The 72,089-nt window shown below is 41.7% G+C and overlaps 2 protein-coding genes and 1 long non-coding RNA gene across 7 annotated transcripts in view; all 3 read left to right on the forward strand.

The window, feature by feature from the left end:
* The window catches only part of ndrg3b (ndrg family member 3b), a 106,971-nt gene extending 81,057 nt beyond the window's left edge, over positions 1 to 25,914 (forward strand). For 3 of the 4 annotated variants that reach the window (XM_037541326.1, XM_037541327.1, XM_017700963.2), the window contains 12 exons: positions 863 to 925; positions 1,989 to 2,049; positions 7,013 to 7,099; positions 7,314 to 7,370; positions 8,043 to 8,146; positions 8,233 to 8,298; positions 11,416 to 11,467; positions 12,969 to 13,016; positions 13,113 to 13,148; positions 15,149 to 15,200; positions 20,501 to 20,539; positions 25,330 to 25,914. In XM_037541326.1, the coding sequence (XP_037397223.1) occupies positions 863 to 925; positions 1,989 to 2,049; positions 7,013 to 7,099; positions 7,314 to 7,370; positions 8,043 to 8,146; positions 8,233 to 8,298; positions 11,416 to 11,467; positions 12,969 to 13,016; positions 13,113 to 13,148; positions 15,149 to 15,200; positions 20,501 to 20,539; positions 25,330 to 25,505 (841 nt within the window). In that variant the 3' untranslated portion in view covers positions 25,506 to 25,914. The remainder of the gene's footprint in view (positions 1 to 862; positions 926 to 1,988; positions 2,050 to 7,012; positions 7,100 to 7,313; positions 7,371 to 8,042; positions 8,147 to 8,232; positions 8,299 to 11,415; positions 11,468 to 12,968; positions 13,017 to 13,112; positions 13,149 to 15,148; positions 15,201 to 20,500; positions 20,540 to 25,329) is intronic. The other variant, XM_037541328.1, reaches the window with a different exon arrangement.
* Positions 25,915 to 33,328: 7,414 nt separating this feature from the next.
* Positions 33,329 to 50,984, forward strand: sla2 (Src-like-adaptor 2). 2 transcript variants are annotated; one of them, XM_017700961.2, is made up of 8 exons: positions 33,329 to 33,666; positions 39,711 to 39,845; positions 41,402 to 41,501; positions 42,397 to 42,483; positions 46,266 to 46,369; positions 47,293 to 47,442; positions 47,931 to 48,063; positions 50,007 to 50,984. In XM_017700961.2, the coding sequence occupies exons 2-8, from the start codon at positions 39,755 to 39,757 to the stop codon at positions 50,137 to 50,139; spliced, it is 798 nt and encodes a 265-aa protein (XP_017556450.1). In that variant the 5' UTR covers positions 33,329 to 33,666; positions 39,711 to 39,754; the 3' UTR covers positions 50,140 to 50,984. The 2 variants fall into 2 exon arrangements, with proteins under 2 accessions (XP_017556450.1, XP_017556451.1); XM_017700962.2 differs by having other exon boundaries at positions 47,934 to 48,063.
* An 11,170-nt stretch (positions 50,985 to 62,154) lies between these two features.
* LOC108429298 overlaps positions 62,155 to 72,089 on the forward strand; it is an 86,717-nt gene continuing 76,782 nt past the window's right edge. The window contains exon 1 of the long non-coding RNA XR_001857995.1: positions 62,155 to 62,263. This is a non-coding gene — a long non-coding RNA (uncharacterized LOC108429298). The remainder of the gene's footprint in view (positions 62,264 to 72,089) is intronic.

The raw sequence follows: 72,089 nt of genomic DNA on the forward strand, positions 1-72,089 counted from the left end.
CCAGTAGGAGGTTAGGGAACTGGCCCTGTGACCGGAAGGTTGCCGGTTCGATCCCCAGGGCCGACAGTCTATGACTGAGGTGTCCTTGAGCAAGACACCTAACCCCCAACTGCTCCCCGAGTGCCGTGGATAGGGCTGCCCACCGCTCCGGGCAAGTGTGCTCACTGCCCCCTCGTGTGTGTGTATTCACTAGTGTGTATGTGGTGTTTCACTTCACTGATGGGTTAAATGCGGAGGTGGAATTTCCCCGTTTGTGGGATTAAAAATATCACTCACTCACTTAGACGAGATGAAATAAAAGCATGTAACTTGGCCTAAGACTCTCTGCTGCTGAAGGTCATATGTTTACGTTCTGCAGTCTCGTCCGGTCTTTCGGTGTTTAGAATTCTTTTGTTGAAGATGTTCGTAGTTTGCGTTCTGGAGGTTGGCAGTGATTTTTATATAAGCCTTAATTCAGTGCTAAGGCTCAGTTATGAGGTGTTTGCTTGTAGCAGCAAGCATTTACACAGTTTACCACTTCCTCCATGGTAGCCGAGAGGCCGAGATATATTAGATATATTTGCGTCCTTCTTCAGTTTTGGAGCTACAAGGCAAATGTGGCTATTAATTAGTAGAAGCTTATATCCATACGTGGTGCTATCTGCATGCCTAAATAATCACCTGTGTCAAACCACATCAGGTTGTTGAGTATCGCAAGATAAAATGTGTTTTCGACTAAGTATGGCAGTCTTATCTGTGGGAATCTAAATTTCGTTTGTAATTTTGTCACATGGACCAAGAGCCTGTATAGTGAGAGAGAGCTGTAGATGTTTTTCCCAACAGATTCAAGCCCGTGTTGTCTCTTTCTCACTCTCTCTCTCAGGTATCAGTACCCTACGATGGATGAGCTGGCTGAGATGCTGCCATCGGTCATCACCCAGCTAAAGTGAGCCTTCCTGCCTCTGAATGATTCAGTGTTGTTGGCAGTGTTTCATGTTAAGTGGAAACATGGCTTACATATACTGCAAAAATGATATCCTAGCCAGTGAAATCATCTTAAATATGTTAGATTTCTCATTTTTAGGTTATTATACAGAATATTATAATGTGTGAATTTGGTTTTTTGTTAAGAATTTTATCTTGAAACAAGCAAAATCATCATAAAGGCCCAGTCCGGTTTCTTATTCTTACGCCTACCCCTTGATTTCGAGTGTCTCCTTGCTCCTTAGAGCGGAGTTATAAGGGCTAGGGGTTAAAATCTTCCTTATGAAATGGGACCCTCAAATAAAAATTAACGCTGAAGACGATCCGGCCCGTCTGCAGGGACAGCAGAGGAGGGGAAAGTTCAGCTCCTCACTGCTGGGCTGTAGTTACATTTAGGGATCATACGCCTTCAAAGAGGGGGGCAGTTATTTATTACCACCCCCCCCCCCCCCCCCCCTAATTCTTCAGTGATATAAAGCTGAAGTCAGATATTCTCCAGCTGCTTGTTGAAATTTTCCCATTTCACCTGAAACTTAAGGTGGAGTGGGAAGTTTAGCTAGCTACCTGCTGAGCCGTCAGCATATTAATAATAATTTTTTTAGTGATTGTTATGAATAAAAGGGCCATAATACATTGAAATGACATTAAAACATTGGTCATTACAATATTTAACATTATCCCTCTTTTTCATAACTCTGTTTGGAGAGTTGCCTCTGAATAACCTCTGTTTGGGGGGCCATGCAGCCCTAATACTTTGCCCGACCCCTCTATCTCAACCAAAACCGCGACACCCTACTCCTAGACGTGAACACGCAAAACAGAGGGGCTTCAACGCATCTTCTGTGCTCCAACGCACCAAACAAGCAGTTCATTCAGTGAAATCAGTTGTTTGACAAGGACAATGGACTTTTTGCTGGACATCAGCCATCTAGGACTGAAGCTCCAGAACTGAATGTCCCTGGTGTAGAAGAATGGGGATGACGGCTAGCTTGTGTAATTGATTGTGTCTGTTGCACTTTCCATAGGATCAACAGTGTGATTGGCATCGGTGTTGGCGCAGGAGCCTACATCCTCTCCAGACTGGCAGTAAGTGAACTCTAAAAACTATGATTTATTATCATTTCAACCTCAGATTCTTTTTTCTTTGCTCATTTTCTGTCAAGAACATATAAAATAACCCGTTTTCAGGGTCTTCACTCTGTTCACCCCCCCCACACATTTATATTACACATGTGGTGCTGGGCTGAACCCCCGGGAGTAAAAGTGTGGAGGTGCTGTGTCCTTCACTCTGTTCTCCTCCTACATGGCCTGCTGTTAGTGTGTGGGAGGGTGGACAACATGGACAGACTGCTGACTGGCTACAGCTGCTAAAGGAGAACCCTACACTGGACACTTGTGATATTTTAAACATCTGGCATTTGTAACGTAAATTGTTTGGGCTGTATGCGGTGGATCCATCAGACCACTGAGTAACAAACCCATCAGCACCACACAAGAAGTTAGGAGCGGCGCATACGGAGGTCATTCGAGGTTACGGGGTCGGTTGGCGATTATTGGAATCCTTCTGCAGCTGTGCAGGCTGTCCACAGTCTGCAGTAAGGGCTAAATCCCCAAACCCATTCTGCTCCAGCTGTTTGGGTTAATCTCAGTTTGGGCACACTTGCCTGTACACATACATAACAGGGTTACATTCACACTTTTCTTAGACGGCACAGGTTTATTAAATACTTCAGCCTTTATCACTTTTCCTCTCGTGTTTCCAGCTGAAGATCATTAGTCTGTATGGAGACAAAGAGGATTTGCTCAGATTAGCTGAAGAATGCCGGCTGCCGGCTCTGCATTGCACTCAGTAAGCTTTCTTTAACCGGTATTTTAACCCTTTCATGTCCTCACTAAGTAAAAGCAGTGAGTAAATTTTTTTTATTTGTTTGGGGCAATAATGAAAACTTTTTTTTTTGACCCCACAATTTTTAAAATTGGAATTATTCATGTCTACCAAACATTTGAGAATGGTTGAGCACATTTAAAGGGTTAATACTGGCTCCAGACCAAAGACTTGGCTTTGCACTCTTTGTACTGATATATAGGCACTTGTATTTTCTCCTTTTGTAAAACAGGAACATCTGATAGCGCCAGGGTGTTATATGAGCTTGTATCAGGGGGATGGAATTATGCAAAGATGTGTTAATTATAGTGCTGCATATTCGCACGCTGTGGAGGTGTTAAATACAGTTCAGTGAAGTACACATGTTGTTGATTATGCTTGCTCTGTCTCTTGTTTTCCATCTCGGTGTCTCTTTCCATACATATACACCAATCAGGCAAAGCGTTGTGGCCTCCTCCCTGTTTCTACGCTCTCTGTCCATCTTATCAGCTCCACTTACTGTATAGCTGCACTCTGTAGTTCTACAGTTACAGACTGTAGTCCATCTGTTTCTCTGATACTCTGTTACCCTGTTCTTCAGTGGTCAGGACCCCCATGGACCCTCACAGAGCAGGTAGTGTTTGGGTGGTGGGTCATTCTCAGGTGTCGTCTCTGACTTTACATCTACAAGGTGGACCGACAAGGAGTGTCTAAGAGAGTGGACAGTGTTTAAAAACTCCAGCAGCACTGCTGTCTGATCCACTCGTACCAGCACAACACACACCAACACACCACCACCACATCAGTGTTACTGCAGTGTTGAGAATGACCCACCACCCAAACAGTACCTGCTCTGTGAGGGTCCATGGGGGTCCTGACCACTGAAGAACAGGGTAACAGAGTATCAGAGAAACAGATGGACTACAGTCTGTAACTGTAGAACTACAAAGTGCAGCTATACAGTAAGTGGAGCTGATAAGATGGACAATGAGCGTAGAAACGAGGAGGAGGTCATAAGGTTATGCCTGACCGGTGTGTGTGTTTTCAGCTTTTACTTGCTGCGATTCTGAGCAGGTGATTTTCTTTTTTAGAGGTAGGTCATGTGTGTGCTGGTCACACGGCTCAAATTCATGTTAAAAACCAAACCTGTGAAGTGCTCTGTGAAAGCGGGGCTACTGCAGCGTCAGTGGCGTGAATTAGGTGAAGGTGTTAAGACTTGCAGTGCATGCTAAAGGCTTTTGAGTGGGTTGGTAAGGTTAACCTGCATTAACGGGAACTTCAGACCATCTCACACAAGATGAGCACCTCACTACTACATACGCTGAGTATACGGTTGAAAACACTGTAAATGTGAACGATTAGGTTTAAACACTATCCTGTAACATTGAAACACGTCACAGTGTATAGTGTAGAAAGCCTGACGGTCTTAAAGGGAAATTCCTCAAACTTTTCTTCATTTCTGCATAATTGGGATGTAAAGTCATTCCGATTGTTTTGATGCGAAACGGTTTATTGTAGAGGATCTTACCAAGTCTTGATTTCGTTATGGTGGTGCTGATAGGAACTAGTGGTCACTATTTCTGAAGTGTAAATATATCCGTTTTATCTAGTATCAAAAGCAGTTGATCTTACTTGTCTTCTGAGTTTCTATATGTAATATGGATCATGGGAAAATAGTGCTAAATCTGAAAAAGATGTATTTGGGTGCTGTTTACAGTATATACCTCTCCTACATGAATGTCAAACACATTTTAGCTCAAAAGCTTATGTCAAAACTGTGGTAAAACCGTACATTTCCATTCCTAGACACCGTGCTGTCTGTTGTTCTCTGTCTGAGGCGATACGTCTGCTCGTCCGCCATATTGGAGAGGTCGAGATCCGCTTGTGAACAAATTCGCTTGTATTGAGAGACGAAGAGTCTCAGGATTAAATCAGCCACAGCTTCCTTACTACTCCACCCATTTACACCACATCTGTTTAGTTCTAATCCTCAGACTCAGATTAATCTGGGCTGCACGGACGGCTCTCGGCAGCTTTTACTACTTTAATAACTGATCGTGATCATTAGAAAGTATTCAGTCTGCACCTGATGGTAAAAACCGAGTTTAGCGCGAGAAACACAAACACACACATCAGCAAATCCATCAGTGTGTGAATCACTTCTAATATTAATACACATAGAAATAAAATAAACCCCCCAAACACAGAAAGAAGGACGGAGTTGAATTCGGCCTCCTATTCTCCAGCTTCTGGTTCCAGTTTTCCCTTTCTGGAGCCTGAAGCTGCTCCATTTAAGGTGGAACGGGAAAACTCAAACGAGAAGCTGGTAAATAAGACTCTGACTTCAGCTTCGTGTCAGAAGGTGCTGACGTTAATCTATTATGAACATCTACACGGATTAAGGAACGCTGGAACTTACCGAGCTGCACAGCTTTAACCATCACTGTAAATAAATAACTACTACATAAAGTTAAGACCCCCTGAATAGACTATTAAATAAAATAACCTGAATATAAAACCAGACGAGGAACAATCACAGCAACAGGTTCTCTGTTCATCACCAACCACACGACTACATCTACACACACACCACACAGACAACACGCCTCACACTGACATGAGCGTGGATCACTGCGTTCCCTCCGTTATAGAATCCTATCCCACTTTCTGAGAGCAGTATTCCTGAAATAGTGGAATTTTGGACAGTGTGTTTCTCAAACTGCCGCTCTGTGATGGTACTGAATGCAGTCCAGCTGCGATGTTGACCTCCCAAAGTGGCAGCGCCACTGACGTGCCTGGCTGCATCTAGGTATGTCTATGGGTAAAACGGTGTCTTGGGCATCAGGCAACATATTTGTAACCATTTTGTATAATACACTTTGTGAGGGAGCTTTTAAGAGGCCTTAGACCTCAGACATCTGGCTCCTATCACCGCCACTGTGGACAGTTCTCAAAGTTTTTCTAGAACTGGAGCTTTTCACATCAAACCACTTCTTAACTATTTCATTATACAGATTTTATTTATTTATTTTTTTAGTGGGATTTCCTTTTACCAGCCACTGAGACCCAGAGATCGAGAGATCCGTCCCAGACCCTGAGATTAATGGTATTGACTAACGTTAATGTAAGAAGGTTTCAGAAATAATTGTCTGGGGTTTTAGGTCTGGTGTTTAAACCTGACCCAGAACATGAGGAGCTTGTTAATGAGATACTTTGTTGAATCAGTTGTGCAACAGTCGTGCTTAGCATGGGGTCCCCATGACTGGAATTTTAAACACTGGCAGTCATTCACAGTAACAGGCTTTTCTCAGCTTCTCCTCGAGCGCAAGAACGGCTCAGCTGCACATTGTGACGTTAAAAACATTCAGATTCACGGTGCATTCACTGAGGAGGAGGGCGTGGACGCTGTTTTATGTTGGTGTCATCAGTGTCCATTTTGCTTCGTGGTGCAGACGTATTGTGTGCATTCCAGAGCCTAGGACTGTCCTATGAAGAGTCCCACTGATCACACTAATGGATCAGGCCTAACGAGGCTGCACGAGACTCGTGAGGGAACTGGTGAGAGAAAAAGGAGCCGCTGCATTGAGTTTGTTGCTTTTTCATTTCTTCACAGAAGTGGAGGAGATGCTCTTATGCAGTACGATAAACTACATGCATACATTTACATTGATGGCATTTGGCTGACGCTCTTATCCAGAGCGACTTAGACTTTGAGCATTTTACACAGGTAGGCAATAGTAGTGTTAGGAGTCTTGCCCAAGGACTCTTATTGGTATAGTAGTTACCCCAGTGGGGGATTGAACCCCAGTCTGCAGCCCAGAAGGCAGAGGTGTTATCCACTACACTAGACCAAACACAAATACTTCTAAATAAAATACGATATACGTATGTCGTTCGTACCCAGAGACTAACCGAAGTCCTGGAAGGATACATCTGATGCATCTTTGAAATCACTCTGAACATAGGCTGCATTTCTAGGCTGCAGATGCTTCCAGGAAGGATCCTTCACTTTGGAACAGCCTGCTATGACTGAGAAATGCAGCCCAGACTTTGGAACGCAGCTGTTGTTCCTTAAGAGTCTTGTAATGTCCTTCACGCCCATTTGTGCACCCTCAACTTAAGACTGCAATGTATTGTCATGACAGACGGTAGACTGCAATAGGATTCTTTGTTGCTCTCTTCCAGCTGAATCAACCTGACCTGGTGGAAGGACTGGTACTCATCAATGTGGACCCCTGTGCGAAAGGCTGGATGGACTGGGCTGCCTCAAAGGTAAAGTGCATCTTATGGCTGGCATGAGTTGCTTTCAGAAATTCAGTTTTTATTGAGTTTTACAAATTATTACAATTATGGCCAGTAAACACTGAATAGCAAACAAGAATTAAGCAAACGCACATAAAACAAATAAAATAAGTAATTACGTAGGTAAAATAGTACATGAATTAATTGAACACAAATGTCTGTGTGTGTCTGTTGTATGTTTTAGTTATCTGGATGGACCAGCAACCTGGTGGACATTGTGATGGGGCATCATTTCAGCACAGTAAGTCTTACTACACTCTGCAGCCTTTAACAGCCCTCTATTGTGAAAGACCCACCCAAGGTACTGTTGCACTCGGTACAAGTTAAGTGAGTGTTTTTGTGTTTTTGGGTTTTTGGGTGGGTGGGTGGGTGGGTGGGTACATATATACTCACTTCTCTTTCAAATTTTCCGGATCCACCTTAAATGCATTTACATGCTGCATTTACATTCAGGCAGAATTTAAGATGAAATGGGAAAATTCAAGCAAGAAGCTGGAATAAGAAGCGACTTCAGCCTCGTAAAACAGCCGAACGGGGAGACATTTTACAATAAGCTGCTCTACTTCAGAGGAAAAGTGTCCTGGCGGAGACGGGAGGAAAACTGAGCTACAGCTTAAAGCAGAGCGAAGTAACGTTAAATCCGCGCTCTCGTTTATATTTCTACTCTGTACTAGCACTTCAGCACACACTGAGACATACTGGACATTAAATGTCGTGGCTCCCAAGGTGGTTTGATTTTTGTTGAAAGGACAAAACGGCTTTTCTTAACATTTGGGTTGTGGCTCCTGATCTAACCCGGCTTTTAATGCAGAGCTGGTTGGATTTCCCACTCATGCAGTTGTGTTGTTATGCGCCGCCGCAGGCTGTCCGGGCACTACGGTATCAAAGTCAAGTTACGATTGTTTTGTCCTAGGATGAACTTGGGGAGAACCAGGAGATCATTCAGACGTACCGTCTACACATCGCTCAGGACATCAATCAGGACAACCTGGCGCTCTTCTGGAACTCTTACAACAGGTATGCCATAAGGTCTGCCTCCTACATTGACTATGGAGACAGTAAGGTAGATGAGTAGATTCTCAGGCCTTTTTCTCTCTTAACAGCCGCCAAGACCTGGAGATCGAGAGACCCATTCCAGGGATTAATGAGGACACAGTCAACACCCTGAAGTATGTGTATCGCAATACAGTTTAGCAGAAAGCCATGGAGCGCAAACGAGCACTCAGCAAATGACTGTATTACAAACCCAATTTCAAAAATGTTGGGACAGTATGTGAAAAGCCAATAAAAACAGAAAGCAGTGATTAGTAAGTTCTGTTTGACCTGTATTGAATTGAAAATGTTACAAAACCACAATATTTACCTTTTAAACTTCACTGTTTTTTGTAAATATGCACGTATTATATATTATATTATATACACTTATTCCAAATTTGATGCCTACGACACTTTGTGCAAAAGTTGGGACAGGAGCATGTTCACTTAGCAGTTGTCACAAAGCAGCTTTACAGAACAATCAGTATTACTGAAAGAAAAAGAAAAGAAAATCCGGGTCCGAGCCCCCATGAGCACCGCCAGTGGCAAGGAAAAACTCCCTAAGACCAGGAGGAAGAAACCTTGAGAGGAACCAAGACTCAAAAAGGGGAACCCGTCCTCTTCTAGTCCACACCGGACAGCAAACAGTGTTAGTATAAAGTATTACAGAACAAAGTAGGAAAAACAGGTGGGCACTGGTTAATTTGATTAGTTTATGATCAGCAGTGGCAGCAGCGGCATCTGAGGGTGAGGGTTGCACAGCGTTGTACTGCAAGAAGCTCAGTGGTGATCCAGAAGGCTGGTGAGCAGTGGGCTCCCTATCAAGGCAGAGAACGTTGCTTGATGTCATGTTGAAATAAGCATGGGATCCTGAAAAAGACGATGTTCAGAAGGCAGCATATGGTGCTCCGAAACAATGTCAGTGTTGCTTTAACCAAATAGGCAAGTTGCCCCTCATACCGTAATAAACCCTGGCTTCAGAACTTTATGACTAGTAACAATGTGGTTGATTCTTTTTCTTCTTTGGCGCAGAGAACATGACATCTGTTAGTCCCATACAGTCTGAAAAGTTGACTCATCAGACCACAAAGCACGTTCCCACTGGGCATCAGTCCATTTCAGATGAGCTTGAGCCCAGAGAAGTTGGCAGCTTTTGTGGACACTGTTGACACATGCCTGGTGTTGTGCATATTACAGTCTTAACTTGCGTTTGTGGACTCGGAGATAACCCATGTTTATTTACAATGGTTTCTCAAAGCATTCCTAAGCCCATGTGGTGATGTCCACACTGAAATAAAGATATGGACCTGTCATTGGGACAGTACTCCTCTTTTCACTGCGGTGGAACCCTCAAGGCTCCATCTCATTGCCTTTAGTCAGGGATCATAACTGAACCATAATCCACTGAAATGATCTGTTCTAAGCTGGACTGACTCCACACACATGTGGAGTGTGGACTCCACACACATCGCCTCGCCTCCAGGCTTTTACTCTACTGCTCTGTTTTAAAACATTCGGTTATGAAAAGGTACAAATACCAACTTTTCACCTGGAGGAACTGATTTAAGCTCCACAATCAGACCTTAGACCCACTGTAGAACCTTTGAGGGAACATTTACACTGTTTGTACCTTGATGATCAAAAATTGTTCCTACACAGAACCTTCATTTCTATCAGTGCAACACAGAAACCTGCCAGTTTTTAATGCAGTGCTGCTTGAGGGAGCAAAAGTGACAGGCATTTGTTGTATTCAGTGTAAATGGGTTTTGGCCTTTGTGCATAGAAATTTATGGTATTTGGCTGACGCTCTTATCCAGAGCGACTTACAGCTTGATCATTTTACACAGGGGGGGCCAGGGTGGTGTTAGGAGTCTTGCCCAAGGACCCTTATTGGTATAGTGTAGGGTGTTTACCCAGGTGGGGATTGAACCCCAGTCTACAGTGTAGAAGGCAAAGGTGTTAACCACTACACTAACCAACCACATCTTAAGAAGAAACCTCTCAAAACACACTTATGTAGTTTTCACAATGACTGTGAAGGTCCCCAGTGTTTTCTTATTTAGGATTTGTTCTCGTTTAAGAGCAGAATCTATTCACACTGAGAACACGTCATGAATCTGACGTAGATTTTTTCTTAGAACCTTTCTCAAGAACACATTTCAGGGAAAAACGTACAAAGATATTGACAGATGAGACTTCTTAAACAATTGGTGCGTTTTTGTCAAAGTGGCGAGCATCGATTGATCGTAAAGGACCTCGCCTTCCCTGAATGTAGGTAGTTTGACCAGAGGAGGATGGGTCCCCCCTGGTGAGCCTGGTTCCTCCCAAGGTTTCTTCCTCAGTTCTGAGGGAGTTTTTCCTTGCCACTGTTGCCCCTGGCTTGCCCACCAGGGGGTTTCTGTACATTCTTACAGTCCTGTTGAAACTTTGTCTTTTCTGAAATCCTGTAAAGCTGCTTTGTGACAACATCCGTTGTAAAAAGCGCTATACAAATAAATTTGATTTGATTTGATTTGAATGCACCTTTAATACCCAAGCATGATTGTATCACCTGTTTGAGACCTTTTTTATTTATATATATATTTTTTAGAACATTTCTGTGATTTTTCTAGTCTTTATTTTCAAATTTCACGTTTCAGTTGTGTTGCAGGCATCAGCTTCTGGAAAGAACATATATTTACCAAAAACAACGAAGGTAGTAAGGTTAAATAAGTAGCTCAGACTTTTTAAAAATACCTTTTTTGTTCGTTTTTTGTTCAGTTCTACTGCTTTCATTCAAATGCACATCAAAGTCGATTTATAAATCACTTTTATTTCTGTTTTATTTACTTTTTTTCCTGCGGTCTTAGTTCTTTTGGAACTGAGTTTATATTTTGCGATGCAAGTTTCCTGTGCAAACTAATTTTTATAAGCATTTTGGTTCATCAAGTCTTGTGTGCAACAAATAATATTAATTTTAGTCCAGGTAATGCAAACTAGATCTTTTTAACTTTACCTTTTTTAAACTTTTAATCTTTAGGTTTAACCCCTTAAGTCTCATAACTTCACAACCTGCATATTAGATTCATAGTAGTTATCAAGTAATTCATTCTTGCCTGATAATAAGTCTTGAGACGTTTAAGGGGTATAAATATTTGGCAAAGCATATTTTAATCACAGTATTTAACTTATTGAAATATGATAGTTTGTCATTGACCCATGTGTGGACGTTCTTATCATTTGGCTCTGTTTCTTGCTTTTTGTCTGTTTAGGTGTCCCGTGCTGCTCATAGTAGGTGACACTTCCCCAGCTGTGGAAGCAGTGGTGAGTGATGATGCTGAAACTAGGGATGCACCAACAAGGGAATTCTGAGCTGACGGCAGTTTCTGATATATTTCATATACAGATATGTTGATGCTGATACCGGTGCTAGTTTGTTTTTCCAGGACTGGACAAGTCATAGAAAACAATAATTACTGGAAAGGTTATGGAATTTCCTGGACTTTCCCCCTGTGCAGTTCTAACCACAGTTTACATGAATCTCAGTTAGCTAAGGGGTAGCATTTAGGATGTTCACGGTGCAAACTGTATCGAAGATGTTTTGACATTCCAACACTGGAAAAGTGAAGGGGCAGTCGTGGGCTGGAGGTTAGGGATCTGGACCTGTGACCGGAAGGTTGCCGGTTCAATCCCCAGGGCTGACAGTCCATGACTGAGTGTGGCTGTCTTACATGTTTTAATGAGACACTTAACCACTCTGAGTTTGGAGTGTTTGGTCAGGACTTGGAGCGATCCAGTCTCCGCCCCAAGTCTGGACCCATGTTACATTACAACTAATTAATTTTAAGTTAAGTTTTAGTTCTAAATTTATTCTGCTCTCTTATGCAGAAAAGGGTCAGGTGGCAAGTTGGTTCCCCGGTCAACCAAATGCAAAGATCATCACAAAACAGCCTTTATGTCCTACTTCGGGACTAGTGCTTCACCCCTCCCTTTGTTATATGTCCCTGAATCACCTTTTGGTTCCCATTACGACTTGGTTTACCAAGAGAACCCTTATTTCCCACCAATCTTAAGATTTTATTTATATATATATATATATATATATATATATATATATATATATATATATAATTTCTCATCCCTTCCATATCAAGTCACTCTGACCTCTTCAAGGCCTTTCGTTGGGCACTTTCCTCATTAATTTGACTTATGGGCTAGTTTTTTGCCAATTCTTCTTTTCTCCAGGTGCCTTATCAAAAACCCTTTTATGTGATGCACTGCCCATGCCTGGGTCAGAGGTTCACGCTGTCCCATGCATGCAAACGTTAGGCCTGTTAGGCCTCAGCTATATGACCATAACTTTATTTCAGTAATTTCTAAGTGGATGATTGTTACAAAACTTTTATTAATTGTATTATTGTATTATTATTGTATTTATTATTGTATCAGCATTTCTGACCGTTTATAGGAATCATTTTGAGGAAAATCAGGCGACTGCATTGGGTAAATCGTGTTCATTAGTTTTTTCACCAAACTATTCCTTTAACCTGGTGCATTAAATGTTTACAATATCAATCAGATCTTCTCTTTTGTCTGATGCCAGTAATAATTGTTTGTATGAGCTTGTGTTTTTTGTGGCTCACCTACAGAAAACATTTCGTTCCAAGTTGTTCTGTTTATCTCAAGTAGCTAAAATGTATAAGGTTGCTTTCTAGGCGAGAACAGCTTGTGCTTTGAAGGTCTTCAGTTGAAACTGTGCCTTGTATGTCTGTGTTGTCGCTCTCTGAACTGACTAAATGGAACCTGATCTTGTCTCTTCTCTCAGGTTGAGTGCAACTCGAGGCTTAACCCCACAAAGACTACCCTGCTCAAGGCAAGAGAACATACTCTGCCTTCCAAATGCTTTCTAGTAGTCCTCGTTTTGTAAGACATGGATGGTTTTACATTTTGATTTTGATTATTCTTTCAGATGGCAGATTGTGGAGGTCTACCTCAAGTTGTTCAAGTAAGCTACAATGAAAAACTGATATTTGAGTAGAGTTTTGGGAGAGTATGACGTCCTGTAGATGAGTGAATTATAGCTGCTGTAGTTTCTGAACTCCATTAAATTCATTTATTTACAACCCCATTTCCAAACAAAGTTGGGATGCTATGCAGATTGAAAATAAAGATGGAATGCAATGATATGCAAATCATGTAAACCATGTTTTTAAAGGAAAATAGTATAAAGACAACATATTAAATGTTGAAAGTGAGAAATGTTACTGTTTTTTGAAAAATATATGCCATGAACGTGTAGATTTTGTTCAGAATCAGTGGTGCCTTCTAAGATGTGCGGATCACCCATGCCATGTGTGCTAATGCCCCCCTATACCATCATGAATACTGGCTTTTGAACTGTGCACTGATAACATGCTGAGTGGTCTTCAGCCCGGAGGACAAAGTGTCCATGATTTCCAAAAAAAAATTCAAATGTTGATTTGACCACTTCACCCCAGTTCATTTTAAATAAGCTCAGGCCCAGAGAAGGTGGCAGCGTTTCTGGATCCTGTTTATATTTGGGTTCTTCTTTGTGTTTTAGAGTTTAACAGCGTTTGTGGATGCAGTGATGAACTGTGTTCACAGTCAGTGGTTTTCAGAAGTGTTTCTGAGCCCATGCAGTGATTTCCACTACAGAATCATGTCTGTTTTTAATGCAGCGCTGCCTGAGGGCCCAAAGATCACGGCCAGCAGATCCTGGTTTTCAGCCTCGTCCCTCACAGACAGAGACTTCTCCAGATTCTCTGAGCCTTTAATGATATTATCTACCATCAATGATGAAAAGCAAAGGTTCTTTGCTGTTTTATGTCGAGAAACTTTCTTCTTGAATTGTTGCTCTATTTGATGGTGCAGTCTTTCTCAGAGTGGTGACCCCCCCCCCTTTCTTCTGAAAGACTCCGCCTCTCTGAGATGCCCCTTTATACCCAGTCATGCTACTGACCTGCTGCCAATCAACCACCAGGTGTTTTTTTTTTTAACATTGCACAACTTCACCAGCCTGTTGTTGCGCCGTCTCAACTTTTTTGGAACATGTTGTTGGCATCAAATTCAAAATGGACATACATTTAAAAAAAATAAATAAATAAATAATAAATTCTCAGTTTCAACATTTGATCTTGTCTTCGTCGTATTTTTATTTTCCTTTTAAAAATATGATTTACGTGATTTGCACATCATTGCGTTCTGTTTTAATTACCATTTAGCACAGCGTCCCAACTGGAAATGGGGTTGTATTTGTTTATTTAAAGCCCTGGGGAACCGACATGTTTCTGTTTTGTAGGTCGATCTTGCTCTTGTGAGGACACGGTATTCATGTACGAAGTATAGCCTATGAATGGCGTTCCACTGACCGAGAAACAGCTGATAAATGCTGCCAAAATTCCCGTTTTGACGTAAATCGGGCACTCCTCATAGTTTCTTCACCATTTACAAGTGGGTTGTCCCACCCACGTAGTTGTATTTTAAGCTACTTTTATCTTTTATTCACTGTTATTTTAAATTTTCTTTTAATTTAAAATGATTAAATGTAGTTATTATTTTCTTTGTCATGTCAATCCCTGTTTTTGTAAACGCTCGGCTACACTGAAAATGAGGGTTGCCCTCAATGTACTTCCGAGTCAAAATAAAGGTTGATTGATTGATTGATTGATTGATTGATTGATTGATTGATTAAGCTATGTTAACCCAACAGTCTCCTTCTCTGTTCAAATCAGAGAAACTGCCAGTGAGGAAGCTAACATGGCAAACATAACGGAGTTATTTGGCTGGGGGATGTACCCCCAGCAGTAAACTGAATAAGAACCTTACCTTCTTGTTATGTTGCCATATAAACACTAGTAGTGGCGGTGGCTGCGACCTTTTAACCTTGCTGGATGTTTAACATAACACTCAATTTGAGCTTCATACAATGAACTTGAACAATGTACGGCATAATTATATTCCATAATTGCCAACTTCTCTTTTCAGCCTGGTAAACTTGCTGAGGCCTTCAAGTACTTTGTCCAGGGAATGGGCTACAGTGAGTATCTGTCTCACTTTAACTCTCTCTCTCTCTCTCTCTCTCTCTCTCTCTCTCTCTCTCTCTCTCTCTCTCTCTCTCACACACTTCGTCTCTCTCGTCAGCCAGTTCCTTCCGTAGAAATCCCTTCTTCAGTGTCAGTCACATGATTGTGTTATTTTCCTCATGTTTTAGTCTGACCTAGGCTGTAGCGGTGTGTCTGAAATGTATGTGATGTGCCTTTTGTGTCTTTAAACATCTTGTCTTTTAAAAAAAATCTCACTGTCAGAAAGTTTTATGTGGAAAATTTCACCTCAGCCACCCTTTTCCACCCACGCAGATGTCTTTTAACACATGCTCTCAGACACGCGCACGCAGTCACACTTTGACCAGTTCAGATGCTGAATTATCTCACTGTAGCTCTGTTCTGTCAGGCTCCGCAGTAAAGCAGCCGACCTTGTCACACAGCTACACTGTGTTATGAAATATTGTTCGTTTTTCAAGTTCGAGATAATAAGCATGATTACTCATAGAGCCCCAGGGGAACTTGCTGTCACATGCTGACATGGAACCAGGCTGAAGTTCCCTTGTGTTATAAATCGCAGCGTGGGTTTGTGACGCTTAACTAACATACGAATTTGTCTCCTGTGTGGCTGTGCAGTGATGCAAAGTCGAGGGAGTAAGTACAGGAGCTCTACGCTGTGAGAATGCCGTGTTGCATGGCCTGCATCCAGCCCTGTGTGGAAGACAACTCTCTCTCTCTCTCTCTCTCTCTCTCTCTCTCTCTCTCTCTCTCTCTGAGCTTTACTACTACTTTTTCTACTAAATACAGTGCTTTTAAGTATTGAGTTAGCTTCTCAGACATCTGGGTGAAACATTTAAATGAATGATTATTTTAATTAAAATATACACCAGGCATAACATCATGACCCCCTCCCTGTTTCTACGCTCACTGTCCACTTACTGTATAGCTGCACTCTGTAGTTCTACAGTTACAGACTGTAGTCCATCTGTTTCTCTGATACTCTGTTACCCTGTTCTTCAGTGGTCAGGACCCCCATGGACCCTCACAGAGCAGGTACTATTTGGGTGGTGGGTCATTCTCAGCATTGCAGTAACACTGACGTGGTGGTGGTGTGTTAGTGTGTGTTGTGCAGGTCAGAGTGGATCAGACACAGCAGTGCTGCTGGAGTTTTTAAACACTGTGTCCACTCACTGTCCACTCTATTAGACACTCCTACCTCGACAGTCCACCTTGTAGATGTAACGTCAGAGATGACCGCTCATCTGCTGCTGTATAGTATGAGTCCTATGGACTGTACTATTCTCAGTCCAGCAGCGACACTGAGGTGTTTAAAAACTCCAGCAGCACTGCTGTGTCTGATCCACTCAGACCAGCACAACACACCACCACCACGTCAGTGTTACTGCAGTGCTGAGAATGACCCACCACCCAAACAGTACCTGCTCTGTGAGGGTCCATGGGGGTCCTGACCACTGAAGAACAGGGTAACAGAGTATCAGAGAAACAGATGGACTACAGTCTGTAACTGTAGAACTATAGAGTGCAGCTATACAGTAAGTGGAGCTGATAAAAAGGAGGTGGTCATAATGTTACGCCTGATTGGTGTGTATATGAAAATTGTGGGTCGTCGCTTATACGTTTTTATGTACATATCTGTTGATGCCGATACATAAAATTCTCTTGTGCTGCTGCTCTACAACCGACTTCAACTATTAGTGAACTGATAATTAACTGATAAACAGAGCTGAAGATGTTTCCATGCTGACTAAGAAAGATGTGCATCACTGAGAAAGAAGTTATGATAAAGTTAAAATTAAAAATACCTTGTATTTGAAAATTTAAGCAGATAACTTATCAAGGAACTACTACAAATAAATAGTGTATTATTTATTATTTAATAGCCTTTTGTTGTTCAGAAACCTGGACTATTGGATAAAGCGTCATGTGTAGCTTATATTATTTCAGCTGTAAGATATTATTTAATTAAAAAAAAAGGCAGGTTGTTGAGATGACTCTGAAAATGTTAGGTACACTACTGCCACAGACACGAGGAACCTGAATGGTTCTAGACATTGGGTAGCTAGCTTGAGTCACCCTTTCAGTATTTTCAGTCTGATCAGCACTGAGCTGTGAGTGTGAGAAAGAATGAGCAAGAAAGCTGCAACCCAGTAAGTCAGAAACTGTTGTTTTGTTAAGAACCTGGTGTGATTAGTCACATTCCTTCTTTATAAGTCACTTGGTATTTTGACCTGTAGTCCAGGCTCTTGACTCTTCTTTACAGCAGAAAAGCTCCATCATTACACACAACTAAGCCAAAAATACGGTAAATCCTTCCCTCAAAGCTGCTGCTAAAGATTCTGCTCCTTACCTACTTTAACTAGTGTGGTCGTCTCAGTACCTTCTTAGAATTTGTCCCTTGTTAAAAGGGTTTTTGGTGGCTTTTTGTTTGTTACTAAGGTTTGTGTGGTTCTTCATGTAGGTTAGATTAGATTAAGCAACCCTCATTAGTCCCACAACGGGGAAATTCCACCTCTACATTGTTTTCCATGAAAACTTCAATGTAGGGTGGGCAGCTAGTCCAAGGCAAGTGGCGGTAGCTGATGCGTGGGCAGCTGGTCTGAAGCGGGTAGCAGTGGATGAGCAGCGTGAAGCTCATGCGGGTCCGTTTAGGAGCTGGTCCGTTCAGACTGATGTTGCATGCAGATCACATTTGAAAGATAATGTGAACAAAGAAAATCAGATCTGGGCCACTTTTACCTGCTGTGTGAACGTAGCCGCGGATGAATCACCTCTTTGGCCCCTCCCGTTCATGCTGAAGTCATTTGGAGTGTTTCAGACTGGGTTGCTTTTTAAGTGAGGTACAATACAGGACCAATCAAAATAGCTGATTTGCATACGTCGGCCTTAAAGACACAGCAAACAGCCTAAGGCATATAAAGAGGTTGAACGAATTATCCCATTTTTTTGGTACGTAAAAACCCACACAAATGTCAAAAGTGAGCCTTAGAGATAAAAATAGAGTATAAGAAGTATATAAATGTGTAGGATATGGGACCTTTAAATCTGATCTAAACATTTTTGGCGACTTTTCTGTGTTTGGAAAAGTCCCTGACAGGTTAATTGTGAGTTCAGGCCTTTGTGGTGGGGTGTCTGGTGGGGTCTCTGGTGATTTCCAGCATGTAGAAAGATGAGCATTAGTCATTTTCCTTCTGTTTAGACTGTATAATGTGGGACCGCCTAAAGCAACCGAGTACAGCTTAACCACAACTGAACTTGCCAACCATATTAGAGGCACAAGTCACAGAGAGGCTGATATACATCAGTAACTGTACTTTCTGCAGGGGAGTATTTGCTTTGTTGGTTATCTGTTGATTGATGCCCTTTAATAAACCCTTGTGGAACAGGGCAGGTTATGGAATAATTATGTAATGGATTGTTGATAAATACCATCCGCATTAATACAACCCCAATTCCAGTGAAGTTGGGACGTTGTGTAAAACAAATAAAAACAGAATACGATGACATGCAAATCCTTTTCAATCAATATTCAGTTGAATACACTACAAAGACAAGATATTTAATGTTCAAACGGATAAACTTTATAGTCCATCCATCCATTTTCTAAGCCGCTTCTCCGTCAGGGTCGCGGGGGGTGCTGGAGCCTATCCCAGCAGTCTTCGGGCGGTAGGCAGGATACACCCTGGACAGGTCGCCAGTCCATCGCAGGGCAGACAGACAGACAGACAAACACAGACAGACACAGACACATAATATGAATAAACGTTGAACATATTTACAGCACTAAACATATTTAAACCCTATACATAATTGCATCAATCATCTTATCTATGCCCTGGAGGGAAGAGGGGGTGGTTTCCAGGCATATTTCACCTGATATCAGTACAATGTCGTCTTAAGAATGCTGACATAAATAGTTATGTATAGTGTTTTAAATGTTTAGTGCTGTAAATATGTTCAACGTTTATTCTTATTATGTCACTACAATGTCATTTATTTCATAAAACATCTTATGTCAGGTTGCGAGAACCGACATAAGCGCTTAATAAATGTTCATGTAGTGCTTCATAAACACATTATTCAGCGCTTATGAATGCGTCATGAAGCCCTTATGTAGGTAGCCTTCAAATAAAGCGTTACCGAAAGATTTAAGACTAACATCAATAATTTGGAGGCGATTGGTCTTATTTGCGCTTAGCTGGTTTCCTGATAACTTTCCATTTGCAATGAGAAACCGAAAAAGTCACAAAGCTGAAGCTGAGAACTCGGCCAAGTTCTCCAGGCAACATTTAAAGTGGAAAATTCAAACAAGGAGCTGGCGAACGAGAAGCGACTTCAGCCTCGTAAAAAGTTGAACATTTGAGAGACGTTTTACATGAAACTGATCTACTTATGAAAAAGTTTCCTGCTGGAGATGTGAGAAAAGCGGCTGTAGCTGAGCCGAAGATTAAAGTAGAGCGAAGTCTGAGTTTCGTTTGTTATATTTCTTAGTCTGTACTAGTACATCAGCACGTACTGAGACATGCAACCAAACGGTAAATGGGACATTAAATGTTGTGGCTCCCAAGGTGGTTTGATTTTTGTTGAAAGGACCCAGTGGCGACCTCTAGCCGACCCCTTCCCTAAGGGACCCTTACATGGTACTATAAGCATTAACCTGACAGCAGTTGGATTGCTAGAAAGGAAAATGACGATTTATTATTTATTTATTTATTTTATTTTATTTTTATGTGTTTTTTAATCGCCCAATAAATGCATTGCGGTTTTGAAGATTTAGATTTTTGTCTGTACTGCTAAACCAAAAACAGTATTATTTATTGACACTCATACCGCTGCATACAGTATATCGCCCAGCGCGACCAAAGAAAAAGCGTTAAATACTTTGATGTATAGTTGTGCAAGCTGTTGGGGAAGACTTGGGGAAAGTCGTAGGTCTGAGTGATTGATTAAGACTAGTATGGCTTTTAGTATCGTGTGGTTAGGGTTATGGTAAAGTCAGAATTACGCTTCGTGCTAAAACAGGTTATGGTTAACGCCGGGGTTTTTGGTTTGCAAAAAAAATATGCAAATGTAGCTTTTGTTGACTGAGCCGGTTCCCTTTTTAGACCGAGAACTCCACCCCGACATCCCCACACTTTCCCCTTGACCCCCCGGCTAATCTGTCTTGTGTTTCTTCTCTATATGACTTCAGTCTTTTAGAAAGTCTTACTGGTAATCTCTCCATTTCCCTCATCTCTCTCTCCTCTTCCTCTTTGACCCCTCCGTCAAATGTGAACAGTCCCCCATGTGCTCCTCAGCCACCTGAACAGCGACTCAGGTACCAGGAGTTCAGACAGCACTTTAGACTTCCAACCCGCCATCTCCACTGTTTCGTCCACTTAGTGTCTGTCCATTCAGTCTCTCTCTCTCTCTCTCTCTCTCTCTCTCTCTCTCTCTCTCTCTCTCTCTCTCTCTCAGCCCTGTCTCCTCACATCCATTCCTCTGTTTCTCCCTGTCTCTGCATCATGGTGTTAAAAGCATGATTGTGTGGTCAGTCATAACCTCAATATGCTGTATGTTTAATGTTGAGAGGGTGCGAATTCAAGCACACTGGTAAGGTTGTCACAGGTATTACTTATTTTGCTCTCTCTCTCTCTCTCTCTCTCTCTCTCTCTCTCTCTCTCTCTCTCTGTCTTTCTTTCTGATGCATTATTTGGCATTAATGCATGCTGCATTTCTACATGGGTTGCGATTCCTGAACATTCATTTTTTCAGCTGCAGTAAAAATGAATTGAAACTTGATCCTGATCTGGGGATTTTTTTTTTCTTTTTGGGAGAATAATGACTAGATAGTGGCAGCACTGTTTAAAACATGGTTTATCACTGTAGTGATTGTATCAGGTATGAAAATAACACCAGTTGTGTCAGATTGCAGTTAGGGCTGCAGCAGTGACCACAAGAATGACAATAGGTAGTGTCCTGACTGTGGTGGCTGACACTTCAAACTTTGACACACACACACACACACACACACATATATATATATATATATATATATATATAGATATATATATATATAGATATATATATAGAGATATATATATAGAGATATAGATAATGTGTGTGTGTGTGTGTGTGTGTTGTTGTTGCTGTCGGAAGAAAACCTTGTATCTCCAAAATGGCAACTTTTCAGGAGAAGGATAAAACCTACTTTACTTTTAATGTAAGTCAATGGAACCAGACGTCTTTCCAGGTCATTTTAGGCCGTTTCTTTTAGTCCATTCGTCATGAAATTTACACACAATGTAAAGACCACCGGGCATTTTCAAATTATGTCAAAAACTGAAAAACATCAAAAATCGAGATACAAGGTTTTCTTCCGACAACAGGGATATATATGTATATACACTCACCAAGCACTTTATTAGGAACACTATACTATCATTAGGTAATGATTAGGTAACGAAGAGCCGCAGGTCTTTCTGGCCCGTGTTGGCATGAATGCATCGTTTTTCAGGGGCACCGTCAAGACCTCAGCATACTTTTTGCTAAAGAAATTCTCGAGGGTGACTGGAAGCCGAAATCGCCTTTGCAAGCTGACAAGCTCCACTAATGTTCACACATTACACACATTACACACGTGGCACACCTCTTTTGTACCGACCAATCAGAGGCTTTTTCGCATATTGAGTTCGCCCAGCTGCCATATGCGCAACGTCTGCGGTTGTGTTTCTCTGCAGTTATGTCATATGGTTTGCTGAAGCCAGGCGAAATATGCTGAGGCCTTCGTTTGGGTTTAGATCTGGTCACTGGTAAGGCCACTGAAAAATTAGGTCATTGTCAGGTTCATGGAACCAGTTTCAGATGATTTCAGCTTTGTGACCGCATTATTATGCTGAAAGCAGCCATTAGAAGACAGTAAGTTATGGCCATGAAGCACATGGTCAGCAACAGTACTCAAATAGGCTGTGACATTCACGCAATAATTGATTGATATTAATGGACCCAAAGTGTGTCTAGAAGACCTTCTCCACTGCATTACACCACCTCCACCTGCCGGGACTGTGCACAGTGCAGGGTGGGTCCCTGGATTCATGCTGTTGACGCCAAATTCTGACCCTACTTCTGTATTTCTCAGCGGAAATCTGCATAGAGATGCTTTTCTGTGGTTCTCTCAGTGACTCTAGCCTTTCTGTCAGTTCGAACCAGTCCGGCCATTCTCAGTCGACCTCCCTCACCAACAAGCAGCTTCTGTGTGTAGAACTTTTGGGTGACGATGTTTTTTTTTCTTTTTACATTCAGAGGAAACTTTACAGACTGTAAATCCCAGAAGATCAGCAGTTACAGAGATACTTGAACCAGCCCGTCTGGCACCAGCAATCAAAATCACTGAGATCGTAATTTTTCCCCATTCTGATGATTGATGTGAACGTTAGCTGAAGCCGCTGGCCCATATGTGCATGGTCTCATGCGCTGCGCTGCGGCAGCGCGATTGTCTGATTATATAAGTGCATGAATGAGTAGGCGTACAGATGTTCCTAATAAAGTGCTTGGTGATTGTACGGTGCTGTGAAAAAGTATTCACACCCCTTGAATTTTTCCACGTTTTTTTCACGTTACACCCACAACCTTAAATGAATTTTATGAGGATTTTTTGTGGTAGTCCAACACAAAGTAGCACGTAATTGTGAAGTGGAAAGGAAATTGAACATCCGTCCATTTTCTAAGCCGCTTCTCCCTCAGGGTCGCGGGGGTTTGCTGGAGCCTGTCCCAGCGGTCCTCGGGCGGAAGGCAGGAAATAGTACACGGTTTTCAAAATTTTAAATAAATAAAAATCTGAAAAGTGTGGGGTGCATTTGTATTCAGCCCCCTGTACTCTGACACCCCTAAATAAAATCCAGTGTGACCAATCGCCTTCAGAAGCCACCTAATTAGTAAACAGAGTCCACCTGTGTGTCATTTATTCTCGGTGTAACTAGAGCTGTTCTGTGAAGGCCTCAGAGGTTTGTTAGAGAACATTAGTGATCAAACAGCATCATGCAAACCGAGGAACACACCAGACTTTTGGGGATAAAGTTGTGGAGAAGTGTAAAGCAAGGTTAGATTAAAAAAAAAAATCCCAAGCTGTGAACATCTCACACAGCACTGTTCAGTCCATCATCTGAAAATTGAAGGAGTATGGCACAACTGCAAACCTACCAAGACATGGCCATCCACCTAAACTGACAGTCCAGGCAAGGAGAGCACTAATTTGAGAAGCAGCCAAGAAGCCCATGGTCACTCTGGAGGAGCTGCAGAGATCCACAGCTCAGGTGGGAGAATCTGTCCACAGGACAACTATTAGTCTTGTACTCCACAAATCTGGCCTTTATGGAAGAGTGTCCAGAAGAAAGCCATTTCTGAAAGCAAGCCATAAGAAGTCCTGTTTGCAGTTTGCCTCAAGCCATGTAGGGGACACATGTGGAAGAAGGTGCCCTGGTCAGATGAGACCAGAGTTGAACATTTTGGCAAAACGCTATGTGTGGTGGAAAACTAACACCGCACATCAACCTGAACACACCAACCCCACCGTGAAACATGGTGGTGGCAGCATCATGTTGTGGGGATGCTTCTCCTCAGCAGTGACAAGGAAGCTGGTCAGAGTTGATGGGAAGATGGATGGAGCTAAATACAGGGCAATCCTGGAGGAAAACCTGCAAAAGACTTGAGACTGGGACGGAGGTTCACCTTCCAGCAGGACAACGACCCTAAACATACAGCCAGAGCTACATTGGAATGGCTTAGATCAAAGCATGTTCATGTGTTAGAATGGCCCAGTTGAAGTCCAGACCTCAGTCCTATTGAGAATCTGTGGCAAGACTTTGCCACACTGTCCATCCAATCTGACTGAACTTGAGCTATTTTACAAAGAGGAATGGGCAAAAACTTCAGCCTCTAGATGTGCAACGCTGGTAGAGACTTGCAGCTGTAATTACAGCGAAAGGTGGTCCTACAAAGTATTTATTTGGGGGGCTGAATACAAATGCATGCCACACTTTCCAGATTTTTATTTGTAAAAAAATGTGGATGTATAAAATATATAATTTCCTCTTCACTTCACAATTACTTGCTGCTTGGTATCGGACTGTCTCATAAAATCCCAATGAAATACGTTTAGGTTTGAGGGTGTAGCGTGGAAAAATGTGGAAAAGTTCAAGGGATAAAATTACTTTTTCAAGACACCGTATATGTGGGTGTATATCGCTAATGTCGGAAGAAAACCTCGTATCTCCAAAACCTTAACTTTACAGGAGAAGGATAAAACCTACTTTACTTTTCATGGAAGTCAATGGAACCAGACGTCTTTCCAAGCCACTTTGGTCCATTCATCATGAAATTTACACACAGTGTAGGTGTTTTTACATCAAAAACTGAAAAACGACAAAAAAGGAAGATGCAAGGTTTTCATCCCACAGCAGCGATATATTTAATTGTGATAACCGTTAATTGGTGAGAGAGCCTGTGTTTGGCTAATTTGTGCTGTTTTTAAATGTTATATCCAGTCATATACAGTGTTCAGCAGCCTAACCAGCATTTATCCAATAATCTCATTGAAAGACGTAGACCTGTTCCTTTTTTAATATCGAGGTACTAAACATCAGTTAAGGGATACATGTATGTCGCAGACCTCCACATCACCCCCACCCTGTTTCTTGCAGGTGGTGATTGCATCATGTGGTTCATTGCATCATTAAAGAAGAAATGTTTGAAGGAAGAAGGCAGCAGCTAAAGGAGAGCAGCCAAACAAGCATAATAGCTAGAATTCATTAAACTATAATCAGCAGGTTCATCAGGTATCAAAATAATCCTAAGCTGCCACCTTCAGTGCTGCCAAACTGGTATCTACATCTTTTTGTGAAGAAAGCTCATTATTCTCCCTGCTGCTTAGAGCACCATGTATCAGGAATGGAATGGCACAAACTCAGTACCAAATGTTTGTGGCACCCTTTCCCACACGACTGTATTCCCCCGCTCTTCAGATCCACCTCCAACCCCATACAGTAGTTCAGTTCTGAATGCTATGCTTTATATTCTCAAGGACATCGACTCACGCTTCCATCTCCCCGCCCTCTTCTCTGTTCCATGCAGTGCCCACTGCCAGTATGACCCGTTTGGCACGCTCTCGTACCCACTCGGCGTCCAGCATAAGCTCGGTGGACGGCGTCCGTAGCCGCACTCACACCAGCTCCCAGCCGGAGGGCGCGACTGCCGGCCCAGGACACGACAACCAGGCCAGACCACAAACCATGGAGGTGTCCTGCTAAACCGTCTCTCTTGCACTCTTTCTCTCTCTGTCTGTCTCGTTCTCCCTCTATTAAAAGGGTGTTACACTGATTTATTTTTTTTCTTGCACCCCAAAATATCAATTGAATTCACTTCCTCAGATGTAAACGAAGTCACAGACAATGTTTGAAAAGAAAAAAAACGAGTGAAAAATACTCGCATTACGTTCCAGTGGTGGTGATGGGAACCATGGCTCGCAGTACGTAGTGCAGATTGTCTTCATTAATACCACAAATCATTAACGCTACAAGTGTCTTGAAGCAGGAATGGGAAAAATAGCACCCAAAGAAAGTTTTTACACTGCGTTCAAGTAATTTACCACCGCAAACTTAAGCTCCCCCAGCTTTGCAGATTGTTAAAACGGCGTTTTAGGGCCACTGTTAGTAAAAATAGAAATAGAAGGCTTTGAGGAAAAATATCGTACTTTTCGAGAAGTTGTAATATTTCACAAAAAAGTCATGATATTTTGGGAATAAAGTAATATTTCAAGAAAAAAGTTGTAATATTTTGGAAAGAGTCACAATATTTGGAGGATAAAGTGGGCTAACTGTAGGGGGACTAACTGTAGGAGGACTAACTGTAGGAGGACTAACTGTAGGAGGACTAACTGTAGGAGGGTCTAACTGTAGGGAGGACTAACTGTAGGGAGGACTAACTGTAGGGAGGACTAACTGTAGGGGGACTAACTGTAGGGGGACTAACTGTAGGGGGACTAACTGTAGGGGGTCTCGGTTGCTGTCCTGGCGCCGGAGCTCCACTCACTCCCGTCTCTCTGTGGATCATTTTGATCTTCATCCTCACTGTCTGTGGAACTTCATGCCCTCTTTGAATGGGGAGATGAAGCCCCCGATAGCCATGTAGACCACCCTACTTTATTCTTTAATTCTGCTATTTTTAATTTTATTAACAGTGGCCCTAAAACGCAGTCGTAGATTACAGATATGAAAAAAAATTTTTTTTGGTTGTTGAATTTCTACATTTTTCTGCAAAACAATCTGAATAACTTTATTTACTGTTCAACACGCAAATTATGCTTATTTTTATTATTTTCATTATTATTTTATTTTTAAGTGGAATTCCCCTTTAATTCTGAAACCAGAGCGTTCTGGTGTTACGAAGGGATGCAAAGTATGACTGTTTGTACTCAAGATGTGTTCAAACTATTGCAATGCAGTCATATTCTACCTTATATTCAGACCTTTCTCTTCTCTTTCTTCACTCCTTTCTTTCAGTTTTACTGTTTTTCGTCCAGGTACTGTTTGTCCTTTCCGTCTCCGTCTCCTCTCGCTGTGTACATATTTAGATGAAGGCTGATGTCCTGAGTAGAAATGTTGATATTCAGAAGGCACTTGTTGGTGAGAGAGGTCCGATTTGTCCCTCTCGAAGGTCTTCCTCTCGCTCGCCCACTACAGAGGACTCGCTCGCTTGTCCCCCTCCTCCTGCTGTTCATTCTGTCTTCAGTGCAGTTCTGTTACTCCTTTTTTGTGTCCGGGAAGGTTCTGTTCTTATTTTTATGACTCCTGTTAATATGTTGTGCTTTGTGTTGATATTTTTCTTTTGGTTCTATTAATTGCAGAGTAGTTGTCAACAGCCTTGTTTGACTGTACCTTATTACCCGCTACTGAGAAGCATGTCCCTCTTTTCAGTGTAATATATTGGGAGTGTATTTGCTTTAGTTTCGGTGTTTCCGCAGGTACTGTACACCTCCTGTTCTTCCCCTATTCGCTCTCTCATGACTCTGCGTGACCCACTAAGCTTGACATGCAGCGACTGAGCAGTTGACCCGTCCGTGCTCCACCCTCAGCTGCACTGTTTCGTAGCAGCTGTTTGACCAGCTTTACAGAACCTTGACAAAAAATCTGTGAGAAATAGTTTTTCTGGTTTTAAATGCTAAAACAACTGAGCTCTAATATGTTGGTGTAGCTCAATGAAACTAGACATGTTGGAAAAGATGATGCTGAGTTTGTGACCTTGTTTACGTTAAGCTGAAACAAACAGAAGAAGAACCCTGTTTACTGACTGGGAGCTGGAAGAAAACCTCATATGTCCATTTTTTGCTGTTTTTCAGTTTTCGGCATAACTTGGAAGTACCTGTTACCCTTTACATTATTTGTAAATTTCATGACGAATGGACCACAAGAAATGACCCAAAATGACTTCTTTCCACGTCTGGTTCCATTGACTTGCATTAAAAGTGAAGTAGGTTTTTTCCTTCTCCTGTAAAGTTCCCGTTTTGGAGATCCGAGGTTTTCTTCCAACAGCAGCGATATACAAAAACATGACATGGGCGCTACAATATCTCAAGAGAGTGAAAAGGGTTTTTGTCAGCTTTTCCAACCTAGCTGATATGAAAACACTGTATTTATGGGCGGAGCATGAATGGATATTACATTGTGACACACAGACCAGGCGCGAAACTTTTAAATAAGAGAGATTCTGTTTTCTGATTAAAACACTTATATGAGCTGGCGGGAAAAAACCTGGCCAGAATTAACCAGACTGTAGATGATGATCTTTATTTGTCTCCAGTTATGTCTAGAAAGCGGAGGCACTGTCTATCACTGGAGTTGTTTTAATATTTAAAACTTTGGAGCCCACCCCTTTTACGTAAATGTACACCTCACACATTCACACAAAGATAAGTTGAAGAAGGGGTTTGGTTCTGACTCACTCCATCCCTCCTGTACAGTGGGAAGCTATTCCAGTATACTCAAACTGTATTATTTCCTCTATTAGATTTTGTAGCTTTATGAATTCTATTATTATTATTATTATTATTATTAAGATGAATATTATCGTTGTTTTCCTGGGTGGGTGTTCACTGTTGATCTATGATTGTGCTGCTGCCTTGATGCTTGTGGTGATGATGCATAATGCTTTGTCCTCCAAGCATATAGAGGGCACTGTACTACTGCTGTCTGCTCAGTATATCAATTTGTACTAATAACTAAATAAAGTTAGAGGTTGTACATAAACCTGGTGTCATTGTGGTGTTTCATGTGGGGGGGGGGGGGGGGGGGGTGGTGGTGCCAAACCCAGCAGTCATCGGGCGGAAGGCAGGGACACCCTGGACAGGTGGGTGGCCAATATGATTTGCTATTATTGTGATAATTATGTGACGATATGCTGTTCAGAGTGTATCGTGGGTATCATCAGTATCTCAGGAACACTGAACAACTGCATGTGTTGAATACAGTAAAAAATAAATAAATAAAAGACAAGATTTTAGGGAATTTCCAAAAAGTCTGTAAAAGAAAATCTGAATTAATATAAGAAGTTTCCAGTGTAGCAGCTGTAGCCAGTCAGCAGTCTGTCCATGGTGTACGTACACACACACACACACACACACACACACACACACACACACACACACTTTCACTCACTAACACTCACTCACTCACTCACGGCACCTCCACACTTTTACTCCCCGTGGGTTCCGTGGGTAATATAAATGTGTGTGAGGGGGGTGAACAGAGTGAAGTCACTGAAAACGGGTTATTTTATATGTTCTTCACTGAAAATGAGCGAAGACCAAGAATCTGAGGCTGAAATAATAAGAAATCATCAATTTTGAAAACGGGTCCCACAGACCTGAACACCACACAAGGATTAATGAGGGCCCCCTTGCAGTTGATGGAGGGACAAAATATCTACTAATATAATAAATTATTATTTAATAAAATATTAAATCTACTAGAGCTGATGGAGATTTTAATCACGGCATTAAAGTTTTTCACACCGTCTTCAAGTATTTGCGCTGTCCGTCTTCATTGCCACCCACCAAAACCCTGCGAACATTACCACGGCAAGCGGTTCTGTGAGGACGTAGTGCCAAGCATGCAACTTTCATGCCTGACTAAACTTACTGAGGGTCCCACCCCAGTGACAGGAGGGGCACTGACCCAGCGACAGTTTAATACTTTAATTTCTGAGAGTGTAGAAACAAGTAGGTGGTTGGTTTCAGTCAAATTAAGTCATTCCACTGCTGTTTTACAGATAAACTAAATACTCCTGGTGTTAAATGAGGGGTGGTAAGTTGGTGGAGCTGCACTTTCACATCGATTCCCCTGTAAAGAAACACTCAGCCTCCCCGTCTCTCCTGGTATCAGTGTAAGAAACGGCCGAGCAGGAAACTGTTTATCTAGAATAAAAAGCCGGACGGACTCGGAGGAAACCGCCTGTCTGTGCTGTTGAAGGAGAATCACAGGGGGCTTCATCTCCCCCCATTCAAAGAGGGCATGAAGTTTCACAGACCGTGAGGATGAAGATCAAAATGATCCACAGAGAAACGGGAGTGAGTGGAGCTCCGGCGCATTATGGCAGCCCCCCAATAGTTAGCCCACTTTATCTTCCAAATATGATGACTTTTCTCTCAATTTTACCACTTTTCTCTCAAAGTATTACCACTTTTCTCTCAAAATATTACCACTTTTCTCTCAAAATATTACCCATTTTCTCTCAAAATATTACCACTTTTCTCTCAAAATTTTACCACTTTTCTCTCAAAATATTACCACTTTTTTTCTCAAAATATTACCCATTTTTTTCTCAAAATATTACCCATTTTTTCTCAGAATATTACCACTTTTCTCTCAAAATATGACCGATTTTTTCTCAAAATATTACCACTTTTCTCTCAAAATATTACCCATTTTTTTCTCAGAATATTACCACTTTTCTCTCAAAATATGACCCATTTTTTCTCAAAATATTACCACTTTTCTCTCAAAATATTACCCATTTTTTTCTCAGAATATTACCACTTTTCTCTCAAAATATTACCCATTTTTTCTCAAAATATTACCAATTTTCTCTCAAAATATTACCACTTTTCTCTCAAAATATTACCACTTTTCTCTCAAAATATTACCCATTGTTTCTCAAAATATTACCACTTTTCTCTCAAAATATTACCCATTGTTTCTCAAAATATTACCACTTTTCTCTCAAAATATTACCACTTTTCTCTCAAAATATTACCACTTTTCTCTCAAAATATTGCCCATTGTTTCTCAAAATATTACCACTTTTCTCTCAAAATATTACCACTTTTCTCTCAAAATATTACCACTTTTCTCTCAAAATATTACAAATTTTCTCTCAAAATATTACCACTTTTCTCTCAAAATATTACCAATTTTCTCTCAAAATATTACCACTTTTCTCTCAAAATATTACCTATTTTTTCTCAAAATATTACCCATTTTTTTCTCAGAATTTTACCACTTTTCTCTCAAAATTGTCTGCAAGTATTGTAATGTTGTGTTTTTGCCATGCAGTATCGACACTTATTTGTACACAACATTCATTGCAGTTTGGAACAGACGGCTCAGATGCTTCCACAGCCTGTTCACACCGAATGAAAAGAATGAACTTATAAAGGACTGAGAGTCGCGGGGATTCACCTGCAGTCAAAGTGTTCGTGTTCAGCATGAATGGTGTTGGCTTGACTGCTGCTGGTGTTGCCCTTTGCATGGTTTCTCTTCTTTGTACTTGTGCAGGAAAACAAACCTTCAAAGACCTAAACCCCACACATGCACTGCTGTCTTTACAGCCTATTCTCTCTTTGTCTGGCTGGGCTCCGATTACAATCACCATTAAGCAGTTTCAAGCCAATTGGGTTCAGATCTGGGATTCGTATTTTGATCTGCAGAGACTTCCGCAGCTTCTCGGTTGAAATTTTCCGACCAAACTCGATTTTCCGACCGCAATCGACCAGCTTCGGCTTGTTGCTCTTCTCTTTGTACATCTGGCCACAGGTGACACACTTGAGACGGTGCTATTTATAGAATCGCTAACGTAAGTTCTAGAACTACTCAGCACACACAAATACCCAGAGTGCTGAAAGAGAATCAGTGATAAGAGCTGCTAGAACGCTGAGTCCATTTTCCGTCGAGTACAGGACGCGAAACGAGGCAGTCATCGGTTGTTTGTGTCTATCTTGCTTCATCTTTCCACCTGATGAGGTTTTCTGACTTGGTAATACAGCATAAACTCAGCCCTCGCTTGTGACCCAGAAGCAAAGTTCACCACCCTGAGTAGCTCTGTTCGTTATGAAGGCCTGTATTTGAAGGCAAGTCATGTTACTGGCATCGATGATGAGCTGTTATGATTAGTGATGATTAGTGTTAATGGTCGGTTCCACTCACTTCATCATGCATTACAGACCTGATTCTGCAGAAATGCCTCCCACCAAATTCACATCTTCTGCTCTCAAGCCATTAAAATTTTTATTGTAGTTTATTTTTATTTCTTTAATTAAGTTTTAACTTTGGGTCCATTCCTTATCCATCTATTATCTGCCTGTTAATATGCAGATCAGTTCTTTTTTCCACTAAAACAGTGTGAATATGTTATTATTATGGTTATAATTTGCATCGTGCTATTTGGGAATTCAGTTTGTTTCAAAGAAATTGACCCATCAAGGCATTTCTGCGCATGCTGACCGGTATTTCCCCCAAGGTGGGGAGACCCAGGTCGAAGGGTGACTGTGATGAAGCTCCCCAGTGAAGACTGACCATCTCGGTGAATCAGTAGTGGAGGCAGTGTTTGTTATTTTTGGACTTCTAGTAAGATTTTAAACAACTCCTTCGTCCCTCATGCATGTTTAATCCTTTAATCTGCAGCCTTATTGTTCAGTTATGAATATTACAGATTGACATTATGACTACTCATTATTGTTTTCTCAAATTTCTCAGTGAGTCAACTCAGTGATTCATTTGCGTGATTACAATGCATGTGTTAAATTGCTGATGGTCTCTTACAGGCCCGTTTATGTGGTCATGATTTACAGCCCCAATTCCAAAAAAGTTGGGACGCTGCGTAAAATGTAAATAAATGTAAATATAAAAAGAATGCAATGATTTTCAAATCTCATAAACCCATATTTTATTCACCATAGAACATAGAACACATATCAGATGCTGAAAGTGAGACATTTTACCATTTCATGAAAAAGTCTTTGAAAGAGAAGTTCAAAGTTTTTCTCTGGTTGCTGAACTTCAGCCCATCTTATCTTCTGAGAGACTCCGCCTCTCTAAAATGCTCTTTTTATACTCGGTCATGTGAGTGAGTTGCAAACTGCTCCTCCAGCTGTTTTTTATTAGCACCACTTACCAGCCTTTTGTTGCCCCTGTCCCAACTTTTTTGAGATGCGTTGCTGCCATCAAGCTCTAAACGAGTTGATGTTTTTCATGAAATGGTAAAATGTCTCACTTGTGACCACTGATGAAGGACTAGAGGATGACCAACGCAAACGGTGCAGCAGCAGATGAGCGGTCGTCTCTGACTTTACATCTGCGATAACGTAGGAGTGTCTAATAGAGTGGACAGTGAGTGGACACAGTGTTTGCAAATGACTGGCACCAACCACCAACTCACTCCAGCGCTCCTGCCGTCTTCCAGCATTGGTGTTATTGAGCTGCACGGCGCTGTGATTATACTCTATAGCTTCAAAACATCGTGAGAATACCGAATCCTGACCCCTGTCAGCCCCAGGGTGGATTACCCCCGATTACCTATATAATCAACAGTGACGGCCACAATTCATTAATAAATAATTATAAATAATTCAGTGATTGCTGTGAATCTGCTTCATAATTTATGCAGGTGTGAGAAATTGATGCGAGGGCCAATAAACATAAACACATTCCTCTCTTCTGCAATTTCAGACTCATCTGTGCGTCAATGTCTGGGTGTCAATCAGACCTGTTCGTCACAGGAAGCTGCTGCTGGTGCATGGTGTGTGTTTGTGTGTGTGTGTGTGTGTGTGTATGTGTGTGTGTGTGCGCTACATAAAACACTCTGCCTGTCTCAGTGTGTATCAGATGTTTGAGCCCCAACCGCAGCAGGATCTTCTCACAGCACCTATAGATCTAGGCAGGAAGCTTCATCACACAGCACTTTCATTCAGGCCTGAACTTCTAGCTCACTTGAGGAGAAACATCACCTCTCACTGGAGATAAGCTTCAAAAGGCGACTCCGCGAGGAGCATCTGGACCGGGTTGTTTTTTGAAGGCCTTTTGTTAGATACCCACCACACAGAGGGGCTTCAGACCCAGCCGTACTGCACAGCACATACCGGGTGGTCTTCAGCGTTGAAGGACGGCAGACTGGTATCAAAGCCTGGTAAAGGAACATGAGGTGAGTATAACCTGAAACCAGTTCTCCTCTCGCTCGTTTGTTTTGCTTGATGTGCGGCTGAAATACGAAAAAGGCTTTTGTGGAGAAGAACTGAGAATACAGAATGTATTGGTAGTGATTCTTATCTTCAGTCAAGCAAAGCTCTTACTTGTTTGTTCTGTTTCATGCATGAACTTAAAGAGAAAGATCCACTTCTCAAGCCCGTCACGTGTTAAACGCTCTGTTTGAGGAAAGGCCTCGAAAGCTGCTTCAGAATCGCCGCAGCTGATTTGATCTCGGCGACATCGGTTTCTTTCAACGACAATCTAAAAACAAAAAAAAGTCCAAACTCCCAAACTGAGCCAGAATGGTTCTTTGGAGCGATGCTGTGCAAGAAAATGCAGTTTTGGTTCCATAAAGAACCTTTTGTGTGAGTTGCACTGTTATAAACGAGTGTAAAGCAAGGCGGGTTTATTTATATGGCACCTTTCAGACACCGCTGTCATTCAAAGTGCCAGAAAATAAAGAACCGGATTAAAGTTTGAAGAACCTCCATGTAATGTAAAGGTTCTGGTTTCCCTATAAAACTGTTCAGCTAGGCCGAGAACCAGATAGGTAAAATTAGTTTTTAAGAGTGAGGCAAAAAATATTGTACCAAATGGGATGTGACCACAGCAGAACCCTTTGGAAAAGTTCTTTAAAGAACCATATACAGCGGTTTCTACATAATTGAGGCCTTAATTCATGCACATAACCAAATTGCAGTATTCATATGGTTCTTCATGATAACACAGAAGAACCATTATTCCAGTGGATGGTTTTAAGAGAACCATTTTTGCAAAGACGTGTGAAGAACCTTTTTGAAGTGCATTGAACCTCTGCATGACAAAGTGTCTAGGAAGAACATATAAGAAGAAAAAGTTCTTTAAGCCTTTAAATAAGAGTGTTTAACTATTGAGCATGGAACCCTTTTGAAAGGCTCTTTAAAGAACCATATACAGCAGTTTCTACATATTTGAGACTGTGTTCCAGGCACATAACCAAATTACAGTATTCATATGGTTCTTTGAGTTGTACTTTGCACGATAACACAGAAGAACCACCTCTGGGTCCCTAAAGAACCTTTTAAGGCATTTAGACTTTTATAAATGAGATGTGCAAGTGTAAAGAACCTGTTGAAAGTTTGAAGAACCTCCATGTAATATGAACGTTCTACACCAACCAAAGGTTTTTCCTATAAAACTGAACAGCTAAGGCAGAACCTTTTAGGAAAATGTATATATTTTTATTTTTAAGAGTGAAGATGCTGTTGGCTACATTTTTAGCAAAAAAAAAGGTTCTGTGTTGTACCAAAATGGGTTCTGACTACAGTGGAACTCCATTGAAAGGTTCTTTAAAGGACCATATACAGCAGTTCCTACATAATTGAGACCTTACTTCGTACACATAACCAAATAATAGTATTTATATGGTTCTTTGAGTTGTCTAAGTTCTATGTACATCCCGGGTACTTGTGCATGATAACACAGAAGAACCACTATTGGTTCCCTAAAGAACCTTTCGAGAGGTTTACCCTTTTATAAATGAGATGTGCAAGTGTAAAGAACCTGTGGAAATTTTGAAGAACCTCCCTGTAATGTAAACGCTCGACACCAATCAAAGGTTTTTCCTATAAAACCAAAAAAAGTTCTGGCTACCGTGGAACCCCTTTGAGAGGTTCTTTAAAGAACCCTATGGAGCAGATTTACATAATCGAAACCTTAGTCCATGCACATAGCCGAATTACAGTATTCATGTGGTTCTTTGAGTTGTCTAAGTTCTACGTACATCTTTGGTACGATGCGCAACACCATAGAGGAACCAGTATTGGTTCCCTAAAGAACCTTTCAACGGATGGTTTTTAAGAGAGCCGTTTTTGAGAAAGGAGAACCTGTGAAGAACCTGTTTAACGTTCACTGAACCTCTACATAGCAAAGTTTCTAGGAAGAAAAATTGGTGAACCTTAATGTTCTCCGAAGGTTCTTTACGCCTTTAAGTGAGTGTGGAGCTACTGAGCACGTATACCTGTTGTCTTTACTGAAGAACCTTTGAACAGTGTTTTTTGTTGAGTGGCTTCAGTGCGGTTCCCTTTGATGTTTGTGAAACAATGTGCGCGTGATGCCTCGTGTCTGCTGTTCAGTAGTGAATGTGGTGAAATGTTCTGATCACGATATTTATCCACGTGGTTCCGGATATTATTTAATAATTAAAATAAAATCTAAACTGTAAACTACATTAATATCAAAGAAACAGACTGTGCATAGGTCGGAAAGTGTCCTTGTATAGGAATACGCTCAGTTTGTTAGCTAGAGTCCTTCATTGGCCGGCCAGCATGTGTTTGCATGTAGGGTAATGTAGTGGTCAGTGGGGCGTGGGTTATTTCAGTCTCTCTGCTGTGAGGCCAGTGTTTTTGGACCTGGAGAACCTGATGGCTCAGTGAGACCCATCTGTCATACCAGGTGACCATAAGCTCATCTGCTCTGCATTGGGTCAGCCTCAATGCATTAGAGCAGGAGTGTCAAACTCACCACTAAAAGGGTCATATTGAAAAATCTCATCAAATCTGTGGGCCAGAAAAAAACGTTTTTATTTGAGTTATTGTTGCGCTGGAACTCGAACTGGTCATTGTTTATTCAAAATAAGCAGTAAAGTACAGTCACTCGTAGTGGACCTTGAAATATTACATGGACACCTGAAATACTCAACATTTAAAAGACCCCAGGACCTCAGTCTTTTAAAACTACCTATTGTCTTGAACTGGACACCTGGGATCCTTCCTTTGCCACACGTTTATTAAGACCTGGACTCGATTTCTGAGCTGCTGAGCTGACCCTGGGTGTTTATGTTGGTTGACCTGCAGCTGAAATGCATTTTGGTGATATAACTGGTGTGGAACTGTGTAGAATTGTGTAGAGCTGAGGTGTAACCGCCGTCCCATAGACTGTTTTGGAGTAATAGGGTCAGAGCACATTACAGTTACAGTGCATTCTGGGGACTGTAGTGCAGCACATTGTGAAACAGGCAAAAAAATAAATAAATAATAAATAAAATATGTAAAAAGTAAAAGTAGTTAGTATAACCAGCGGTGGACGAACTACACAAACCAGGTACTTGAGTTAAAGTAGATACCCAAGGTAAAATATTCCTCCAGTAAAAGTAGAAGTTCCTCCCTTTAGACCTCCACTTGAATAAAAGTACTAAAGTATTTCCCTTCAAATGTACTTAAGTATAAAGTAAAAGTACTAAAAGAGTAATTCTGGCTCTGATGTCCTGTTATCATTTTTATAACCAGACTGGCTTCATGAAATGTAGTGGAGTGAAAGGAAAAAGTCCCCAGAACGGAGAAACTTCAGTACAGATACACCAAAAAATACTAAAGTACAGAAACTCAGTTACTCAGTTACTCAGTTACTGTCCACCACTGCTCTTTCTTAGTAAGGTGGCAGTGTTTAGCCCTTTAAAATCCCAGACTGATTACATACTAAGGTTAATTTTTCAGTAACTACAGGGACTTCAATGCAAACTGACTGTGTGGAGTAAAGCTTTAGGCCTGCCGGTGGGTCTTGGGCTTTTAAGGGCATAAAAATAATTTTAAAACAAATAGAAAATCAACAGAAATTGTAAATAAACTGTCAAAATTGGTCTAATCTGTTATTAGGTGTGTTACTCTGAAAACTGAGCACCGACTGCTGCAGTAGAACTATTTTTATCAAGCGCTCTCGCAGTCCCCGAAAAAAAAACCTCTCAAATTACTCCAATTCGTTTCTTCAGACTCTTGATGATCACAACAGTTACAGGAAACATCTCGGCAGCAGCCGCTTCAGCGTTCGCCTGCGGCTTTACTCGTCTGTACTCCTCTCTGGCTGCTATGTGGGTCAGAAGCATGAAAACCAGACAGTTTATTGCTAATGAAGCAGCGAAAGGGTTACTGCCGTTGACGCAGGTAACAAGGTAATGAAAACTGACTGTTACTGCAGTTTGGCTGCATAGGTGTTTTTGCTCACAGTGGTCGGGTGTCAGCATTGCTCTCTCTATTTTTAGCTCGGCCTCTTTCTCCTCCTAAGAGTGATCTGTTTGTGATATTGAAACTGTGGTTGGAAAGTGTTGGTCCAAGTGAAGAAGCGGTTTTTCAACATCCTTCCTCCTATTGTTCAAAAAAACCAGAGACGAAAAGATCATCGTTAATATTTTCGTGATTAACGGATGGAACGAAGCCATTTGAACCCGTTTGAAGTCGTTTTGAAAAGGAAATGTAGTTTAGATTCGGCTTTGCGGCTTTGAGCCTTCGTGCGAGGGGACCGCAGGGTCGTGAAAGGCTTTTACTCGTTTCATTTAGTTTGTTTCTTTATTTCTTTTCCATTTTCCACATTTTTGAATGACATCCGACGTGTGTAATGCTGCATGTAATGTATCGCTGTCGTCTGAAGGAAACCTCATCTCCAAAACCTCAACTTTACAGGAGAAGGAAAAAACATGCTCAACTTATAATGGAAGTCAATGGAACCAGGCGTTTTTGCAGGTCATATTGGGTCGCTTCTTTTAGTCCATTCATCGTGAAATTTACATACAACGTACAGAACAACAGGTGTTTTCAAATGATGTCAAAAACTGAAAAATGAGATGAAAGTCAGAAATGGAGATGCGAGGTTTTCTTCCGAGAACAAGCTGTTCTTGGGGAAATGCAGTGATATGAAATCAAAACCTCTCTTTTATATTTTGCTACTAAAAGTAAGAATAGGATTTATTTAGAAGTTCCCTTTCCACAGCTCGAAGTTGCTTCACAGAGCTTCCAGAACAGACCAACAATATAGGCAATAGACATGAAATATCACGAGTAAAACGAAAAAACAAGGAAAAGAACAAAAAGCACTTAAGTGCGCTGAAGGTGGTAACTTGCCTTTTTCTGCAAATCTATTTAGTTTAAAATGTGCCAGAACTTTTGCACAAGCCACATTTCATGTTTAACGTTTTTTCCAATGTGTTAACTTCTGCAAATAAACAGTAATTGTGCAAAAAAAAAAATTCTTTAAAGGTTTTTTCCCCAAAATAGCTTGTTATGAACTTTGTATAACAGGCCTGTGATGTTTCAATTTGTATATCCAAGCACAGGAATATAGACAGTATATATGTATATAAGAATTACATGCTTTGTTAAATTTCTTAATGAAAGCACATCATGAGCAGTGAACCAAAACCCAGCACTTTGCATTTTTCTGCACATTTTAGTGGACAGTTTCTATTTACTTGCTGAGTTTAAAATGCGCCATAACTTTTGCACAAGCCACATTTTATGTTTACCCTTTTCCAATATGTGAAATTCTGCAAATAAACAGTAATTGTGCGTTAAAATGTGTGTTCTCTGTAGAGGATGTGTGCTCATTTTCTCAATGAAAAATATTTAAATAAGCAAAAATGATTAAGATAAAATAATTGACAAATAAATTAATTAAACTAGAGCAAGGTACGCGGAAAGATGTGCAATATATACAGGATGTGCACTTGACCGTGTGAAAGAAACTCAGTAACTGAGTAAATATGATTTCAATATTTATATTTTTCTTGGGAACAGATTTAATTTATTCATTTATGCATACGCTTTCAGATCATCATATCTTTTTTGAATTATATAGTATTGTGCAAGTAAGTGTTTTAGGCAGTAAATATATTAAAAATATTAAACATGGAAAGCTGTTTACCTTTATATTATATTTGAATAATATTAGAATAAATGCCAATAAACATATTAAAGTCACCATTGCCGAAGCTCAGTTATTATCCAGGCCCTGCGTCAGTTCATGAATGTATTTATGGTCATTGTTATTCTGATGAAAGACACATTAATACCGGTAATAATAAAAGTTTACCTTGTTTTCTTTCCAAATTCGTTTTCATTCTTTGTGGCAAAATTGCCTTTACGTGCCTTTGGCTTGATGTGGAAACGACCGCAGACGTGCATTCAGATGAAAACTCTTTTGTGGAAGGAAATGAACTGAAACTGCCCCCTCAATGTGCTGTTCTGTCTCCAGCCTGCAGATCCTCTGACCTCCACCCATAAGCGCTCTGGACTAGCATGGGCAGTAGGCCCAGTAAAGGCCGGCGTGGAAGCAACTCTCATGCTGTCCTGCTGAACCAGGAGGAGCCTGCTGAGCCCCACGCCATGGGTGAGTTCCACACATACGCTACCACACATATGACATGCATGCAGTTCTGGAACGTCGCAAGAACCTTAAAGCAAAGCTGGAAGTGCAACCAAGGAGAAGAATTAGGTGTAAAGCCCAAGGTAGTATTATGAGGCTACTGTTGCCTTCAGCGGGTGTCACTCATGATGGGGAGAAAACGGTCATTATTTAATAACCTGTAACTCCGTGTGGAGTTTGCATGTTCTCCCCGTGTCTGCGTGGGGTTCCTCCGGGTTCTCCGGTTTCTTCCCACAGTCCAAAGACATGCAGTCAGGCCAATTGGATGTGCTAAATTGCCCCTGGGTGTGAGTGACTGTCTGTGTCTGTCTGTCTGCCCTGCGATGGACTGGCGACCTGTCCAGGGTGTATCCTGCCTTCCGCCCGATGACCGCTGGGATAGGCTCCAGCACCCCCCCGCGACCCTGGCGGAGAAGCGGCTTGGAAAAATGAATGGAAAAAGAATTTATAAATAAAAAAATAATACATACATAATTTTATTCCATTTTAATTAAATGATTGGTTTCATATTTTTATATGCAAAAATAATTTTTGAATGTATTTGGAAGTTTTTTTAAATACAAGTTTTACAGGAGAAGGAAAAAAACATTCTCTACTTTTAATGCAAGTCAATGGAACCAGAATTTTCTCCACGTCATTTCGTGTCGTTTCTTTTGGTCCCTTCTTCTTGAAATTTGCACACAATGTAAAGAACAACAGGCGTTTTCAAAATCTATCAAAAGCAGAAAAAAAACTAAAAATTCCTTCCAGAATCTCAGGATTCATCATCGCGCGTTCCCGATGGGATACTTACAGCTTTCTCAGCCATTTCAGAATCATCTACAGCTGAGCTCATCAGTCTGGACTTCTTAATTATTCCAAACTTAATTATTCCAAGCTTTTGTGTCATTTTATGTGTTTATCTGCCGAGACGTTGTTTTGTATAACTGAAAACTAATTCAGCACATTTCCTGACAGATGTTATATGTGGTATTTAATGGGATGCTACAACCACAGCAGACAGAGGTTAGGTTGAAAATAAGGGCGAGTGCAGACGTTTGAACACACCCAGATGGAGTTTGCTGTATTGATTTTCAGACGAGCGAACGCCTCCCCTGTTTAAACATGCCACTCTTTCTGCTAACGTTGGTGCGCGTGACTTCATGTGATTTCTGTTTATTTATTTCATCATGAAAATGAAACCTGTGCGCCGTAACCTCTGCACATGTTCCCTGTATGTTAAATTCGGCAAGTTGGCCGTGATTGTGTGTCGGAGTGTGCAGAAGTGTGTTCACTGTAGAGGCTGTAACGTTTACACAGTTACACGTGATAAAAATTCCACTTTTGATCTTTCTGATCTGAGACCATTGCGCTTCCTTTGCTGCTTGGAATCAAAAATCTGCATGTTTGTGTTGGAGAGAAGCATGAGGAGATGTGAAGACGCGTTCCAGCATGAAGCGCAGCAGTGATGTGGCGAGGCGACGAGGCTGCGGCACCGTGTTTTTGCTTATCTCAGTCTCTGTGTCTCTCTCTCTCGACAGATAACGGCAGGTATGTAGTGGTGGCCCTGTTTGACTACCCGTCAGGAGGTCCGTCGGAGTGCAGCATTAGGATTGGGGAGAGACTCAATGTGCTGTCTGAGTAAGATCCCGACTAAAACTCTTACTAGCCTATTATCTGGGCCAGTGTGTTGTTATAACTGAGTTTCTGCAGGTCAGAGGATATATGAACCGCACGCTCCCACTTTAGATTGAGTGTCTCTAATAACTGTGTAGTTACATGTGAACAACATGTGCAACAACAATGTAACTACTAATACTTAGTCAGTGTTACTGAGGGAGTACAGACGTACAGCTTGTGTAATTAAACATGTATTAACTTCAGTTTTGCCTCATTTAATTACACAAGTGTATCTTAATAGTTGTAACAGTTGATTCTCTCTCATGTAATTACACAAGGGTAATAACACATGTAATTACATTCATAATCAGACTAGAGCAGCACGTCTTTTCCAGCAGTAAAAGGAAATATATAATAACTTCCATTAGACATTATTCAGACTGTATCTGCCAGCTGTTCTAACATTTAGCCAGTGTTTATGTTGGCAGTGCTGAGACACTGGAACCAGTTTCAGCTGTAAACCAGTCTGTAATGTGACGGACCAGCAGATGCCCCCTTATATTAACCTGGAACTGTTATAACACTAATTAAACGCTGCATTTCCCCCAAAGCAGCGTCTGTATAACCACTGCATTAATATACAGTACCTACATAACAACTACACAGGACCTGTCCGCTTAATTTAAAGTGTAACTGTAACACTACGCTAGACAGTTCCTGTGTAGAAGATCCTCTTGTGTAATTACACAGGCTGTACTTCTATAATGCATCTGTAACAGTGCCTGACTCAGTGTTGTTGCATGTGGTATTAAAGTGTAACTACGCAGTTATTAGAGACACTTGATGTAAAGTGGGACCGATTGCACTAGAGCTAAACTGAATAGCACTAAAAAGCTGCTGTGTTTGTGTGTTGCAGTGAGGGAGAGTGGTGGAAAGTCAGTTCCTCAGCCACAGGAAACGAGAGCTACATCCCCAGCAGCTACACAGCGAAAGTCTTCAACAGGTACAGCTCTAGTTTTACACTGAACATGAAAAGTGGTCTAATGTGGCAGCTGACTTTACCTCTAATAACAGGAAAGTGACGCTTTTCGCAGATTTGTTACCTTAAATGCAGCCGGACAGCCAAAGTAACTGGGGCCCACTTCGGTTTAGCAGTGGAGCCTATAATACTAATGTAGCAAGCAGTAGAAGACTGTACCCTCCAAATAGCAGCTTCCAAATCACTACACACCTGCGTCAATAGCATGTCAGACCACGTAATCACGTCTGGTTATGGAGACTTGCTTAGGTAGCGTCTGACACTGTTCTCTGTATTGCGTGCTGTGTAAGAATAGATCAAGGTGTTGGTGGCTTCTTACCAACGTTAGTCTGGTAGCCACTGCTGCTGTTATTACCAGAGGTGGACAGTAACTCAGTAAATGTAATTGGTTTCTGTACTTAAGTAGTTTTTCGTGTATCTGTACTGAAGTTTTTCCATTTGTTTATCTGTACCTGATCTGCCTCTCCCTCCTCCTCTCTTCCTTCCTCTGATTAATTCTCAGTTTCTCTCACATTGTTTTTATCCTCCTTTGTGCTTTTACACTGTGAATTGTTCGCTGTTCTGTAGTGTTTTGTCTGCTTCTGTCTCTAAATGTCAGTGTTCGGGAAGTCTGTAGTCTACGTGAGCCCAGGTGCAGTATAACGTGCACGACTTGCGTTGGTGGTAAATGTAATGGGTTTCTGTATTATTGGTGTATCTGTACTGAAGTTTCTCCGTTCTGGACTTTTTCCTTTCACTCCACCACATTTCAGAGTCTAATATCCGACTTTTTCCTCCTACATTTTGAGAAATCTGTCGTTCCTTTTGGTTTCTGTGTGTATAAAAACGTCACATGTCAAAACGAAAGAAGCGCAAAGCCAGAGCACCAATCAGGGCCCAGCGGTCACTTTGTTTAGAGCTGGTTTTGACCTGTTGGTCATACCGACCCAGTGCAGCACGCGGTTCAACGTCAGCGCAGCAGCGTAAAACTTTGGGAGAGTCTGTTCAACATAAATGATGAACTAACCTAACTTTGTGTAAATAGAGCACAATATAGAAATATGTCCACATATGCAGTCGAGACTGACGCGGCTTTTTTCTGAATTTCTACAAACACCATTTCATTTTATAGTAAATGAGTTTGGGCTGGTTTATGTTTATGAACAGACGCCTACAGATCAACATAGTAAAGGAGCTCATCTGTGATCCTGAGTTTAAAGCCAGTTTTTATTCAACTTAAACTTGGAACTAAGTTGTAAATAAATCTGAAACTGAAACTTTGCTTGTGTGTAAAAAGTGATTTCAGAGCCACTCGGTTCTCCCTGATGGAAACTGTTTACCTTCAGTGTTTTGTGCTTCTGATCATTTTAATAGACGTCAGCGTCACTAATTAATGACGTGCCATTCTCCTTAATGGAAACAGGCTCCTCCTCTATTGCATGATCGTTGGATCCGGGAAGTTCTATAATGCATCCAGCTCGAAAAGTTACGATTTTCCCTGAAGGGTTACTTGAGATTCTTTCACAGGACCGGAGATCCTCTGCTTCGTTTGATCAACAGCTCTGTTTTACTCAAAGAAGATAGCGATGCCTAAATATGTAAATCATGAGGGTTTTTTTAAAAATTAATAAAGTTTTAATTAGGTATCCCCCCCAATTTTATTTATCACTGTTGTTAGAACAAAACCTCGTATCTCCATCTTTATCGTTTTTCAGTTTTTGATATAATTTAAAAACGGCCGTTGCTCTTTACACTGTGTGTGAATTTCATGATGAACGGACCAAAAGAAACGGCCCAAAATGGCTCGGAGAAAATTCCGGTTCCATTGACTTACATTAAAAGTAAAGTAGGTTTTTTCCTCCTCCTGTAAAGTTTTCATTTTTTAAATACGAGGTTTTGTTCAGACAACAGCGAAATACATTTGTACATATTGTAGTTTATTATTTACATTTATTATTCTATATATTAATTTATAACCAGTAGCTTTAGTGGGACGCATGGGTTCTAAGGGGGGGCTGGGTTAAGGCCAGAGGGTGAGGGGTTGATGCAGAAGGACACGTTTTGTTGTCCTCAGTAATGCATAAACCTGCACTTAGTAAACACTTACATTACAACTAGCCTATGGTTGAGCAGCTGGTGCAGCCACTGGAAAACATGATTAATCATGTTATTTATGGTACAGTAGAGTCGGTGGTGTATTATAGCACTGACATGTGCTGATATATTACAGTAATCACACAAATGACGTCATCGTCATCGAGTGATTCGAGGGTCTTCCACTGGGGGGGCACTGAATCACCAGTACAGTTTCCAATATGGGGTTGTATTTAAAGGAAATGTGAATGAGAAAGATGGTAAACAGCGCATGGGGGTGGGCATGTCTTGGGGAACCAAGGGGGCTCACAGCTGTGTACAGTGAGAACTGCTTTCCATGTATGCAGCTCGTTCTCCACAGCAGCTCTGCAGACTAGTCATTCATGTAGTGTTTATCTGTACCTGATCTGCCTCTCCCTCCTCCTCTCTTCCTTCCTCTGATTAATTCTCAGTTTCTCTCACATTGTTTTTATCCTCCTTTGTGCTTTTACACTGTGAATTGTTCGCTGTTCTGTAGTGTTTTGTCTGCTTCTGTCTCTAAATGTCAGTGTTCGGGAAGTCTGTAGTCTACGTGAGCCCAGGTGCAGTATAACGTGCACGACTTGCGTTGGTGGTAAATGTAATGGGTTTCTGTATTATTGGTGTATCTGTACTGAAGTTTCTCCGTTCTGGGCGACTTTTTCCTTTCACTCCACTACATTTCAGAGTCTAATATCCGACTTTTTCCTCCTACATTTTGAGAAATCTGTCGTTCCTTTTGGTTTCTGTGTGTATAAAAACGTCACATGTCAAAACGAAAGAAGCGCAAAGCCAGAGCACCAATCAGGGCCCAGCGGTCACTTTGTTTAGAGCTGGTTTTGACCTGTTGGTCATACCGACCCAGTGCAGCACACGGTTCAACGTCAGCGCAGCAGCGTAAAACTTTGGGAGAGTCTGTTCAACATAAATGATGAACTAACCTAACTTTGTGTAAATAGAGCTCAATATAGAAATATGTCCACATATGCAGTCGAGACTGACGCGGCTTTTTTCTGAATTTCTACAAACACCATTTCATTTTATAGTAAATGAGTTTGGGCTGGTTTATGTTTATGAACAGACGCCTACAGATCAACATAGTAAAGGAGCTCATCTGTGATCCTGAGTTTAAAGCCAGTTTTTATTCAACTTAAACTTGGAACTAAGTTGTAAATAAATCTGAAACTGAAACTTTGCTTGTGTGTAAAAAGTGATTTCAGAGCCACTCGGTTCTCCCTGATGGAAACTGTTTACCTTCAGTGTTTTGTGCTTCTGATCATTTTAATAGACGTCAGCGTCACTAATTAATGACGTTCTATTAAAAGACTGGTTTACCAAGAGAGACGCTGGAGGACTTTCACCTGAAATGAGTTCATGAAGCCAGTCTGGTTATAAAAATGATAACAGGACATCAGAGCCAGAATTACTCTTTTAGTACTTTTACTTTATACTTAAGTACATTTGAAGGTAAATACTTTAGTACTTTTACTCAAGTGGAGGTCTAAAGGGAGGAACTTCTACTTTTACTGGAGTGATATTTCACCTTTAACTCAAGTCCATGGATTGTGTACTTCATCCAAATCTGATGACTGGTACTGTAACTAACAATCGTATTACATTTGTGTGTGTGTATGTGTGTGTGTGTGTGTGTACAGGTGGCAGTTTGTAGGACTCAGCAGACAAAAAGCAGAGGAACTGCTTCTTCTCCCTTATAACCAGCCTGGCTCCTTTCTCATCAGAGAGAGTGAGTCTGAACCTGGTAAGTCTGTCAGAGCCATAAAATCCCTATAACTACTTATACATACAGTCTATAAGCACCATTATCCATTCAATCCATATGAACAGTTATATAGTCATACAGCCCATAAAAACCCCTATCCACACAAAATATCTCAGTAATCATCAATACAGTCCCTATAAATAATTATCCATAAAATCAGTTCTGGGTCATTCTACAGAAGCGTCCACTTCTCGGTCTCTCCATAGGAGTCACTGGTGTTACTGACCGTCTCTGGTGTTCCACATAATAAAGGAAACACCAGAGACGTTTTTAATGATCAACGCATTTCACAGAACATCAAACCGCACGCTGTCCATCAGGGAACGTCCACTAAAATATGGAATTTAATCCATTTGTGTTTCTATTTTTTCACATTGACCTCAGAATAAAGTCGGTCACACCAGTGACGTCAGCTAAAAGCTCCGTATGAGATCATGAGCTGAATGAGAAGATCTCTGAGAACTGAGAGACACAGTGGACTCACCATGAGCTTTTCTCCATAGATCCTCAGAAAACAGGTCAAAGGAGGTCGAGTGACGTCATCGGTGTGACTTTTATTCCAGAATAAGAGTTTTTTGTTTGGCGGTAACACCAGTGACACGACTCCTGGGGACTTTTATTATATATTTTATAATATTTATTTGTTTTCTTTATGTCATTGTCATATATTCTATAGGCATGTAGAGATTATTGTAGTCAAAAATGCAGAAAAACGTGTTTTTACCTCAAAATATGACCTCAGCCTTCACACACGACTGTGAGGACGAGCTCTTCTGTGGTGCTTTGAGTTCTAGATGATTGATTTAAAAAACAATATTGATGAATTGAAGCTCAAGAAGGTGTAACTGTTAAAATTGTTAAAACTGTCGCTCTCTCTCTGTCTCTCTCTCTCTCTTTCTCAGGTGCTCACACTCTCTCATTGCGCAAGAGCAGTAGACTGGAGCGGCATTCAATCAAACACTACCGCATCCACCGCATAGAAAACGGCTGGCACTACATCTCCCCCCGGCTTACCTTCCCCTCTCTGACACATCTCGTCGAGCACTACTCAGGTAAACACACACACACACACACACACACACAGTTCACACAGCATACACGTAGATACCCAGGCTTTTATTACTTCACCTCCCCCTTATCTGCTCATAGCTGCTGTCGGAAGAAAACCTCGTATCTCCAGAATAGTAACTTTACAGGACAAGTAAAAAACCTACTTTACTGTTAATGTAAGTCAGTGGAGCCAGAGATTTTTTCCTAGTCATTTTGGGTCGTTTTTTTTGTCCTTTCATTTTCAAATGTAAACTCAATGTAAAGGGTTTTCAAATTATGCCAAAAACGAAAAAAAAAGTCAAAAATGGAGATACGAGGTTTTCTCCCGACAACAGCGTCATATTTTCTACTCATGAGTAAATAGGTACAATAGACTTTTAAGTATTTTGTGTTAACTTTTACTCTTTTACTGTAACGTTGGGATGTTTACTAGGGGCTCTAACAGGATTGTTCGCGTCTGTGTGTGTGTGTGTGTGTGCTTTTTGCTCAGAAGTGTCTGAGGGCTTGTGCTGTCTGCTGAGAGAACCCTGCTTCATTCAAGGTTCCAACAATGTTCCGGTGGTCAGCGGTCCGCCTCCAGTAGCAGTCAGGAAGCCCACTCTGAACTGGAAAGATGTCAGCAGGTCAGTAACGAGTAGGCCAGTCAGTAAGGAGGAGAACACATGATCACTGTAGCCAGTGGATTCCAGTGACGAGTGAATATGCTTTGAATATGAAGTAAATCAATTGAAGTGAAGCAAGACGCAAATGAACACACGCAAAAAAAAAAAAAAAAAATATATATATATATATATTATATATTATATTAAATAAACATACACAAATTTATATATATATATATACATTTAAATAAACATACACAAATATATATATATATTTATATATTTTATTTATATATATATATATTTATATAGTTTATTTAAATGTGTATATATATATATATATATATATATATATATATTTGTGTATGTTTATTTAAATATATATATATATATATATATATATATATATATATATATATATATATACACACTTAAATAAACATACACAAATTTTATATATATATATATATTTAAATAAACATACACAAATATATTTATACATTTAAATAAACATACACAAATATATATATATTTATATAGTTTATTTAAATGTATATATATATATAAATTTGTGTATATTTATTTAAATGTATAAATATATTTGTGTATGTTTATTTAAATATATATATATATATATATATATATATATATACACTTAAATAAACATACACAAATTTTATATATATATATATTTAAATAAACATACACAATTTTTTATATATATATATATATATATATATATATATATATATATATATATATATAAAAGCAGGAAAGTTATTTTGATAAATATTAATAGAAAATTAAAATAATTTTGTGGATTGACTTGAAGGGGATGCCTCAGATGACAGCACTAAACACTAAGACGGCTAAAAATGAAGGGATTCTTTGCACGATTAAGAATTAAAAATAGACATTTACACTTACGATCTTTCATTCATTATTAGCTGTGCTCACGTTTTTGCTGAAACTATCTTTAATTGGCGCCATTGAAGAATCTCATAAAGGGTCTCACAGTGATTAAAGGGGAATTCCACTCATTTTTCCAAATGACGGTATAATTCAGTCACTGAGATATCAGCAGTGTCATTTCGAGTGGTTTGATGGAAAATGGTGTATCGTAGATGAACTGGCAGACTCCGATTTCTTTAGAATAGTGGTCAGAGGAACCAGAGGTCACAATGTCTAGAGCACAAACTAAACATTTTATTTACTATCCAAAATGACCAGTGAGTCTACACGTGGCTTTCATGGACATTGTTGATAATAGTGATAAATCCATTATTTCACCACCAAAAATAAAAACGTCTTTGAGAATTATTTCGCCTTATAGTGTCTCGCATGAACATCTCCACCATGAAAGGATTAAAAAAGGTAGATTTTAGGCCAAAATCCGTAATCTACTGTAAAACAGTGTCTCAGACATCAGACAACAGATCAGATAATCCTGTTTGAAGTAAATCTCCAAAATGGGGACGTTACAGGAGAAGGAAAAAACCTACTTCACTTTTAATGGAAGTCAATGGAACCAGACGTCTTTCCAAGTCACTTTGGGCCGTTTCTCTTGGTCCATTCATCATGAAATTTACACACAATGTAAAAGAGCAACAGGCCTTTTCAGATTATGCCAAAAACTGGAAAATGAAAAGCAGCAATATTCACTACTATGAACCGTTCTGGTGTATTTTACACTTCTGGAGTCTTTTAATCTGTTCTGAGTGACTTTGTTAGCGTCTTAATGACTGCATTCCCAGTGGAATTTCATCACTACTCTTCCTGGAGATCTAATGAGAGTCCTTAGTTTAATGTCATGAGCTGAATGAATCTCAACTGCATTCTTTTCCGGTGTTGATTTACTGTTAATACTAGGACTTACAGCAGGACTTGTACAACAAGGCCCACTGAAATGATGAAACTAAGCAAATGCTTATCTAACTGAAGTATTTATTTATCCATTTTAACAGCTCCATGATCTTTGGGCCTCAGAAGGAGGGGATGGAGGAGTCACTTGTCAGCGAGGGCCTGAAAGAGGCTATCAGCTCCTACCTTTACATGACTGAGGAATGCGGGGAATGTAGCGGGAACTGGGACACATGAGACGACCGAGTGTGAGGAAGGAGAACGAGCAGAGGACTGAACTCTTACGCACTACTACTGACAGCAGAGAGAAGCTGTGGAGCCGAAATGCGGACAGATTGAGCTCGGCGGGGATGGACGCAGTGTAGTCCAGGCCTTTGGGCAGTGCAGGACAAATTGAGACGGATTACCTAGAGCCAGTGCCGGACCACAAGTACTCTGTGGTCCCGTAAAGACGACTGCTCAGTAGTTCAGTAGTGGTGTGACGATCTTAGAGACGCCGCATTTCTTTGAAGGTCCAAGTCGATCTCTTACAGATCGTCACTTTTGTTCCAGTGTGGGTGCTGGAGGTGTTCGCGTCACAGATTTCTGTGTGGACTTTTTCCTTGGAGGCATGAAAGAAAAAAGGAAACCGAGAGAGAGAGTGAGTGAGTGAGTGAGGGAGCGTGTGACAGAGAGAGAAGGCTGTGCTAGTGGGAGGGGGAAAGCAGCTGGTTTGGGCGAGCGCTCGTTTCCGCTGCTCTCGCACCTCCTGAGGCTCTTTTTCGGTTTACACCCTGCACCTGAGTTTTGGCGCCGTGGATGCGAGATTTCAGAGAGTCGAAGCACAAAGTGAAAGACTGAGAAGACTTTGAGACCCATGAACTTTTTTCTTCCTATTTTATTTTTATTTTTATTTTTGACTGATTTATTAAAGAATCTTCACCAAAGATTGGATCCATGTTAGATTTAACTGACAGATCTTATTTGATGCTTTGTAAGCTTTGCAAATACAGTACATCTTTAAATCCACCATGTGTGTCGTGTAGGATGTGGGCTGGGTTGTACAGCATGTTTTGTGTTAAAGGCTGCTTGAAAAAGTGAAAGCGCTTCTTGGTCTTCTCTGCATGGGTGATGCGAATGAGAAGAAATACAAAAACCCGCAGTTCAGGAAATGGTTATGAGGGAGGGAGGGAGGGAGGGGGCAGAGACAGAGGAGAGAGGGAGAGAAAGAGGAAGAGAGAGGGCGAGACAGATAGAGGGAAGGAGAGGGAGGGACAGAGAGAGAGAGAGACAGAGAGAGAGGGAGAGACAGAGAGAGAGACAGGGAGGGAGGGAGGGAGAAAGAGGGAGAGAGAGAGAGAGAGGGGGAGAGAGAGAGAGAGACAGAGGGAGGGAGAGAGGAGGGAGAAGGAGGGAGAGAGAGAGAGAGAGGGGGAGAGAGAGAGAGAGACAGAGGGAGGGAGAGAGGAGGGAGAGGGAGGGAGAGAGGGAGGGAGAGAGACAGAGAGAGAGAGAGAGAGAGAGAGACAGAGAGAGAGAAAGAGAGAGAGAAGAAGGGAGAGAGAGAGAGAGAGAGAGGGGGGGGGAGAGAGGGGGAGAGAGAGAGGGGGAGAGAGGGGGAGAGAGAGAGAGGGGGGGAGAGAGGGGGAGAGAAAGAGAGGGAGGGAGAGAGACAGAGAGAGACAGAGAGAGAGACAGAGAGAGAGAAAGAGAGAGAGAGAGAGACGGGGAGGGAGAGAGAAGGAGGGAGAGAGAGAGACAGAGAGAGAGGGAGAGAGAGAGAGAGAGAGAGAGAGGGACAGAGAGAGAGAGACAGAGAGAGAGAGGGACAGAGAGAGAGAGACAGAGAGAGAGAGAGACGGGGAGGGAGAGAGAAGGAGAGAGAGAGAGAGAGACGGAGAGGGAGAGAGAAGGAGAGAGAGAGACAGAGAGAGAGAGGGACAGAGAGAGAGAGACAGAGAGAGAGAGAGAGACGGGGAGGGAGAGAGAAGGAGAGAGAGAGAGAGATGGGGAGGGAGAGAGAAGGAGAGAGAGAGAGAGACGGAGAGGGAGAGAGAAGGAGAGAGAGAGAGAGACGGGGAGGGAGAGAGAAGGAGAGAGAGAGAGACAGAGAGGGAGGGAGGGAGAAGGAGAGAGAGAGAGAGAGGGACAGAGAGAGAGAGACAGAGAGAGAGAGAGACGGGGAGGGAGAGAGAAGGAGAGAGAGAGAGAGAGACGGGGAGGGAGAGCTTGTGCATAGCTGTAATAAACTCATTACTTTGCTGTTTTTCACAACTAGTTTTGAGACGTGAAACACAAAATACAGGCATATGCAAAAGCCTGATCACTGCTAGTCAGATGACATGTTGAGTTGTTTTAAGTGAACATAAGTTAAGACTGTACAGAGACACTCCTGCACATTTTAATACTATATATATATACAGGGTGAGTCAAACGTCACAGGACACCGTTTTATCTTGTCACAAGCCTCCACGATGCGGTGCTGAATGTGTTTTGTTGAAGATTTTCTCAGCATCAGTTTGTTTGAGATGACCCCAGAGATCAAAGTCCATAATAAAATAAAAAATAAAATAAGATAAAACAGTGTCTTGTTTTATATATATATATATACCCTGTGTGTATATATATATATATATATGAAATATATGATTAAAACCTCGTATCTCCAAAATGGTAACTTTGCATGAGAAGGAAAAAACATTCTTTACTTTTAATGTAAGTCAATGGAACCAGAACTTTTTATAAGTAATTTTAGGTCATTTCTTTTAGCCCATTAATCATGGAATTTACATACAATGTAAAGTAGAACAGATATTTTCAAATTGTGTCAAAAACTGAAAAACGAAAATGGAGATACGAGGTTTTCTTCTGACAACAGCGATATATATGTGTGTGTGTGTGTGTGTGTGTGTGTGTATGTATATATATTCTATATATATATATATATATATATATATATATATATATATGTATGTATGTGTCACAGACTTTGATGGAGAACATACAGACTTCAAAGGCAACGTTCACACCATCTGAGCTGGAGCGGATATTAAAGTTTCAACACCATCTGAAACTGAGGTTTTACATACCACACTGGACACCTTAACGCCTTGTAAAGCTACTAGTTACTCTAATGAAACATGAGCGTTTCTCAGGCTGCTGGTCAGGGAACCAGGAAGCAACAGCATGTAACTCTCCAATGGTCATAATCCAGCTTTTATAGGTTGAGCCACCTGCTGGACTATATATATATATATAGATATATATATATATATATATACAGTACTGTGTAAAAATCTCAGGCACCCAAGACACATTTTCAAAATCCATTTATTTGTGTAGTTGTGTTTGTGTTGTGAGAAAAGTGTTAATATTGGAATAAACAAAATTTATAGAATATTAATAATGATATATAAATAATAAATAGTGATTATCTGGATGTTAGTGTGTTTGTTTGACCATTTCCAAACCTCTCCTCGAGGAAGCCCAATATTATCATCATCATCAGCATCATTGCCATTGACCGCTTAATCCAGATCGGGTTGCGGTAGCAGTTGGGAGAGCAGAGAATCCCAGAAGACCCTGTCGCAACTTCCTCCAGCTCATTTTCTGGGCTAAGACCATGGACTTAGATTTGGAGGTGCTGATCCGCTTCACACTCAGCTACAAACCGCTTCTTTTTGCTTCTGCCACCGTTGCGGCTGCCACCTTTTTCGCCTTTTGGTACCTCTCTGCTAAGTCGGGAGTCCTTCGGGCCACAGCAAAGTCGATCATTGACGTCTGACCAAAGGAGCTCTGGTACCATGTACACTTATGAACACCCTTGTGTTCGAACTTGGTGTTCGTTATGGACAATCACTGCCTGGCACAGAAGTCCAATAACAATTCACCATTCGGGTTTAGATCGGGCAGGCTCTCCCATTCATTCCCATCCAGGTCTCCCATTCATTCCCAACATGAGCATTGAAGGCCCCCAGTAAGACTATAGAGTCTGTAGGCGGGACCCTTTCCAGAACCCCGCCCACTCGCTCCAAGAGGGCTGAATACTCCGTCCTGTTGTTTGGTGCATAAGCACACACAACAGTCAGAGTTTTCCTCTCTGCAATTTTAATTCACATTGAGGCGACCCTCTCGTCCTCCGGGATAAACTCCAACAGCATCGCCGCCAGCCAGGGACTCGTGAGTATCCCCATTCCCTCCCGGCGCCTCTCACCCTGTGCAACCCCTGCGTAGGAGAGGGACCAACCCCTATCAAGGAGTTTGGTTCCAGAGCCGACACCGTAGGTCGAGAAGAGCCCAACTATATCTAGTTGGTACCTCTCAACCTCCTGCACAAGTCCCCCCCCCGTGAGGCTACATTCCATGTGCCAAGAGCCAGTTTCTGCTGCAAGGGCCTAGGTTGCCAAGGGCCCCCCTGCAATCTCCTGCTGTGCAGCACTGCACCGCTCCCCCATGCTGGACCTTGTGGGTGGTGGGCCCACATGGTCCCCCCCACGTTGCTTCTTTGGGCTGAGCCTGGCCAGGTTATGTGGGCTGCCCAGCAACCAGGTGCTCACCTGGGGGGACACTACCCCCAGGCCTGGCTCTCCCTGTATCGTATCTCAAAAATGGTAACTTTACAGGAGAAGGAAAAAACCTACTTTACTGTAATGTAAGTCAATGGAACCAGAATTCTTTCCTTGTAATTTTGGGTCGTTTCTTTTGATCCATCCAATGTAAAGAACAACAGGCATTTTCAAACTATGTCAAAATACAAGGTTTTGGAGGCAAGCAAGGAGGGCCTGGGTTTGATTCCCCGGCCGGGCGACCAGGGTCCTCTCTGTGTGGAGTTTGCATGTTCTCCCAGTGTCTGTGGGTTCCTCCGGGTTCTCCGGTTTCCTCCCACAGTCCAAAGACATGCAGTCAGGCCAATTGGACATGCTAAATTGCCCCTAGGTGTGAGTGACTGTCTGTGTCTGTCTGTCTGCCCTGCGATGGACTGGCGACCTGTCCAGGGTGTATCCTGCCTTCCGCCCAGTGACCGCTGGGATAGGCTCCAGCACCCCCCCGCAACCCTGACGGAGAAGCGGCTTAGAAAATGGATGGATGGATGGATAGAAAAGCAACAGAACATGCCCTTTGACCTAGTGCCCTCAAACAACTGTGTGTTGTATTCCACGCTTCAAAACTGGTTCTGAAAGGGAAAAGCAACATGACTCGTAACATGACTAGGGCATTCAGTCTTCTGTACCCACTCATCTCATTCATTCTTCCTTTACGCTGTTTGATCATCAGAGCACGTCCTCTGCAGAACTCACTAGAAGAGGAGGAAACATTAAAGTGAGACCAAGCAAAGCAACATTCATTCTAAATGACGCTTCCTAGACATCAGTTTAAAAATCAATCTGCAGTTCAGAAATGACCACAGAACCCAACCTGCAGTTCAGAGTCTGGCAGAAAACTAATACCCTGTGTTTTTGTTTGAAAAATGACTTCTGGAAGTCGTAGCGGCCCACCTTCGTACCCCCACTGCGTAGTGGTAATGAATCTGGTTAGCTTATCTGCCATCATGTCAATCGGCTAAAAGCTCAGACGTTTTCCATTTAGTAAACGTTTTGAATAGACCTGCTATTCATACAGGTTATATACTTAGCTTTTTAGTATAATGAAGACATGGGATACAAAAAGAAATAGATTAATAATAATAATAATAATAATAATAATAGAAAGGAACATAAATGAGATGTACCAATGGCCTTATACGACCAGTAATATCAGGGATGATGGAAACATCACAATCTAAATGACTGTCAGTGTGTTTACCCTTGTGTGGTGTTCAGGTTTTTAATGTTAACCAAAAGAAAAAATGATGTGATTTATTATGATTTCAGCCTCAGATTCTTGGTCTTTCCTCATTTTCTGTGGAGAACATATAAATTAACCCATTTTGAGGGCCTTAACTCTGGTCACCCCCCACACATTCATATTACCCATGTGGTGTTGGGCTGAACCCGCGGGGAGTAAAAGAGTGGAGGTGCTGTGTCCTTCATTCTGTTCTCTACATGGCTTCTGTTAGTGTGTGTGTGTGTGTGGACAACATGGACAGGCTGCTGACTGGCTACAGCTGCTAAAGAAGAACCCTGCTCTGGACACTTGTGATATTTTAAACATCTACTATTTTTACATAAATTGTTACGGCTCTACTGATATAAAAACAATAATGTGGTTGGTCTACAAGACCACTGAGTAACAAACACATCAACACATTCACAACATCTCTGTCTCTTTCCTCACTGAGGCCATGTGTGGATTTCATGTGTGGGGGTCTGACTTTATCCCACCAGCTCTGAATGATGTTCAGAGAAGAGCATCAACCTTCATCTACAGATACTCTGCTTAATGCGCTCAACACCGAAACTGCTTCTTCTTATTATTAATCTACACCACAGATGCTCTTAGGAGGAAACACATGAGAAGGCAGAAGTTTCATATCTGCAGATGAGAAGATGTTTAGTACACTGGGCAAAGCTGAAAGACTGAAAATGAAAACATCACCAGAAACGAATAATTTTGTTGTGAGATAAAATATCGAGAGGAAAGAGAGACGGACCTCCTCTTTCAACTCCGGTCTGCTCGTCTTCCTTCTGACGGGTTGAGAAATCTCTTCCTCCTTTAGACCTTAACCTCGTCATTAACGGTATTGATGGAGATGCAGATTTTCAGGGCTTTGTCTGAGCAGCAGGCAGTTGTGGGGTTTCTGTGGGAGAGGAAACATCTTTAGCTTGTAGACTGGAGGCCACTGGGGAGGTTAAAGCTGAGAGTAATGATTCAGTTTTGAAGCTAGAGGGCGGCAAAGCTTGGTTCATGAGGAGAAAAGAAAAAGTGACAGAGCCGGTTTATGAGAAGTCTGGCCGCTTCCTATTTCCCCCATTATATCAAAAACAGGACTGCTGAACCTCAGAGGGCGCCGGCGACGAGTGCTTAGTGAATGGGAATGAATGGAGCTCAATGGCTAAAAACAAAAAGTTAAAATAGTTTCTAATCACTCGCCCAGAACTTTCCTTTCATTTTAGAAAGTAGAAGATGAATTTCACAAAAAAAAAACAAAGAAACCTCACCTGTACGTTTCCTTTCATCTACAGTAAACGGGTTTTGGACAGCAGGGGGCGGGCTTTACTGCTAGAGCATGATGACTGATTGGTGAGCAGAGCAGCTCATTGGCTGTTCGCGCTCACTGACGTCATGAAAGCAGAAGCACTGCTGTGTCTGATCCACTCAGACCAGCACAACACACACTAACACACCACCACCACATCAGTGTTACTGCAGTGCTGAGAATGATCCACCACCCAAACAGTACCTGCTCTGTGAGGGTCCATGGGGGTCCTGAGCACTGAAGAACAGGGTAACAGAGTATCAGAGAAACAGATGGACTACAGTCTGTAACTGTAGAACTACAGAGTGCAGCTATACGGTCAGTGGAGCTGATAAGATGGACAGTGAGTGTAGAAACGAGGAGGTGGTCATCATGTTACGCCATCTTTCTAAAACATAATTACCGTTTATTTCCTTAATTTAACATATTTTGAAAAAAGTGGTGTGCAAAAGTAATGGCACCATACATCGTTTGTCTAAATGTGAAGACAAATGTCATATTTAAATTTATACCTGTAAAGAATTTGTTCTGAATTCACGCTTAGAGCATCAACAGTGTGGTGTTTGACGAAGGATGTCCAAACGTCTACATAAGCCGTTTTGGCCAAGGGGGGGGGGGGGGGGGGGGCTCATGAGCCCCATCCTCAAAACAATCTCAATATTTTATCCCCAAAACTGAAAGAGAATGTTTATACATTAAAGTCCTAAGATCCCACAACAGCAACAACACATCCTAGAATATCCCTTAATTTACTATGACTAGGGGTGAGAATCTCTTGGTGCCTCACGATTCGATTTGATTACGATTCAGAGGACTGTGATATGATTTATAAAACGATTATCGATGCATCTTTTGTTTCTACACAGCATTTCTATTTTCTCTCTGTCTGAGGATGTGGTGGTTTTAAAGCAAAGTACCTGTAATGATCCCTAATGAATTTACCGCCAATGTCTTTTATTAGTGAATCATGACTTTAAATATCTTGGGTCAACCATCCAGAGCAATGGACAGTGTAGAACAGAGGTGAAGAAGAGGGTGCAGGCAGGATGGAGTGGGTGGAGACGGGTGTCAGGGCTGATGTGTGACAGAAGGATAGCAGCAAGAGTGAAAGGGAAGGTTTACAAGACAGCAGTGCGTCCTGCTATGATGTTTGGTTTGGAGACTGTGGCTCTGTCTAAAAGACAGGAGGCTGAGCTGGAGGTGGCGGAGATGAAGATGCTGAGATTTTCGTTGGGAGTGACAAGGATGGACAAGATTAGAAATGAGCAGATCAGAGGGACGGTGAAGGTGGAGCAGATTGGAGATAAAGCCAGAGAGGCCAGGTTGAGATGGTTTGGACATGTGTTGAGGAGGAATAGTGGATATATTGGGCAAAGAATGTTGGAGATGGAGCTGCCGGGTAGAAGGAGAAGAGGTAGACCTCAGAAGGTTTATGGATGTAGTGAAGGTGGACATGGAGATGGTTGGTGTGAAAGTAGAGGAGGCAGTGGATAGGGCAAGATGGAGGCAGATGATCCGCTGTGGCGACCCCTAAAGGGAGCAGCCGAAAGAAGAAGTCTTTTATTAGTAAATCAAATGGAAGTGATGTGGTGAGTGAACTGGAAGGCGCTGCTGCCGCTCATCAGTGATCAAATGTGCTGTTATGGTGAAATAAGATCCAGTGGTAATGGATGTTCCCTCAGCACATTACAACTGTTCTACTCTATTCTGCTTTACTTTAGTGATTGTATAACTTTGGCTTTGGTCTTGTTGTAGAGAGGGGGGTTGGGGGTTCGCTGTGTCAGTAAAATATCCTCTAGACCTGCAGGTCACACAGCAGCGATGTGTTATTTGTATTCATAAGCAGCGCATTTCATTACCTAGCTAGTTAAATCTGCAACAAGAGACTGTCAATCATTAAAAAGTCTCAAAGATGAAGATGCTTCTCTTCCGAATTGTCCCATTCCATCTTAAATAAGTTTCAGCAACACTTTTTAATCCCACAAACGGGGAATTTTACCTCCACGTTTAACCCATCCATGAAGTGAAACACCACATACACACTAGTGAGCACACACACACATTAGGGGGCAGTGAGCACACTTGCCCGGAGCGGTGGGCAGCCCTATCCACGGCACCCGGGGAGCAATTGGGGGTTAGGTGTCTTGCTCAAGGACACCTCAGTTATGGACTGTCGGCACTGGGGAACGAACTGGCAACCTTCCGGTCACAGGGCCAGTTTTCTAACCTCCAGCCCACGACTGCCCCAGTGGTACCACCTTTACATTCGTTCCCTCAGTCAGAATTTAAGGTGGACTGGGAAAATTCAAACATCAAGCTGGAGAATAAGAAGCGACTTCAGCCTCGTAAAACAGACGTTTTTACAAGAAAAGCTCTACTTCAGGGGAAAAGTGTCCCGTCAGAGAGATATACATAAATGTTGTGGCTTCCAAGGTCGTTTGATTTGTTGAAAGGACAAAGGCTTTAAAGCAGAGGGAGCCGGTCGGATTTCTCGCTCATCCAGTTGTGTTTTTGTTATGTGCCGCCACAGACTGTCCGGCCACTTCCTCCATTCCCAGCTCCGCCCTTTATTTAGAAAATTGATCTCTGACATTTGTGAATCGATTCAGAATCGTTCACGTCCGCATCGCAATGCATCTCAGAATCGAGTTTTTCCTGCACCCCTAATTATGACCATGTTGAATCGATTGCTGTTTATATGGGATGTAATCAGCAGGGCTCCGTAGAACAAGCCTCTTTCAAACAGTGCTCATTAAAAATAACTTTTACAGCATTTTTCCAGATATCCAGATACCTTTAATCTAAAAAGGGAACACTTCCTTTTCACATTAACCAAGAACTACAGTTTCCCTCTTTAACTCCCTCAGTATTCCAAGTACTCAAGTGCTGACACAGCAGTGAAAAGATGCTGTTAATTAAGGAAACTTTACTACAAATATAAGGATTTTATATTTTATTGCAGCAGTGCACAAAGCAGAGGCCTGCCTCAGTGCGCCAACTGCAGGGTAGAACCACTCAGTGCTCATCTACATTGGTTTGGATTGTAGTGTAATGGTCCACCTTGACCAGCAGGTGGGACCAAACAATCAGACTTTGCAGCACTCAAAGCAAATGAGTCAATAAAAAGATATTTTTGAAATTTGAGAACGAAATTGTGAGACAAATGTCATGCAAGTAAAGCATGAAGGCTCTATTTAGCTGGATAAATCAGCTATGCATAAAATGTACACACCATTGTTTAATACCAGGATATGATTAGTATAAAATTTAAGAATTGAGTTTTGAACAGAATTCTCAGAAAATTCCAGCAGATATGAGGAGAGATACATTTCAGTTTTTGACAGCAGTGGATGAAATACATAAACCATGTACCTGAGTTAAAGTCGAGACCCCCAAGGTAAAATATTCCTCCAGTAAAAGTAGAAGTTCCTCCCTTTAGACCTCCACTTGAGTAAAAGTACTAAAGTATTTACCTTCAAATGTACTTAAGTATAAAGTAAAAGTACTAAAAGAGTAATTCTTTATACATTTGATGTAAAAGAATGGCATAAATCCTACAAGCACTTCAAATTTAAATGTTATTTAATTCATTCAGGTTTATTGAACATGATGAGGAAACAAATTATAATACCATTTTTTTTTACACTGGATTTATGTATTGAAATTGAATGGAAAATTGACATGTAATTAAAATACATAGTTTTTGGCTTGTACAGAGAGAAATATCGACATTTTATGTTGAGGTCTGTACATGCTGAGCTAATCCCATTTGATTCAATGTAAATCTTGGGCATAATTAAATTAAGTTCATGGCCTGGTTCTTTTTGAGAGTTTCCAGAAACCTCTTAGAACCTGTCAGCCTCATGGTAACCCAGGCAAGTTGGTGAAGTATTACAAAGCCATATGGAAGTGCTCATGTTCTGAGGTGAGGGGATCAAGGGTGAAGACGGGTGAAGATAAAACATGAAAGATCTTCCATCTGCACTAAAAGATCAATTCTACAGAAACGTCCACTGGTGTTCACAGATATATTACACTTGAAAAAACGTGTCAGGGTCACAATTTGTGTATGTTTTTAAATAAAACAATACGTTATTTTAACAGTTGCACATTCTTGAGCCTCAATTTAGCAGCATTGGTTTATAAATCAATCATCTAGAACACCAAACATCACAGAAGAGCTTGTCCCTACAGTCGTGTGTGAAGGCTGAGGCCGTATTTCTAGACAAAAACATGTTTTTCTGCTATTTTAACGGCAATAATCTACACACGACTATGGAATATATCAATTAAATGACAAAGAAAACAAATAAATATGATAAAATATTTCATGAAAGTCCCCCAGGAGTCGTGTCACTGGTGTGACTGCCTAACAAAAAACTCTTATTTTGAAATAAAAGTCACGCCGATGACGTCACTCGACCTCCTTTGACCTGTTGTCTGAGGATCTATGGAGAAAAGCTCATGGTGAGTCCACTGTGTCTCTCAGTTCTCAGAGATCTTCTCATTCAGCTCATGATCTCATATGAAGCTTTTAGCTGACGTCACCGGTGTGACCGACTTTATTCTGAGGTCAATGTGAAAAAATAGAAACACAGATGGATTAAATTCCATATTTTAGTGGACGTTCCCTGATGGACAGCGTGTGGTTTGATGTTCTGTAAAATGCACTGATCATTAAAAACGTCTCTGGTGTTTCCTTTATTATGTGGAACACCGATGACGACCAGTAACACCAGTGACTCCTATGGAGAGACGGAGAAGTGGACGCTTCTGTAGAATGACCCCATCTTTTAGTTTGAAGTACTTACTTTTGCCAGTATTTCTGCTGATGTTATCTTATCACAGGTACATTGAGTATATGTAAGTACTTTTTTAAGTATCTGTACTGAAGTATTTCTGTTTTTGAAATACGGCTCTTCTATATATTTCAAATTAAAATGTACTTTTACACTCTTCTGTTGTTTGTATTGATGTCCTCAGGTGCTCTTGGGTACTTCCATGCTAAATAGCATGTCCAAAAATACCCCAATCACAACGCACCTTCCACCAAACCCCTCCCCCAATTACCAATTGTCCAATCATGTCTCAGGGTCTTTAAACAGGGTCCGGCATGATGTTAATTGTGTGCAGTGTGTTTAAGTCAAGGTAGAGAGTTTTGTTTGTAAGGACGAGTCAGGACACTCAGGCGGAGCGCTGTAGGACGTGGACTGGCCAGAGTGGACGAGCAGCTGCGACCGCAGGAAGGTATGTGTCTGTGTTCGCTGACTGTGGAGCTGAGAACGTGACCCTGCGCCTGAGTCCAGAACCCGCAGGCGGGTAATCAGACGCTTTACCTCCCTGCAGGGCAGGAGCAGCAGTGCTGCCTTTAATGGGGTTCTGCTCTCCTACAGTGAACTGCCTCTGCCTCTGCTAGGCTGGGGTTATTTACAGCTTTCAAATGCATTACTGGACCAGAGCCTCAGTTCACATGTTTATTTTTTATTAAATTACTGTTTAGAGGCCAAAGTTTACAAAATTGAGGCCACGGATTACTAAACTGAGACCTTAGTTTACTATGTTGAGGCCACAACTTGCTGTGTTGAGACTGTAGTTTACTATGTTGAGGCCACAGCTTACTGTGTTGACACCGTAGTTGATTATGCTGAGGCCACAACTTGCTGTGTTGACGCCATAGTTTATTATGAAGAGGCCACAACTTGCTGTGTTGAGACTGTAGTTTACTATGCTGAGGCCACAACTTGCTGTGTTGACGCCATAGTTTACTATGCTGAGACCACAACTTGCTGCGTTGACGCCATAGTTTACTATGCTGAGGCCACAACTTGCTGCGTTGACGCCATAGTTTATTATGAAGAGGCCACAACTTGCTGTGTTGAGACTGTAATTTACTATGCTGAGACCACAACTTGCTGCGTTGACGCCATAGTTTACTATGCTGAGGCCACAACTTGCTGTGTTGACGACATAGTTTATTATGAAGAGGCCACAACTTGCTGTGTTGAGACTGTAATTTACTATGCTGAGGCCACAACTTGCTGTGTTGACGCCATAGTTTACTATGCTGAGGCCACAACTTGCTGTGTTGAGACTGTAGTTTACTATGCTGAGGCCACAACTTGCTGTGTTGACGCCATAGTTTACTATGCTGAGACCACAACTTGCTGCGTTGACGCCATAGTTGACTATGCTGAGGCCACAACTTGCGAGATATATAGATATGTGTGTGTGTGTGTGTGTGTGTGTGTGTGTGTGTGTGTTTGTGTGTGTATATAATTTATTATGATTTTTTTTTAAACTAAGTTGTAAATGTACTTTATTGTGGCTACGAATTACTAAACTGAGGCCATGGTTTACTATGTAGAGGCTACGAATTGCTGTTTTGATGCTATAAACTACTAAACTGAGGTCATATTTTACCGTATCGAGTAATTACTGTACTGAGGCCATGAATTGTGACATTGTGGCTGCAAGTTCTGAGAAACTTGACACAAGTCCTCAGTATAGTCATTTATGGCCACACCTTATTAAGAACAAAGCGAAGTCGTGCTTACAGGCTGCATATACTGTAAATGTTTCTTACTGTATTAAACAATTTTGCCTGTCTTTAAATGTTTATTACATCCGCAGCCATTTATCTAAAGAACACGGTGGTTCAGGAATAGCCGGGATAACTTGCAGTACTTTCAGTACTTGACTGCTGAAATGCAAACCGTTTTGTTTTTACTCAGACAGACATATAAATTCGATGCAGTAGTGATGAGTATATTGGTGTTGTCGGAACAAAACCTTGTATCTCCAGAATGGTGGCTTTACAGGAGAAGGAAAAAACATACATCACTTTCAATGAGAGTCAATGGAACCAGAATTTTTTCCAAGTCATTTTTGGCCGTTTATTTTGGTCTATCCTTCGTGAAATTCACACTCAGTATAAAGGCCAGCATGTATTTTCATATTATGCCAAAAACTGGAAATCGACAAAAATGGAGATACAAGGTTTTGTTCCGACAACAGTGATATACAGTATTGTGAAGGTGTTTGCTTGTCCGTCTTCCTTACGTTTGTCACACTAGATGGTTTAAAATCCCATAGAAATGTCATTGGACAAGGGCGACTCGAGGAACAGTCATTACATCACTGTGTTTATTTAACTTCATTTGGAGAGAGTGGATTCCCAGAGCCTTAGAAATGGCTTTGGAACCTTTTCCAGACTGAATTTCCATCATCGTTAACCACTCAGTCCAGATCGGGCCGCGGTAGCACTTGAGACAGCAGAGAATCCTGGATGACTCTGTCCCCCGCAACTTCCTCCAGCTCATTCCCGGGGACCCCAAGCCGCTCCCAGGCCAACTTGGAGATATAATCCCTCCAGCGGGTCCTAGGACGACCCCGGGGTCTTGTCCCGGTAGGCTGTGCTTGGTAGACCCACATTGGGAAGCGTCCAGGGGGCATATCGCATGAGTACTGACTGAACTTTCTTTGTGGTTTCTTCCATAATTCCTTTGCTCGCCGCCTAGTGCGCCGCATGTCGACGCCTTGTGGCCTCTTTCACGTTGCTGTAAAGGTTCTGTTCAAGTTGACGGTGATGAAGCCTGGCGTGTCGAGTTTAATTCCTCCCAATTATCAACTGAATTGGTTGAGTAACACCTGAATTCAATGATTTGGGTGGGTGAGTGAGCACCTTTTGGAAGCGTAGTGTATTTACGTTGCAGCTCACCTCCAACACCCTGGCGCTGTTCTGCTTCAGTACGTATTGAAGCTAAACTCGGCCTACGCCGCTTCTCCACTGAAAGCCCTTTTTCATAGTCAAGGACTCGTCTGTATCCAGGAAACCGCCTGAAGTCTTATCCTTCATGCTTTCTCACATCAGAACGGCAGTTTCTTTACCTATTAATCCTTTTTTACTTTGCTGAATCCTCAAAGGACACATTTTAAGAAGTAAAACCCAATTATAGCAAACAGCTTCTGCTCCTCTTCAAATAAGACGGTTAAACCCCACAACTCTCTGCTTTCTTTGTATCGGCTTTGCCTCCGTGATGATTAGTTCATTATCTTTTTGTTTGAGCTCCTCTCGCTTCCCACTCGGCTCACGTCCGACGGAGTATCGGAAGAATTAAAAAGGAGGGAGGCGCCGATGTCACTGCAGTGGAGCGCCTGTTAAAGTTGGCCGAAGATCAAAATGCAAATGATTCGGATGGATTTGAGGGAATGCTCTAATCTGAAATCTCGCTATTGAACTCGGACACACAGTTTGCGTCCCTCGTCATAAACTAAAGGCGAGTTTTGGAAACGGTGCCGTTCTCTGGCCCTCTTTTGTGCTTTTGTCAACGCTGATGAGTTCAGGGAGCTGGAAACCTCATTTGGACGTGGTTTGTTTGTAGCCTGAAGCGGAGTGGAGAGCTTCTCAGCTTCATTATCTGCTATTACCATCTGTAACTCTTAGCACTGTAATTCTAAGCCTCAGCTTTGAGAGGTAGAAAATTGAAGTGGAGCCGAGCTGCGCTGGCGAATTAATGACTATGCAGCAACTACAGTGGGAACTGTAGACTCGGCCTATTATCGGAAAACTTGTATTACGTATGAGAAGTTGGCAAATCTTTGAACGTGTATCCCCGCCCCCTTAAACGGTTTCGGGATTATTGGCGACCCGACTTCAGGGAGTGTTGAGAGAATATGCAGGTCTACCACAGGCCTGTCTCTATCAGTTATATTGATAGAATATTCACTTCTGACGCTTGGAGGCTTGTTTTAAAGAATTTCTCATTAAACCAAGAAATATGAGCACTAGAGATGTCCAGTAATTAAAATAATCAATTTTTTTGGGTTTAGTAACCCTGATCATTTTTTTTTTTTTTTTTTTTCTCAGATTTAAGTTTTTTTCCATTTAAGGGGTGTATTTATGTTTTGTAGCTGTAGGATTGGACCAAAGCTTTTATCAGTCATTTTCAGTACTTCAGTAATTTAGGCTTAAATCCCATTTCTTCTTCTTACCCCTACCCCTTGTTTTCTGGTGTCATTCTAACCCCTTGGAACTGAGTTACAGGGTTAACAGCTACTAGCGCCGCTCTGTAGGCGACCCTGCCCGTCTGCAGGGACAGCAGAGGAGGGGAAAGTTCAGCTCCTCACTGCTGGGCTTTAGTTACATTTAGGGGTCATACGCCTTCAAAGGGGGGGGCAATTATTTATTATCACCCCCCCTAATTCTTCAGTGATATGAAGCTGAAGTCAGAGATTCTCCAGATTCTTGAGAATTTTCCCGTTCCACCTTAAATGGTGCAGCGTTTACGTTCTGACACTTGGATTATTTAAGGTGGAATGGGAAAGTTAGCTTACTAGCAGCTAGGACAGTGGCATGCTATTAGCAGTTTTATTTATTTTTATGCTACCTTAATACATTAAAAAGACATTAAACTGCGAATACAGTGGTCAGATATTTTTAAACTGAATTTGTAGGTTTCTTTGGTCTGTTGTTCAGCCGTCTTGCACTCCCCTCATAACACTCTGTTTGGGGTCTCTTTAAAAACCTCTGGAGGGCCATTTACCCTGAACACTTCACCCTCCCCCTCTCAACAAAACTTGGGACCCCCTCAAACTAGACGTGAATGCACAAAACGGAGGGCTAAGGTAGGGGCGAGGGGTGAAGTGGGATAAGGCCTTAGTGGGTTGGTCTGGTTATTAAAGAGCTGGTGTCCTACATTCCCTCCTACATTACAACCTCTTTCTCCCTTAAACGTTCTTTAGACTTGGTGTAACTGTTCCTTTAGGCTGAGTCCTTTTGCAGGGAGGCACAATACAGAGCAGCCACTCAGAGGTTCAGTGTAAATGGGTGAGGCTAAACTGATGTCTCACAGTGATCGTTTCCTTGTATGGATTGGGTAGTAAATGATGAAACTGACAAAGTTTACACAGTACCCCAAACTCCCTTACTGACAAAAAAAGTTTGGTTTTCCCCGATTATGGGCCCTTTAACCTCTTATTCTCCAGGGTATATTTTGGTTTGTCCATCTGACTTTACATGACCAAATCAAAAGAAATGACTCAGTAACTGCATGAAATGTCAAATTTTATTTATTTATTTATTTTTGCAAAAGCTCCCCTCAAATTGACAATGTTTTATGACCTACATGATCTATATGGGGACCCTGACCACTGATATGCAGCGAAACAGATGGACTGCAGTCTGTAGCTGTAGAACTAAAGTGCAGCTATACAGTCAGTGGAGTTTGAAGGCTGAATTTGGCTCCCGAGTGGTCAGTTGCTGTCTTAAACTGTCCTTTATGGTCATAACATGACGACGGTCACCAAACAGTGGAACATTTCACAAGTCTGTCATGGGGCAGTGGGAGAAGGTGTCTGAATTGTTTTTACCAGCTGGGAAAGCAGAGTGATGATCATTTATTTATTTATTTATTTATTTATTTATTTATTTATTTATTTATTTATTTATTTACTTTAATGGTCATGATTTAAGAATGGTATTTAAACTGTCTGGTGACGAGCACATCATCTTAATCTGAACTCCAAACGTTCAATGGTTTGGTATGTCGGTGACGGATCACACCGCCTTACTGCCGTCACTCCTACCACGTCCATGTCGGAGCACATCAGTGTTCAGATGTCAGCCAGCAGACGACTGGGTTTCTCTATTCTGTTGTAGCGGTTTGAGGGGTGAACCGCAACATCTGACCCTCGCCGTGGGCCAGCTGCTAAAAACAGCTGTCCTGGGAAGCTGCCATTGTCTCACTCTCTAATGCCTCACATCTTCCGCTGTTGAAGTTAATTTAAATCAGGGCTGTAATTAATATGAACCACTTCTTTCTTTCACTTTTGTTGCTTGGGAATGCACTAATACTAAAATACGACTGAGCGCTGAAACAGTGCTGCAGTTGTGATTTAACGCTGCTAAAGCTCGTTAGGATGTTAGTACAGAGGCGAGTTCACTGTAGGACAGGACGGTTATGCCACTGACCTTGTCACTCAGACTCGGTCACAGGAGAACAGATCGTCGGTCGCTCCTCTCAAACAGGGAATGAATAACTGCCCGTTGCTGAAGTACATTTGGTGACTCAATTTACTCGCCGCCCCCGAATCATGTAGTAAAGCCTGGAAGTGTGCCCTCTTGTGGCGAAAGCAGAGTAGTGTCACTTTCCTCACAGTAGAAAATGCCGCAGTTGTTAAGTTAAATCGTGACAATTATCGTTATCGCTTTATCGCCCAGCCTTATCATCATGTAAAGAATAAGCAGCATTTGTTGATGGGTTTTGAACTGCTTACTCTCACGATGTGCTGAGATTGGAAGCTTCTCCGATGAACGTTCAGCCTGGACCTTTGAATCGCAGAGCCGCACACGCATGTAAATGTATGTAGATGTATGCATGAACGTTATTGCTGGCCGTTATCCACCTCGTTCGCTGCCCCGAGACGACCGTTTCTGCGTCTGTGTGAAGCGAAACTTCTCAGCAGGGCTTCTTGCAGAAACGTTTCAAACTGTGCCAGTGTTCACTCCTGGCTAAAGGTCGAGTTTGTTGTTGAATGCGTACATAGATGGCGGACTCTCAACACCGTTACAGCTGGAATGAAGGTAAAAATGTGCTGTAGCCTTGAATATCTCGGTGAAAAGAGACGTTGAATTAAATTGAATAGCGGTCCAGGGGGATGCAGAGAGCCATTAAATACAACAGTTACACAACCACAAAAGAAAAAGGCACCAAGAATAGTGGCTTAACCTTTTTAATGATATACCGGGTGAAAAACCAAGTTTCGAATGATTGAAGCCACAGGGACCTTGGCTTCCATAATGAGACTTGAAAACTGAGATGTTATTTTCGACACCAACTACTGGATGCAAAATAGAACTGAGGTTGAATGACTGCAGGAGTACATATAACAGAATACTATGAAGAGGGCACGAAAGTAAGAATGGCGACACTTTATTTTTTGGCCGATTCAAAACGATTCCGACTTCAAAGCTGTTTTTACAAACGTGAGGTGCCAAGGAACAAATCACACTCCAACTGTAAGAGGGGGTCATAGTTTCTGACTGGCTCCTTCAGTCTGAGAGGAGCTGAGACCCCTGAGCAGAGCGTTCTGCGTTCTCCACGTCAATAAGAGTGAATCCGTCAGAACTGTGCAGCCTGATTTTTCATCAGCAGTGAAGCTCCAGCAGCTCAGAGCGTTCGACGCTGGTTCCACAGCACTGGATGATCTACGAAATCCCACTGAAAGAGCCGTGAGAGCAGCGACGCCCGACATGCTCAGTCCAGTCTGGGATGAGTTTGACTGTGGTGTTGAAGTCGTCCGTACAGCTGGAGGAGGTTCAGACTGAGACCTTGTACGGTTACAGATTAATTGGATATGTATCTGGTTCGTGGCCATGTGATACTGTAATATTCAGATTGGAATCCATGTGTTTTTGTTCCCCACTGCGCGTGCCCATCATTCAGCCTTGCTGTGGCAACAGCGCCAATGAGGGTCTTTTCAGGATGCCGGTTCATCACATTAATGACTGATTTGAGTCACCTGCTTAAACAAGCGTGAACCATTTGTATCGGGAGAGATGGGATTTGATCAATAAGGCTTGTAATGTGAACGTAGCCAGAAATCTCTGGTCTCAGGAAAATCATGAGTGAAAACGTGTCTCGGCTCTCGTTCATCAGGTAAATTGGGTTGTTTGTGGTGGCTTCAGATGAGCTAAGCCAGGCAGCCACTTACTCAGAGAGTAAAGTCTGTGTGACGTTTACAATTCCATTCTTACTACACTAATCTCAGCTTCATGGTTCTCTGATTTGCCAAAGATTAAGATGTCACTGACTGGCTATCACTGTCCCTTACACCGAAGCAGATGTGAGAGAAAGAGGTCAAAAAATTACAGGACACAACTTGACCACTGAACTGATGTTTCCGCCTTTCTTTGGTACGAGCTCAGTCCTCTGCGAAGCTCTGCCTGGCTCCATTGTGTGAGGGGGGGGGGGGGGGTTATTTATTTATTTATTTATTTATTTATTTATTTATTTAAATAATTTTTCCTCCCCCTTACAGTGCATGGCTGAGGTCAGCGCACAGACCTGTGAGAGGCAGTTTTTTTAATTGCATTTTTCGTACCTTTTTCAAAGCTTGTTTGGTTTTTGTTTGCTTATACTTATAATTAAAAATAATGTAAACTTATACAATCTCGATTGTCACGTTTCTAACATTGTCTGAAACCGTTAATTTGAATTAACCAAATTAATCGTGAAAATCGTCCAGCGCTAGCCCTAGTACTCGGTGGTGAGTGTCTCTGCTTGCCTCAGTGGTTCCTGCACTAATGAGGTGGTGATCCCTTGGATGCTCTGTTCTCACCTACCCAGACTCGACTACGCCACAAGTTATCTCCTTTTCCAATCAGTTGTGAAGTGACAGATTCTGTAAAAGCCTTTGGCCAAAGCCTCTGCCTGCAGATCAGCTTCTGTCTTCCTGATCAATTGTGGCTCAGAAAGGCCTAGGGGAACTGCCGCTGTGGCTCTAACAAAGGGAAGTTTTAGTGGGATTGAAGTGTAAATAGCAGCCAGAAGACGAAAAAGAGGTCCTAATGAAAGCGTTGCAAGCAGCCAGTCAGGGCGTTCCGCATCAAGGAGTTACCGAATAACTCGGTGACACTCATATCCCCAAAAAAGTCCCGGAGAGGCGTAATAATTACACCGTGTCTTCTCTCGTCCCACGTTTCCGTCTCTCTCGTCCCCCTCTCTGCTCGTTCTTTTGATGTCAATTGTCTAAACCCCCTCAAACGTTAGTCTGTTTCAAGTTTTTATTGCGTTTTTGTCCCCTGACTGTTCTGCTGCAATCTCCTCCATACTCCCACAGTCGCTATCTCTCATCATGCCCTTATCAAGAACAGGCAAGTGTCGAGGCAGGGCTGATCTAAAGGGCTTGTCAGCTGATCTGTTGAGACAGAAACTTTCTTCTGATGCTGTTTAATTGCTGTGACTGTCGCTTTGTGACTTGTGGCTGATTTTGTTCTGTTGGTCTATGCCTTGTGATGGGCACCACAAGCATTGTGGGCTATGGAGTGCTGTGCATATCTGTCCCCTTTATTAGAAAAATGGGTTTTTGACCTGCTCAACAAAAGAATCGATGCAGAAGTGCCACATGTCTCGCTCCAGTGATTTTGCAGCACTTTGTTTTGCTTGTGTGTTTGAGCTGGCGAGTTTTGAATGGTTGCTGTGTCTGTGTATTCGTACATTTTCAAAACCAATTTTTTTTTTGTACATGTGGAAATACAATCACCTGGCGTCATATTATAGGCCTGCACAGCTATTTGTGCAACCATGTGGAAAACAACCACAGTAATCTTTGTCAAATAACAACCATGGAGCTGCGGTCAATCTAGTCAGAAGGGAATTGTAAATGCCACACAGACTTTACTGTCTGTCCGTTTGTGGCTGCTTAGTTTAGCTTGTCTGAGGTCTTTGGAAACAACCCAGTTTACCTGATAAACGAGAGCCGAGACACGTTTTCGCAGACCTTTTTCCTTCTGTGACCTGACGTTGTGATGTGAGGACAGCATGAAGTACATCGTTCCTCAGAGGTGGCTTTTTGTACAGCCGTGATTTCGGCCTGCGGTACAAACTGGGTTTAAATAGGGCAGGTATGTTTCTAGAACAATCTTGTGCTGGATACACTAACTGAAGTACGTGGAAATACTGCGGCCCTCGTATGGTTTGTCCAAAATAAATCCATAACATACAGTAACTCAGTCGCCACCGACAACAGGGCTTTCTCATGTACATTAATTTGATATTGTTTAAGGTTGTGCGTTTTCCTCTGTAAAGTTATCATTTCAGACATAAAGGGGTTTTATGACCAGCAACATGGGATGAGTGAGAGACCATTGGCTAAAACCGTGTTTGTGTGGGGGTCATTGTAAAGCTCCTTCACAGGTGGTGGGACAACCTTTCTCAACAAGCAAACATGGAGAGAAGGGTGAAAAATGAATGCATGAGAAATGATTCATTAATTAATTGGGGAATATTAAGCTCCAACATCTGGTCAGGGGGTTAAATATTCCCTCTGCTAAATGCAAGTATAACGAGCATAT

This window comes from Pygocentrus nattereri, chromosome 9, assembly GCF_015220715.1.
Source record: "Pygocentrus nattereri isolate fPygNat1 chromosome 9, fPygNat1.pri, whole genome shotgun sequence".
Classification (NCBI taxonomy): Eukaryota; Metazoa; Chordata; class Actinopteri; order Characiformes; family Serrasalmidae; genus Pygocentrus; species Pygocentrus nattereri.

Excerpts from the sequence above, each read along its gene's own strand:
- sla2 (XM_017700961.2), top strand. The coding sequence starts at position 39,755 with ATGGGCAGTAGGCCCAGTAAAGGCCGGCGTGGAAGCAACTCTCATGCT. Across the intron at positions 39,846-41,401 it reads TGCTGAGCCCCACGCCATGG|ATAACGGCAGGTATGTAGTG; the intron begins GTGAGTTCCACA and ends CTCTCTCGACAG. Across the intron at positions 47,443-47,930 it reads TCTCGTCGAGCACTACTCAG|AAGTGTCTGAGGGCTTGTGC; the intron begins GTAAACACACAC and ends CTTTTTGCTCAG.